This window comes from Tupaia chinensis, unplaced genomic scaffold, assembly GCF_000334495.1.
Source record: "Tupaia chinensis unplaced genomic scaffold, TupChi_1.0 Scaffold000237_1, whole genome shotgun sequence".
In the NCBI taxonomy this organism is placed as follows: Eukaryota; Metazoa; Chordata; class Mammalia; order Scandentia; family Tupaiidae; genus Tupaia; species Tupaia belangeri.
The window spans coordinates 3,331,329-3,403,417 of NW_006159715.1; the positions used below are offsets into that span (position 1 = coordinate 3,331,329).

General features: G+C 38.0%; 2 long non-coding RNA genes across 2 annotated transcripts; both read right to left on the reverse strand.

The window, feature by feature from the left end:
* Positions 1-5,030: 5,030 nt before the first annotated feature.
* LOC102502787 (uncharacterized) lies at positions 5,031-27,378 on the reverse strand. The gene is made up of 3 exons (XR_334566.1): positions 27,305-27,378; positions 19,944-20,075; positions 5,031-5,146 (listed from the first exon to the last, which is right to left on the reverse strand). It is a non-coding gene; the product is annotated as an uncharacterized LOC102502787 (long non-coding RNA).
* A 21,842-nt stretch (positions 27,379-49,220) lies between these two features.
* LOC102503071 (uncharacterized) lies at positions 49,221-70,176 on the reverse strand. Its single transcript, XR_334567.1, has 3 exons — positions 70,104-70,176; positions 50,152-50,283; positions 49,221-49,461 (listed from the first exon to the last, which is right to left on the reverse strand). It is a non-coding gene; the product is annotated as an uncharacterized LOC102503071 (long non-coding RNA).
* Positions 70,177-72,089: the final 1,913 nt, after the last annotated feature.

Here is a 72,089-nt window from a genome sequence, read left to right on the forward strand (position 1 = left end):
ACTATACCATTTGAATTTATTTTGGTGTAAAGATTTTTGAAATCAATGCATATTGTTTTCAAGATACACACTTTCCATGATCTTTTTGAAGATCACTCGTATGGTTTCTTTCCTTTGGAATGTGCAGAGCAGGCAAATCTGTAGAGACAGAAAGTGGATTAGTGGATTGCGAGGGACTGGGATGAGGTGAGAGAAGAGTGACTGTGGGTGGGTTTGGGTTTCTTTCCAGGGAAATGAAAATATAATATTCTGCAATTAGATAATAGTGATGGATTCAGAACTCTGTGAATATACTGAAAGCTACTAATGTACAATGTAACAGGATGAATTTTATGATATATTGACTATATCTCAATAAAACTATTTTTAAAAGGTGGGAATGAAAAAAAGCGGTTCTTGGCAATGACAACAACCATTGCTTGAAATTAAGATGTGATTATATGCTTTTTTTTCTTTATTCTTTTCAAAATTCATTTATCTATTTCTTCCTTGAGAGAGAGAAAGAAAAGAGAGAGAGAGAGAGAAGCTGACACTCCAACACACCATGACTCACCTCCAGTCTCAGCCAACCCAGATCATGGGCATGCCCATGCTTAGGGAGATCCTGGGATACGAACTCAGGACCTCTCCTATGTGGTTCCTTCTATACTATGCACCACTACCTGACCCACACACTTTGTTTTAGGGCATTAAAAGAGCCTCCTAAGTGGTTAACTTGGGATTTGTAAGTAGACATCAGTAACAAACACTCTTGGGCATGGTAGGAAGTGGGTGATAAGGAAAAGGCAGATCCAGATACAAGACACTCCATGTACTCACATCTATTCATTCACAAAAAAAAAACTTACTTGCCAAGTGCAAGTAAGTTTTAGGTCTTTTATTTTTTTGGAGAGGTTTTTGCTATAGGGCGCGTGCACTCGCCAGACAGACAGAGAGAGACAGAGAGACAGAAAGTAAGAAATCACCCCCCAGGGGGGATGGCCATGTCGTAATCCCTTCTCCTCTATTCTCCTCTTGGGATCTTGGGCATGCACGCACACGCACCCGGCGTGAATTTAAGCCACCAGTTCCGGGACACGAATCGCAGTCTACTACATGGGAGTCCAGCAACATAGCCATTACGCTAACTACTGGTCCCTAGGTCTTGACTTAGTACAGTGTTAGGTCTTGACTTTTAGTGATGAATTAAACAAAGCCCTTGACCTCCTAAGGCTTCCATATCAGTGCAGGCAACAAATGATAAAGGGATAACTAAATAATGTGAAATCTAGTATTCATCAGTAAGTTAAAGTGAGAAGAAAAAGAGTAGTGCTGATGGTGCTGGTACTATTTTAGATTGGGTGGTATCGCTTGTGCCAGACACCTGAGTAAAATGAACGGATGACCCCTCAAGTGTTCTCTCCTTTGTTATTTGATACCGCTAATCTTGTCTACCTCCTCTGCATGGCAGAACATGTCTAGTCCATTGTCCATTAGCTATTTTACTTTGTGCTCTCTAATCTCTAGAATGGCAATCAGCTAAACTGACTAGCTCTTCCATTTGATGACAAAAGATCTGTGACATCCATCAAACCACCAACTTTGGTAGTGGTAGGTGATTCTTGCTAGCTTATGTCTCTATAGATCATTTGATTATAATTGAAACTTAGAGGGAGCAGGTAATGGGTAAATCAAAACTAAGATGGAAAGCCTTAAGAGCTAAAGAACAGGAGAGTGGCAACTATATAGCAACACTTTCTGGGATTACATAACTCTAAGGTAGTTTGTTTCCCAGTTTTATATTGTTCCCCTCTACTCTCTCTCAACAAAAGTAAAAAGAAAAAACTAGTTGGAATCTAACAAGAAAATAGAAACCAGCTTGAATATCTGAGGCAGAGGTCCTCTAGTAGGGAGCTAGTTACACAGTGGTGGAGAAGTGCAGAGCCAAACCATGCCATATAGGCATCTATGAGGTAGCCCAAAGGTCGCCATTGCCATCCCTCATCTGGAAGGAGGTGACATTAACCATACCTAAAGGATTGAAATCACCTGACCAAAGCTGGAATTATGGTTGGCCTGTCTGCTAGAAGGTGGAACCGTAAAGGAACTGTTACCAGAATAAACAACAAAGGTGGGGGTGAAGATTAAATGCCCTGGATTCTGTCTGTAACTTCTGCCTTCTAGTTCGTTTAGAGCTTGCCATAGCTGAAACTCAGCCAGAAGTTAGGTGATATGGCCTTAGAGCTTGCCATGGCTGAAACTCAGCCAGAAGTTAGGTGATATGGGAGTCTGGGGAAGGTAGCCTACAGGGGGACATGCTCATTGTAATATAGAGGAAGAACAGGGTAAGGTGAGAAGTAAATTGGAGGACATATAAACTCAGGGGTATTAGAGAAGCTGTAGAAGGTACTTAAATCTCTTATGCACTTACTATGAGCCGAGTACTATGCTAGAAACTCTCACAAACATATTGTCACTTAATCATTAGAAAAGTCTTACTTTTAAAGTGGGAGTACTTACCCTTCTCACCACATTCCACAGATCAGAGGATTTGTTCATGGTAAAACACTAAATTAAGTATTGTGAAGTGAGGATTCAAATTCATTGATGTAATTATTATTATTTTTATTTTAATTGTGAGAGAGAGAGAGAGAGAGAGAGAGAGAGTAAGTACTCCCTAGTGGGGTGAGGTCAGACCACAATGCTTTCTCCTCCATTTCTCCATCCTATTGAAATTTTGGACATGAATACACACATGCTTGGTGTATTTCCCAAGTCTCTGGGTCTGGGATTTGATCTGCACAATTGGTCATGTGGGATCTGGTTCCTTTAACCTCCAGGCCACAGGGATGGTCTGTATCTAATAGTAATTATTATTATTTAAAAGTTTAATTAATTTGTATAGAGAACCACCATCAGGTCTTCACACCAAGATCTACTCCTGGTCTCAGACAATTTGGGTCATGGGCATACATTTGCTCAGGAAGGTCCTGGAATACAAATTTAAGAGCTTTCCAATGTAGGCCCAGTTGTGTTACTACTGTGCCACCACTTAGCCATAATTATTAATCTTCCCTTACCACTGCATTCTTGACATCTTGGGAAACTGGGGGTGCAGTGATCTCCTTCCTTACTATTGATGTTCCTTTTTTGTTTCTTCTGTGATATCCAGGGATCATATGAATAGAACAAGTAGCATGAGTATTCTCTATTCTAAACCTAGACTACATGAAAATAAAATCTTTGACTCAGATAAAATCTCATTTCTGATATAATTATTGAGGTTACAAAAATGATAACATCGAAACATCTGTCTTGAGTAGATCTAAATATTTACTGGAAAAATGAGCACAGACATTGTCTTGAGTAGATTTAAATATTTACTGGAAAAATGAGCACAGACATCTATGCCTCCATTTTCAGAGACCAAGACTGATTGTCAGGGGTGGGAGTGTTTATTCCATGCAATGAGGTAAGAGACTAAAAGTGTGAGGGTTGGGCTTTTCCTCCCTAGATCTCAGGTGGAGTTTCTAGGTTGACAGCAAAATTCTCCTTTCATTTATAAATGGACTATGTTTGCTCTGGAAGCATCTGAGAGGATAAATATGGGATCCCACAGAAGCCACAATGTTATTTTTGCAGTGTCTTTTTCTCATTATAACTTCAGTTCCAGTCTCTTCTTTTTGCTTCTTCAACCGTTTAATTTTTTTTTTTTTTTGCAGGGGTGTTATGTTTCTTATATGTGAATACAAGCACATGTATGATTGTGAATATGCATACACACACAGAGCTAGAAGCTCTTGAGAATTGAGACTCCTGAAAACATGGAAAGGCTGACTTTCTAAATAACCTTTACCTGACACAAACATGTTCACAGCATTAGTTTTTCTGATTTTTTTTTCTCTCCTTCGGTGAGATTATCCTGGAATGTGGTTCAAATGTGGTCAAAATTTTCTTGGAAGAATGTGGGACTCTGAAGAATATACAAATTAAGTAATGACTACGTGATATTAGGTGTATATACCCTCTATTATTTTAAATGGCATTTGAAAGCAAGCATTGTTTCATTATTTATAAGAGGCATAATAATTTTACCCTGAGAGATGTCAGAAAATAATGAAGATCTGAGTAAAAATGCTTATCCTTAGCTTGAGTTTAAGGTTAAAGTCAACCTTAATAAGCAATGTTTTAGGTACCCTTTAGTAGTAGGTGGGATAATGAGCCCCCAAACGTCTCTGTGTCCTAATCCTAGAACCTCTGGATATGTTCAGATACATGGTAGGGGATAATTAATGTTGCAGATGTAATTAAGATCGATAATTGAAATGATCTTACAATAGGAACTATTATCCTAGATTGTCCAGGTGAGTCCAATGTAATCATAAGGCCCTTATATGTAGCCAAGGACTGGTCTACCAGGATGGCTTGACTGGTCACTGATGGCCTTGAAAATGCAAGGGGTCAACAAGCCAAGGAATGTGAGTATTCTCTAGAAGTTGGAAGTGGGAGGGAAACAGATTCTCTCCTAGTGCCTGCTGACAAGACACCTTGATTTTAGCTTAGTGAGACCCATGTTGGACTTCTGACCTGCCAGACTGTGTGATACAATACATTTGTGTTGATTTAAGCGACTTATATTGTGGTAATTTGTTATAACAGCCATAAAAAAACATAGGCTTACCCTGTCTAACTCAGGGTATGCCTATAGAATGCCAGCAAAAGCAACTTAAAATTCAACAGACACAAAAATGGAAAGGTATTGTGTATGGTAATATTTGTGACTTTCTTGACATGAAATGGGTTTATGCTTTGAGAACCCATATTACATGTTGTAAAAATGTACAATGATTAAATGTAAACAGAAATAAACAAATATATATATATATAAACATAAATGTGTGTGTGTGTATATATATATATATAATGTGTGTGTGTGTGTGTGTGTGTGTGTGTGTGTATAAAACATTAGTTAGGGCAAGTGACATTGGCTGCTATAACAACAACAACAACAATCTCATGACTAATATAATTAAACTTTATTACTTGCCCTGGAGAATTCAGATAGATGTTCCTGGTCTGGTCACTGTCCAGATAGTTATTCAAAGTTCAGTCTTCTTCCATTTTGCCGGTGTGACTTCTCCCAAGAACCTAACGTCCTTTCTATTAACTGTCAGGTGCAGAAGGAGAAAGATTTCATGAGTTTGAACAATTTCATTGCCAGAGTTGAGGTGAACAGACCCACTTCATTGCAATGAAAGCCATGAGATGTTGTCTAGCTGTGCTACCTTCAGGAAAAGGAAATTTGGAATTTGATTGTATATGTATCAATTTCAGCCACAACTGAGCAAGACTGTTGTTTGATAAAATACCAAACGCAGGGGTAAAAATAATTGAACAAATTCCATTGTAGAGTAGAGTAGTCAATTAGATAGTGAAAAGTATAATAGCTAAGCAGCATTAGGGTCTCCCCTGAAATACGTGCTACATTACTGAATTTCTGAAAAGTCACTCTCTGAGTCTCAAGTTTTCTCATCTTAGATACAGAAATAAAAATCTGCCTTGCCTCAAACATCTTATTTCTGTTCCAGCTTTTTCTACTTCTCAGAATTTTAATAAAAAATGAAAATATACTAAACAAATTCATTTGTTTGCACGTGCATGTCTAGATAACATGTGTTCAATTTTTTAATAACTTTCCCAATTGTGTAGTTTAGTTATAAAGACTGTTTCATTTTATTAGATTGCCTATATGAAATATTCATTTTTGTAGCTAAATATGTTCACCTACTAGCAATTACATGTAGTTTAACCTAGTACAATACAGTAGCATTTGCCTTCATTTCCATAACCCAGACATAACTTAGGTGGCTGTTTCTGATTATTCCAAGCCTTCTCTATTATTTTCTATCATAGTTTCTTGTTTATTTCCTTCCTAGTGTTCTATAATTTGTCATTTATGTTTGTTTGTTTAATGTTTCAATTTCCAGAAGACTGTAAGCTCCATAAGGGCAGATATTTTACTTAACTTATTGCTGTGTTTAACACTTAGCACAGGTTCTTTAATAAAAGGTTCAATAACTATTTGCTGAATGTGGAAACAGAATTCCTCTAAAATACGTCATGAATTAAATTGGGGTTACAGTATCATGTACCATTTAGATGTAATTGGAAATAGTTACTGTACATATTCCAGGTAGTATTTCTCAGTTATGTATCTTATTTTTTATAAAATTAATATCACTTCCACTTAATTTTGAATGCCAGCTAAAATATGCGTTTGAGTACCATGAAAAAGCAGTGCCTATACTACCGTACATGCTTTCCCTTGAATTACTTTTGGTAGTAACTGTGATCACGAATCCCATAACGAATTGATATTACTGTGAGGTTCACATTTGAAAAAGGACATGGAGACTCCTTAAGCTCTCTTTATTCAAACTCTCAGACGGTTGCAAATTTGTTCCATTTCTAACATCTTCCTAGAAGAAGATTCCACACCTGGTTTTTGAAACCATGTCCAACATATGCCATATATCCAGTATTCACTGTTGTAATTTTCTTCCTTTAAGTCTTTACACTTAGGTCTGCCTTTTTTTAGTTGTAAAGTGAAACTAGTGAATGACTTATCTTTTGAGTAAAAATTTTTCAAGACTGAAAAAAACATTAATCATCACCAATTCTCATTATCTCATGTTCACGTGGTTTTGAAATGTTTTATGTTAGTCTCTAAAAATACCCTAATCTCTAGGCAAATCTGGTAGAAAAACAGCAGCCTTGATGTTCGATGTGCATGTTAAAACATTGCTCTGACTCAAAGAATTGGAACATAATTTGCTGTTGGGGATAAGCTCTGTGTAAATACTTCCATGACTGAAATAATAGAAGAGAAAGAAGAGTATTCTTGGGCTCCAGGGAGAGAATTAGATATAATGATATCTGGTCCATTTTGCAAATTTGAACATTTCTTTTTTATTTTCCTTTCTTTATCTTTCTTTTTCTTCCTTTTTTAAAAAAATTATCTTTTTATTTGGCAGAGGGCAGATGTGCTTATGAGAAGAGACAGAGAGAGAGAGAGAGAGAGAGAGAGAGAGAGAGAGAGAGGAAGTGAGGAAGCACCCCACATGGGAAGTGGTCATACCTCAATCCTTTCTCCTCCATTCCTCCCCCATCTTGGGATTTTGGGCACACATGCACATCTACCTGGCATGTTTCTCAAGTCTCCAAGTCCAGGCTCTGAACCACACAGACAGTCAAGTGGGATTCAGCCAATTTAACCACTGGAACACAGGCTGGCCCAATAGTGTGAATATTTCTTTTTCTCTTTTTTTTTTGAGAAATTTTTGCTTTAGGGTGCATACATTTGCCAGAAAGACACCGAGAGACAGAGAGATAGAAAGTGAGAAATCACCCCCCACAGGGAATGACTATGCTGCAATTCTTTCTCTTCCATTCTCCTCTCAGGATCTTGGGCATGCCTGGACATGCGCCCAGTACGAGTTTAAGCCACCGGGTCCAGGACTTGAACCACGGTCGACGACATGGGAGTCCAGTGACATAGTCATTATGCCATCTGCTGGTCTCAATGTGAACATTTCTAAGGGTAGCAACAGGACAAAAACATGGCAGACCAGAGAAAATTGAACTTGAAAATGTTCTTGCTGATTTGACTCAGATACACAGTGAAATGCACTAAGACATTGAGTACAGTTTTTATTTACACACAACACCCACTTCTCTGTAAACTTCATTTTGCTATACTACTTACTTTTGAACTCGTGTGTTAGGTGGCTATTGCATCTGTAATGAATGCTGCTGTATGGCATTTAGATGTCAAGAAATAACTAGCCAAAATAAAGAGGATGGTGGACTCACAAGCCTTCCTCATTCATGACTCAGTAGTGCTTATGATAACATTTCCAAGAGAAGACTGCCTGCCAAACTAATTTCAGAGGAGTTGATAAATAATTTTCTCTGCTCCCAGATACTATGCCATGTAAATATGGACTATTAGGTTCAAGAATAAGAAGGGAGGGAACCAGCAGTTAGCGTAATGGCTGTGTCGCTGGACTCCCACGTAGTCGACCACAGTTCGCGTCCCGGACCCGGTGGCTTAAAGCTCACGCTGGGCGCGTGTGCGTGCGTGCCCAAGATCCTGGGAGGAGAATGGAGGAGAAGGGATTGCGGCGTGACCATCTCCCCTGGGGGGTGATTTCTCGCTTTCTGTCTCTATGTCTCTCTCTGTCTGTCTGGCGAGCGCACGCGCCCTATAGTGAAAAAAAAAAAAAACCTCTCAAAAAAAAAAAAAAAAATAAGAAGGGAAACATGGAAGTCCCCTGGGAGATACAGCAACCATAGAGGTGGTGTGTGGCACAGCCATGTAGTGTGAAGGGAGGTGGGATATAATACTGAATTCACTCACCAAGAAACAAGTTTTGTTGGGTCAGTGGTAAAGTGTAGTGGTAAAGGTTCTGGACTCCCACATGACTGACTGTAGTTAGAGTCCTGGATCCAGCATCTTGAAACTCATTCTGGATGTGTGTGTGCGCATGCTAAAAATCCCAAGACGAGAAGGGAGGAGAAGGGATTGCAGCACGGCCATCCTCCTGGGGTGCAGAGAGGTGAGTTCTCACGTTCTCTGTTTGTAAGGTGAGCGCACATGCCCTATAGCAAAAATTTCTCAAAAAAGAAAAGAAAAAGAATCAAACTTTCTTGATGAATTTTCCTGAAAACACTTTTCATCTTCCGTGACATTTTCTTAGGTAGTGTCTTGCCCACTTTATTTTAATTCATGGCTTATCTTCTCCCTTAAGTCTCTTAACTGAGAGCCCCCTCCTTATCCCTTTCCTATGACCTGATCACACTCTCACTCCTAGAAAATAAACCATTCTTTAGTACCTAGCTATAATCCAACTCTGGACCCTGTACTTCCAATTACCATTAGAATTCTCCAAAGAGATGCATTGTAATTTATTGTAAGGTTGAATGGAATTCATAGGAACGAACCAGTTTTTCATCCACAAGAAAAGAACAAACACAATGTACTGCTAACGGTATGTGCCTCAGGATAGATGCTCACATATCTTTTATAGAATCTAAATATAAGCACAAAATTTTGTTTACAAAGAATCCTCAATGTATGTTATTGATTAATATGCATTCACATAGAGTAATGTGGGCAAAACTTCATGTAATAGATTATAGGGAATAATGGCTGATATTTTTAAGTGTATTATCAAAGCTCACTGTGTTGGGTTGATAAATGACAAATAGAAAAAGCAGAATTTCTTGGCTTCTGCTTTGTTGCCATCTTCTCAGGGTCCACCCTAATTCCAGGGCAAGGGTGCTGTGCCCACACTGCTGCTTACCCTCGCAGTGACTGGCTGAGGGCTGTCTGAGGAACTTCCAGCTCCCTGCCTGTGGGGACAAAGGTCAGGAGCACTCTGGTAGCTCTCCAAAGGAAGTTTTGGTGTGAGATGTTGGTAGTAAGAGCACACAGAGGCGGGAGGTTGCAAGGGTCACACAGGAATGATAGGGAGAACACTGCCAGTATACACTACACCAAGAAACAAATTTAACATCTAATAAAGCACACTATTAATATGTCTAGTCTGTCTTTGAAAGTCCAGTGAATGTGAAAATAAACAGATGCTTCTGGGGGTGAAACTGTCACTATTAAAGACCTAACTCCCTTTACTCTTTCGAAAACACTGCAGCTGGACTGTTTTCCCAACTTTCTCAGCTATGCAGTCTGACCATTTCCCTGAGTGCCAAGGTTGGCATTAGAATGGCCAGCTGAGGAAAAGTTAGGGCAAAAGATATTGCACCATTTGGCAAGCTAAGACCAGAAGAAGCCTACTTTCTTTCGCTAGTCATAGAACACTAAATTTCTAACTGCAGCTTTGTAACAGACACTACATGGGGCATTTTGACTGCATGAGATGCCAAAGAAATTCTTAAGAAAAATTTTTTGAAACTACTTTTGTTTTAAGAAAGTTAGGAAACAGATGACATAGCAGTTATGTTGCTGGACTTCCACATGGTCCACTGCGATGTCCTGGACACGGTGGCTTGAAAATCATGTCAGGCACATATATGTGTATGCCCAAGGTCCTGGGAGGAAAGGAGGAGAAAGGATTGCAACATGGCCATCCCTCAGGGGGATGATTTTTCACTTTCCCTCTCACTGTTTTTTGTCTCTCTCTCTCTCTCTAGAGCTCACACACTGTAAGGTGAAAACCTCTTTTTTTTTTTTTTTTAAAGTCATTATGAAGTTGTCCTTCAGTTTTCTTATCTCCAGATTTAATAACTCTAGTACTTTAAAATCATCCTTCTGTTGTAATTTTCTCATCTTTAAATAATCTTTTTTAAAATAATTATTTTTGTCTTAAACTTTTATTCATTTATTTGTTTATTTATTTTAATTCAACCAGAGAGAGAGAGAGATAAGGTGAGAAAGCAAGCCGCTAGGTCCGGCAGGGGAGTCCCACCTCCTAACCACCATGCTACCTGTTGGCCCCTAAATAATTTTTAAAAATTTTCTCCAAGCTTCAACAATCTTACCATCAACCTGGTTTTAGTCAGCATGTTTGAAAATGTTAACAAATGGAGAACTGAAACTCCCTGTCCTTGTCACATCTCCTCGTAGCACTTACTAGAACAGTGATTTCCAACTTTTCTGGCACCAAGGACCAGCCTCGTGGGAGACAATCCCTCTGTGGATTGGTGGTCCTGAGATGGCCCAAACATACCACCATTCACCCTACTTCCAACCACATTGTAATACACCAGAAAACGATCACACAGTAGGCTTTATGCTCTCATGAGACTCCAGTACTACTCCTAACTAGACAGGAGGCAGGGCTTAGGCTACAATGTGAATAATGGGGAGAGGCTGCAAACACAAATGAAGCTTTACCAGTAGCACACCCCGCAGTCCTGACTGTGTGGCTTAGTAGATTAGTACCAGTCCTCAGCCTGGCCTCCTTCAGACCACAGACCAGCACTAGTCTCTGGCCCAGGGATTGGAGACCCTCTGTCTAGAAGGCTAGTTGAGATTTAAGAAGAACATTGTGTCCACCAGTGAGTGAAAGAATAATTGGCTAAAGCAAGGACTGAATTCACAATTGTGATTTTATTTGTATGGTATCTGAGAATAAAAAGTTGCATATGTAAAATATGAGAGATTTGAGGAAAAATGAGGAGGAGCATTTTGTGGATAGTTTATGGAAGAATCTCAAAATTTAGAGAATAAACATTCTACTCTTTTTTTCACTCATGGAGCTGAAGTTCTAAAAAGTTAATGGAAGGCATCAAAGAGTATGTTTCTGTGCTGATAGATGTGCTCTTTAGAGAGGGAGAATAACAGAAAGAAAGTGATTTGAAGGGGTGAGAAAGTATGGGATCTAGGTGGAGGAAATGGGTTTGGTAAAACAATGATACTAAATTCAATATAGCTAAAGAAATGTAGAGTTTAAATGTGACAGAGCCAGAAGGACTCACCTGATCCAGTCCTTCTGTAAATGATGTTCTAGTCACACAGATCACAGTTACTGAATTGGTAGATTTGATGTGAAAAAGTGGTGACTGCTTCTACCATCTATGTAAATGCCATTCCTGAGAATGATGGGAAAGGCTGGCTAGTAGAAGACTTGGGAAGGAGGAAAAATTGGGAGCTTGTAACTTAGGAGAATAGGAAAGTGAATAAAGTAGGTATGTGTGGTAGGATGGTTGCCCATTTGAGGTTAGTGGTCAGGAATATGAAGTGAGATCAGTCAGCAGTTCTTGGGTGGTCAGGGAAGGCTCTATTTTAATGGTTAATGTTTTTAGTATTGTCATTTGAAAGCTGTTTCTCTTTGCCCATTGGCTGTTTGGATAACCTTTGGACTTGTTACAAGTGTGGAGGTAATGCCCAAGCTTATTGCTGTTCAGAATCACAAAGGGAACCAGCAGTTAGCGTAATGGCTGTGTCGCTGGACTCCCACGTAGTCGACCACAGTTCGCGTCCCGGACCCGGTGGCTTAAAGCTCACGCTGGGCGCGTGTGCGTGCGTGCCCAAGATCCTGGGAGGAGAATGGAGGAGAAGGGATTGCGGCGTGACCATCTCCCCTGGGGGGTGATATCTAGCTTTCTGTCTCTATGTCTCTCTCTGTCTGTCTGGCGAGCGCACGCGCCCTATAGTGAAACGAAAACCTCTCAAAAAAAAAAAAAAGAATAAGAAGGGAAACATGGAAGTCCCCTGGGAGATACAGCAACCATAGAGGTGGTGTGTGGCACAGCCATGTAGTGTGAAGGGAGGTGGGATATAATACTGAATTCACTCACCAAGAAACAAGTTTTGTTGGGTCAGTGGTAAAGTGTAGTGGTAAAGGTTCTGGACTCCCACATGACTGACTGTAGTTAGAGTCCTGGATCCAGCATCTTGAAACTCATTCTGGATGTGTGTGTGCGCATGCTAAAAATCCCAAGACGAGAACGGAGGAGAAGGGATTGCAGCACGGCCATCCTCCTGGGGTGCAGAGAGGTGAGTTCTCACGTTCTCTGTTTGTAAGGTGAGCGCACATGCCCTATAGCAAAAATTTCTCAAAAAAGAAAAGAAAAAGAATCAAACTTTCTTGATGAATTTTCCTGAAAACACTTTTCATCTTCCGTGACATTTTCTTAGGTAGTGTCTTGCCCACTTTATTTTAATTCATGGCTTATCTTCTCCCTTAAGTCTCTTAACTGAGAGCCCCCTCCTTATCCCTTTCCTATGACCTGATCACACTCTCACTCCTAGAAAATAAACCATTCTTTAGTACCTAGCTATAATCCAACTCTGGACCCTGTACTTCCAATTACCATTAGAATTCTCCAAAGAGATGCATTGTAATTTATTGTAAGGTTGAATGGAATTCGTAGGAACGAACCAGTTTTTCATCCACAAGAAAAGAACAAACGCAATGTACTGCTAACGGTATGTGCCTCAGGATAGATGCTCACATATCTTTTATAGAATCTAAATATAAGCACAAAATTTTGTTTACAAAGAATCCTCAATGTATGTTATTGATTAATATGCATTCACATAGAGTAATGTGGGCAAAACTTCATGTAATAGATTATAGGGAATAATGGCTGATATTTTTAAGTGTATTATCAAAGCTCACTGTGTTGGGTTGATAAATGACAAATAGAAAAAGCAGAATTTCTTGGCTTCTGCTTTGTTGCCATCTTCTCAGGGTCCACCCTAATTCCAGGGCAAGGGTGCTGTGCCCACACTGCTGCTTACCCTCGCAGTGACTGGCTGAGGGCTGTCTGAGGAACTTCCAGCTCCCTGCCTGTGGGGACAAAGGTCAGGAGCACTCTGGTAGCTCTCCAAAGGAAGTTTTGGTGTGAGATGTTGGTAGTAAGAGCACACAGAGGCGGGAGGTTGCAAGGGTCACACAGGAATGATAGGGAGAACACTGCCAGTATACACTACACCAAGAAACAAATTTAACATCTAATAAAGCACACTATTAATATGTCTAGTCTGTCTTTGAAAGTCCAGTGAATGTGAAAATAAACAGATGCTTCTGGGGGTGAAACTGTCACTATTAAAGACCTAACTCCCTTTACTCTTTCGAAAACACTGCAGCTGGACTGTTTTCCCAACTTTCTCAGCTATGCAGTCTGACCATTTCCCTGAGTGCCAAGGTTGGCATTAGAATGGCCAGCTGAGGAAAAGTTAGGGCAAAAGATATTGCACCATTTGGCAAGCTAAGACCAGAAGAAGCCTACTTTCTTTCGCTAGTCATAGAACACTAAATTTCTAACTGCAGCTTTGTAACAGACACTACATGGGGCATTTTGACTGCATGAGATGCCAAAGAAATTCTTAAGAAAAATTTTTTGAAACTACTTTTGTTTTAAGAAAGTTAGGAAACAGATGACATAGCAGTTATGTTGCTGGACTTCCACATGGTCCACTGCGATGTCCTGGACACGGTGGCTTGAAAATCATGTCAGGCACATATATGTGTATGCCCAAGGTCCTGGGAGGAAAGGAGGAGAAAGGATTGCAACATGGCCATCCCTCAGGGGGATGATTTTTCACTTTCCCTCTCACTGTTTTTTGTCTCTCTCTCTCTCTCTGGAGAGCTCACACACTGTAAGGAAAAACCTTTTTTTTTTTTTTTTTAAAGTCATTATGAAGTTGTCCTTCAGTTTTCTTATCTCCAGATTTAATAACTCTAGTACTTTAAAATCATCCTTCTGTTGTAATTTTCTCATCTTTAAATAATCTTTTTTAAAATAATTATTTTTGTCTTAAACTTTTATTCATTTATTTGTTTATTTATTTTAATTCAACCAGAGAGAGAGAGAGATAAGGTGAGAAAGCAAGCCGCTAGGTCCGGCAGGGGAGTCCAACCTCCTAACCACCATGCTACCTGTTGGCCCCTAAATAATTTTTAAAAATTTTCTCCAAGCTTCAACAATCTTACCATCAACCTGGTTTTAGTCAGCATGTTTGAAAATGTTAACAAATGGAGAACTGAAACTCCCTGTCCTTGTCACATCTCCTCGTAGCACTTACTAGAACAGTGATTTCCAACTTTTCTGGCACCAAGGACCAGCCTCGTGGGAGACAATCCCTCTGTGGATTGGTGGTCCTGAGATGGCCCAAACATACCACCATTCACCCTACTTCCAACCACATTGTAATACACCAGAAAACGATCACACAGTAGGCTTTATGCTCTCATGAGACTCCAGTACTACTCCTAACTAGACAGGAGGCAGGGCTTAGGCTACAATGTGAATAATGGGGAGAGGCTGCAAACACAAATGAAGCTTTACCAGTAGCACACCCCGCAGTCCTGACTGTGTGGCTTAGTAGATTAGTACCAGTCCTCAGCCTGGCCTCCTTCAGACCACAGACCAGCACTAGTCTCTGGCCCAGGGATTGGAGACCCTCTGTCTAGAAGGCTAGTTGAGATTTAAGAAGAACATTGTGTCCACCAGTGAGTGAAAGAATAATTGGCTAAAGCAAGGACTGAATTCACAATTGTGATTTTATTTGTATGGTATCTGAGAATAAAAAGTTGCATATGTAAAATATGAGAGATTTGAGGAAAAATGAGGAGGAGCATTTTGTGGATAGTTTATGGAAGAATCTCAAAATTTAGAGAATAAACATTCTACTCTTTTTTTCACTCATGGAGCTGAAGTTCTAAAAAGTTAATGGAAGGCATCAAAGAGTATGTTTCTGTGCTGATAGATGTGCTCTTTAGAGAGGGAGAATAACAGAAAGAAAGTGATTTGAAGGGGTGAGAAAGTATGGGATCTAGGTGGAGGAAATGGGTTTGGTAAAACAATGATACTAAATTCAATATAGCTAAAGAAATGTAGAGTTTAAATGTGACAGAGCCAGAAGGACTCACCTGATCCAGTCCTTCTGTAAATGATGTTCTAGTCACACAGATCACAGTTACTGAATTGGTAGATTTGATGTGAAAAAGTGGTGACTGCTTCTACCATCTATGTAAATGCCATTCCTGAGAATGATGGGAAAGGCTGGCTAGTAGAAGACTTGGGAAGGAGGAAAAATTGGGAGCTTGTAACTTAGGAGAATAGGAAAGTGAATAAAGTAGGTATGTGTGGTAGGATGGTTGCCCATTTGAGGTTAGTGGTCAGGAATATGAAGTGAGATCAGTCAGCAGTTCTTGGGTGGTCAGGGAAGGCTCTATTTTAATGGTTAATGTTTTTAGTATTGTCATTTGAAAGCTGTTTCTCTTTGCCCATTGGCTGTTTGGATAACCTTTGGACTTGTTACAAGTGTGGAGGTAATGCCCAAGCTTATTGCTGTTCAGAATCACAATCCTGGACTGTGTCACAACAGATAAGAGATAATAGAAACAGGAGGTGCCTGGAGAAGAGAGAAGAAGTTTTTCTCTTAGCTGGAGCATGGTCCCTACAAGCTGAAGATAAGAATGCTACAGAGAGGCCAGTTTATAGGTCAAGAAGCAGGAAGGAAGGGCCTGAAGATGAATAGTGAACCCCATCTTATCTTAGACAGCAAGGCTCCATCCTATTGTTGATTCTGTGAGCAAAAGGGTTACCCTGGTTACTGAAACCTATTTATTCAGCCAGGCTAAAGAAACATGGATGTTCATGCTATGGCAAACATAGAATGAGCTTTCCTTTATATCTGTGTGATCATATTCTCTTTGTTTTTTTCCATCCAGCTGTATTAATTCCGCTCTTTTCCCCCATGACTTCTTGTTTTCTTCTACAGCAGGCCTCCTAACCGGGACCTTTCCTAAGGCCCCATCCTTGGTTATCTCCTGTAATCAGTTCCCACTCACTCTGGAAAGGTGAACCTTTCTTTTGATTCTAGCTGTCTCCTAAGCTCCCATTCTACATTTCCATATAGCATCTGGAAATTTCTATAGAAATACGTACTTAAAAAAAATTGTCAGAGGGCACATGTGCTCACCAGAAAGAGACATAGGAGAGGGAGAGAGGAAGAAAGTATTTCCTGGTAGGTGCAGTCATGTTGCAATTCCTTCTTCATTTCTCCATCCTGTTGGGCATGCACAGGTGCCCAGTGTATTTCTCAAAGTGTTGGGGCTGGTATTCAAACTGTAGTTAGTATGTGGGATCTGGCTCCCTTAATCACTATGCTACAGGGCTGACCCTCCATAGAGATAAACATCAAAACTTCAAACTCACCATGCCCCAAATCAGAACATTTGCCCTCTTTCTCTGGCTTCACTACATGGAATAACAGAGTAATCATTTGTACAGTTTCCTAAACTGCAAACTTTAGAATAGCATTACTTGTTATACTTCCTTTTCATTGCATCCAATCTACCCCCAAGTTCTGTCCATTTTACTTGTTCAATGTTATTTTTATCGAGCCCCTTTTCTCAATCACTCTGCTCTTTTGCTCAGGACCTACAACTGTACTCTCTTTTAAGGACATTTTGTAACTTCCTAACATGTGCCCCCAGGTCTAATCTTTTCTATTCTAAGCCTTTACTATGTTACCGTCTTATCACCCATGGTGCTGCAATGCTCCAAATAAAGTCTTAACACACCACTTTCAGTCTTCAATCAGCTATTGTCAGCCTTTGTAGCCTTATTTTCTCTAATACACGTATCCTAACCACAATAGTGGCAGAAAAACTGCATTTTCCTCAGTGTGTCCTGTTCTCTTTCTTCCATGTCACTTCTCATCTCATATTATTCCTCCCATGACCCCTTGTATCTTCTTTCATTCTCTATCCCCAATGAAACATTCTTGATCTCCTAAATAAACTGTAGATGGCATTATAACATATTGTTGCTAGTTATAAAAACAACATAAATATAAAAAACATAAACAGTAATGTGTAATTGGCTTGAAAAAGTTGCACATATAATTATGTAGATCCAAAAATGGAAAATTGTTTTAACCAATTTGTTTAGTTTTTCATTATGAAAAAAATACTAGCACATTGAAGAAACTTGGGGAGATATAGACAGGAAGGAGAAAGATATAGTTCCTGGAACAGTAAACCTAAAACAATTAAAATGAATACAATCACAATTAAGATACTAGGATATTTCCTTCTTTAGATGTTTCTAGTTGAAATGATCACAATCACCTTTCCACCAGCTCCCTAGCAGAGTGGCGACTACATCAAAAATTACCCTACCAGGGGCAAGAGGGTGGCACAGTGCTAAAACCTGATGCTCTCTAAGGTGACCCACGTGGGAAGGTTCCAGGTTCCTGCCTGAAGATCTCTCAGATTGTGTCAGGTGCATGTGTGCCCATGATCTGGAACTGGCTGATGCTGGGGATGGGTTGCAGTATGAAGACCCAGTTGGGGTGCTGCCTTTCTATCTCTCTCTGTTTCTTTCTTTCTCACTTATGAAGATAGAAATTGAAAAAAAATTGCTCCACCGGCCAAGTGATCTTTGAGTTATACTCTTAGAGGATTCAAAGTTGTGCACATATTGGCACTCGAATATTATTTTTATAAAAGAATTAAATTATCTTTGTTCAGAGCAACAAAATTAAATCCACAGCGTCCACAGAAAGTAAATTTGGTCATACACTGGAAGGTTTGACTTTCTCCCTTGTCCAAGAAGACATTTCTGAGTTTGTATCAGTCATCCCAGGCTGATATAACAAAATACCACAGGCTGGTTGGTTTAAACAACAGAAATTTATAGCTTAACTGTTCTGGAGGCTGGAGTCCAGGATCAAGGCATTGGCAGTTTGGTTTCTCCTGAGACTTCTCGGCTTGCGGACGGCACCTTGACACTATGTCTGCTAGTAGTCTTTTCCCTGTGCATGTGAACATCCATGGTGTCTTTCACTTCAGTTTCATTTAAACTTAATGACCTATTAAAAGGTCTTATCATCAAATATAGTCACTTTGGGAGTTAGGACTTTAACATGAATTTTTAGTGCATACACTTTAGTCTATAGTAGCTATGGGAACTTTTCTTGACCCCTTAGCATATGATAAAATATATTAATAGGAATTTCATGTATTTTCTTAGCTCTGCTAGTGATAGGGGACTTGGAATAAGAAAATGTGAAATGTCATCACCTGTTTATGAAAGTGTCAAATTGAGAAGTTCACTTCTGAATCACCTCACAGGGCTGAACATTCGAAATGTTGCTCTGGGTATAATTATAAAAATTTCTCCCTTCCCCATTGTCAACAAAAAGGACATTAAAGAATATCAGTCACACGAACTGAATTTGATCACAAATCGCACTGATACCAAAAGGAAGTAAAGTGGCAGGTGTAGCAGCATGACAGCAGTAGTCACAGCTTTCCCCAGTCTGTTTCCAGTCCATCCAGAAGAGCAGTATCTTCCTGCCAAGAGATAACTTTTCAATTGATAGGATGTGGAGGGAAAATTCTGTTCTGATATGTGTAAGGTGTTGACATTTCCAAAAGAAAATAACACTGTGTTCTCTCTCCAGATCACTAACAAGTTCTGAACAGGGCTAGAGTAGGGTATCAGTTTGCCTCACTTCTAAAAGGTAAAGCAAACGCTCTACACCAGGCTTAGTGGATGCACTTGGTCCTCACAATGGAAGTGTTGATTGTAGAGATTATGGAAAGGAAACATCATAGTCTGCTTGTCTTTGAAAGGGATGGGTCAGCCAAGAATTCAGATAGCGAGAGTTCTCAAAGAAGGCAAGCCAGAAAACAAATCAAACACTCAAGTGATCACAATGGAAAAAATAAATTTTACAATATAGTACTAGGTGCTTATACTTGTCAGTTTTCTTTGTGAAAATCTTGAGGTTGAAAGCTTTATGGAAGAACCCAACAGGGATGACATCAGGAGAATAAATATAGGTTGGAGCAGTGATCGACTTTATCATGACCCAGTCCTTAGCACTTAGAAAGAGTCTATATATCAGAAACCCTGATATATTTTGAAATTTTATGAAATTTGCTTAGAGAGTCTTGTAAAGGTGATTACAATAAAGTGTACTTGTAATTGCTATAGGTAAGAACAGTATACATTATTAAACTCCACAATGGGCTTCAAACTTCATTTTACAGTTACTTTGGAACTGTTTCACTCAAAAATCTTCTGTGAATCGAAAAACTACCAATGCATTCAACGATCTAGGTTTTATCTCCATTGTTTTTTGCTAGCTCTTTTAGAGGTGCTAAAGAACAATGAAATGATCCCTAAATAGGCATTTGGCTAGAGAAGGGAGTGAAGCCAGGAAACAGGACAGCCTAAAGTAGGATAGCCACCCAGAACGAACTGTAAATTATTTTGGCTGTCTTCTACAATGCTGCCTGCAGTATTAGGTTTCTTAAGCTATTTGCCAAATGGAATCAAAATTATAATTATCACTAGACATTTCTTGGCAGAAAGTTTTCTAGACACAACATTTCTTTTCTCTCTCTCTCTCTTTTTATAAATAGAAAACATGGAATCTATATTTTTTTAATAAGATAAACATGTGATTCACTTACCGCTGTGCCGCTGTGCCGTGCCTAAGATAACTCTGACTCTGGGTGTGATAGTATCTCACCCATTGTCATCACAACATGCTTTAAGTAGCCACCTTCAGGGGTAGAAATGCAGAATGAAGTAATTGCAGTTAGCTAGAGATTCAAGGAAAAGGGTTCAGTCAACTGAAGCATGGCCATGAAAAATAGGATCCAAGAGAGAAACAGAGGCTTCAAAATGGAAGGCCAGAATATCGGTTTCTAATTAAGCTGGCATTTCTACAGGGCTCTTTAAGAAAATTCTTTTCATATCTATTATCATTAGCTTTTAGCCAGGAAAACAGCAAACATTTCTGTTTTTGTCTCAAATGGGTTTCTTTCTTTACAAATATAATTATGTTAACAAATTGATCATGTTAAGATGGAGTCATGGTACCAGTAGGGCCTTAATCCAGTAACTGGTATCTTTATAATATGAAGAGAATTTTGGCACAGATACACACAGAGAAAAGATATCCATATGAAGATAGAGACACAAAGAGACAAAGCTATATGATGACAGACAGGGAGACTGGAATGACAGATCAACAAGACAAGGAATGCCAAGGGTTGCTAGTAACACCAGAAACTAGAAGAAAGACAGAAAACATTGTTCCTCAAGAGCCTTTAGAGAGATCATGAACCTTCTGACACCTTGATTTTAGAATTCTAGCCTCTAGAACCTGTAAGAATACATTTTTATTCTTTTAAGCTACTCGATTTGTTCTAGTCTGTTATGGAAGCCCTAGGAAATTAGAATAGTCCCAAACCCTAATACTATTATTGTTTCTGTACTCCCTAATGCCACTTATTCTATTACTATTGATTTATGCTCTGCTTGCTTTAGCATACCCCTTCATCCTAACTCACAGTACCTATTTGCCCTTACATGAGAAAGATCAACAATATGCTTGGATACTTATGCTTAAGGATTTCCAGAAGCCCCAGCTTATTTCACCTGACCCTAAAGGATTTGTTCTCCTTCTATAAAATAAATTCATGACCTCCTGATTTTGTACAAATTAAGCAGTTCTTCACAAGACAGCCAATACTAATTAAAAGCTTTGGATCAAAAGAGTCATAAATCTTAGGAGATGAAGGACATTTTGTTGTTGTTGTTTTTTGCCACCAGCTGCATTACTTAGGTCATGGTATACCCTCTGAGGGAAGAGTTAACATTGCAAAATCTGCCAAATCTAGGGATCCAACCCTAAATTTATATCTCTGAACTAAAAAGTAATTAAAAAAATGCTCTAAATGGATCTTCAACTGAAGCTCTCTCAAGATCTCTTGAAGCTGATGGTTCACTGCAAAGTAGAGAGTTTTCCCAAGAACTTCAAACCAAGCAGATGACATTATGAGTATACCTTTTGCTAAGTACCTGATCTCTAAGGCCCTCCATCACTTGTCAGTTTGGCAACATACTCAGAAAATCATACAGTTGTTCAAGGCCAATAAGAACATGAAGACTAGCTCAACCTCTGACAACTACTTGGACCAGCTTCAACCTTACAAAGATTAACTCTATTCATAAAAGTGATTAGGAACTCACTTGTTTTACACAACCAAAGGAACTGACCAAGTGTTCATAACTATTGATTTCTGACTCTCTACTTTGGCTTGGTCAAAGTTTAGTCATGCTTTTCTCCTCCCATGTGTCCCCTACAGATGACATGCTCCCAAGTCTAAACAAACACTAAAGTACTAAGGTGCAGAGCATCCCCCATAGCTGTTCACCTGAGAATGAGCTGACTATGGAGAAGAACATTTTCTTTTAAAGTATTATGCTTTGTGCTCTCTTTTATCACAAAGTTCCTACTAGTCTTCTCTTATCACATAAAGTAAAACTTTTTATGTTTGATTTTGAGACACTTGTAGATATCTGAGATTGGAACATTTTCTTTATTGCAATTTTCCTTTTGAATAAAATATCTCTTCACCTAAATTTTATTGTTTCTATTTAACATTATATGATGGATACACTATATAGAAAATAGAATATGTGAGCCACACAATTATGCACATCCATATATAGTTGGATAAATCTTATAGATGAATAAGATGAATTCAGAGATGAATCTCATAAATATAATGCATAACACAAAAACAAAGACCTGAATGGCTATAAACTATATGATTTCATTTATGTGATATTCAAAATAGAAAGCAAGTTGCCAGGTCTGGGACAAAAACCATAGTTGGCCATGTAGGAGTGCCCTACCTGCTGATCCCAATATTCTATTTCTTGATATGGATGTTCACATGGAATGTGACAGATGAACACTTTGGAAATTTTCCTATTTGCTTTACTGCAATGAAAAATTTACTTGAAAGTAGAATCATTCAGAATTACAATTTATTTTTTTAAACAAACTTGTATAAAGCAAAAACTAAAAGCATTAGTGCTTGCTAACTAGCAAATGAATATATATCACTTTTGCATGTGACTTAAATTGTGAAAATTATAAAGTAAGTTAGCCCATAGAATAGTAGGCTAATTATCAAGTTACTGGTGTGTTCGTTATCACTTAAGGAACCAAATTCGAACACATAGTCTAATTAATATATAAAACGAAAATGTTAATACTTACAATGACCATAGCTTTCTCTCTCTCTCTTTTATTTATTTTTTTCCATAGGGTGCATGCACTTACTGGTGAGACAGAGACAGAAGGAAAGTGAGAAATCACACCCCTGCTAGGGTGGGGGGTGGCCATTCTGCAATCCCTTCTTCTCTTAGGATTTTGGTCATGCATGCACAGCAGTGCTTTAACCACCATGCTACCTGTTGGCCAACCATAGCTTTTTTTTTTTTTTTTAATAAAGAATCTCAGAGTACATTTTAAAAAAAGATTTATTTATTTTTAATTTTATTTGTTATCATTATTCTTCAGTTTTTCCCAGAGAGACAGAAAGGGAGAGTGAGAAAGCAAGCCAACAAGTTCAGAACTTGAACAGTTATTGGCCATGTTGGAATCCAACATCTCAACCACCATGCCACCTGCTGGCCCCAACGATAGCTTTTTAATAGAAAGATATAGCTAGAAGAATATCATGGGGAAACTTCTTGTCATTATCAGAATAAAAATAGAAGAAGACAAAAAAGATTAATGTTGATAGTAGAGAACATAAATACATCTAATTTAAATGAGAACTTCATTCTACCTGACTGGTTCTCTGGCTTTTGTGTTTCACAGTCACATACATATTTATAAATATTTTTGACGTTTATTTTCTTATCTTAACTGCAACAAAGAATAGTGACTCATTCAATTACATTTCAAAAGACCTGTCTTAATCGTGGTCTTAGTGCTTGTCTTCTCATGAAATAACATTTTAACTTAAAACTTAAGATTTTTGCTACACTTTTAACTAACCAAGGCATTACGAAATGCTTAGAGCTTATGAGTTTCTATTTCTACACATTCTGGTGGAAGTATCAGCTATAGTTAAATGGCAACTAATTATAAGTAAATTTAATTACAAACGATTAGGTTGTTTGCAAAGTTATGATGTATTTTTCTATGTTTTTCTACATAAAAATGGATCATGACTTTCCTGATGTCCCAATATTATAAATGCTATGAAGGGAAAGTATATAGTGGTGCAAGGACATATAATTAAGGATTGAATTTGTATAGTTAAAAAATTACCTTGGCTTGAATGTGAAGATTGGAATGTAAAGCAGGGAACATGCATATAGGAAAACAATGGGGAGACTTTTACATAGTGTAGGCAAGAGAAAATAATAACTCATGCAAGGGGTTGACATTGGGGATAGAGCAAGTAGGTGAGGTGTTTTGGTAGTCACTCATAGCACTTCTCTACCCTTGCAAGGGTAGTATCTGTTAGACACACACACACACACACACCTCACAATTAGTAATTTCAGCAGTTCCCTCTATTCTCACCACTTGATGTGAAGGTTTTTAATTTTCTTGATCTGAAAACACTTTAAAAAGTAGGAAGGGAGACCAGCAGATGGCATAATGGTTATGCCGCTGGACTTCCATGTAGTCAATTGTGGTTCAAGTCCTAGATTTGGCAGCTTAAAACTCAGGCCAGGCACATATGCACGCATGCCCAAAATCCTGAGAGAAGAATGGAAGAAAAGAGATTGTGGCATGGCCATCCCCCCTGGGGGTGATTTCTCACTTTCTGTCTCTCTGGAAAGCACATGAACCCTATAGCAAAAGCTCTCTCTCTCAAAAAAAAAAAAAAAAAAAAAAGTAGAATTGGTTCTTTCCATGGAAAAGGGAAAGAAAATCTGTGTTAAATAACTGAGATTCTTTGGAGTAAATCTAGAAGAAATTTATTGAGTATGAAGCTCAACCTACATCTAAAGAAGCTACACTAAGAGAAAGGGTTAGCTGTGGACTGTATTGTTAACTAGGTGCCTGGTATTTACCTCTCACTAAATCCCCTTAAGGAGAATTTTTTTTTGTTTGTTTTTTTAGAGGTTTTTGCTATAGGGCACGTGTGCTAGCCAGAAAGACAGAAAGAGACAGAGAGACAGAAAGTGAGAAATCACCCCCTGGAGGGGATGGTCACACCGCAATCCCTTCTCCTCCATTCTCCTCTTGGGATCGTGGACATACACGCCCGGTGTGAGTTTAAGCCACCGGGTCCAGGACTCACACCATGGTTGACTACATGGGAGTCCAGCGACATAGCCATTATGCTAACTGCTGGTGCCCAAAGTTTTATAATGCAATGTAATGTTCTTCATTGAAGATGATGATGGCATGTTGAAGATGATGAATATGGTAATATCTTTGATTTTACTATCACACACTGTGTGCATGCTTAAAAAAACCACATTGGGGATAGAGCAAGTAGGTGAGGTGTTTTGGTAGTCACTCATAGCACTTCTCTACCCTTGCAAGGGTAGTATCTGTTAGACACACACACACACACCTCACAATTAGTAATTTCAGCAGTTCCCTCTATCAACAAAGATATATCACAATTAAATGCAAATAAATTATAAAATAAAATGTAAAAGGAGAGGGGTTTTAAGTTAGCTATTGATATAAATGCTTCTTTTAAGATATCAGCTGCATCATTTTACATTTAGTATATGCACAATTGAAAAGCTAGTTTTTCCATCTTATATTTTGGCATAATACAACCAATGAATTGTAGAGTCTTAGTTATGTCCTTTGGGTCCAAGCAACTAGACTTCCAGCTACTCCTACTACCTCTGACCTTAGGCTATATACATCTCTGTAATTAGATGGAAACGGGGAGCTGGATTTATTGTTGTTATTATTATTGTTGGCATCTGTTTATTGAGCATCAACTGGGGACCAAGCATTGTTTTAACTACTTTCATATATTATTTTATTTAATCATTACCATGAACCTATAAAGAGACTGTTGTTATTATAATCTCAATTTTACTGGTTAGAAAACTAAGGCATGGGAAAGTTAACTAATTTGTCCAAAGTTGACCACATAACCAGCAAATGATAGAGCCTGGATATAATCCAGATATTACTGTGTTCATGTCAGTAACTTCCATTGCCTATTCTCCCTTTCAAGGTGTGTTCCTGTTACTTATCCGGGTAGAGATAAGTATGAGCACTAAACTGCATGTGAATATGGAGGAGTAAAGAAGGAAAAAGGTGTTGGGAGCATTTGTTTGTATAAGGCTTACACCTGGCTTGGTCCCAACCCAACTTCCTTCATTTATATTTAGTGCTCTTGCAGGGTTTAAAAATCTTAAAACCTCAAAGAGATCAAATTGCAAAAAGTAAACTAACAAAAATCATCTAAGAATCATGAGAAAATACCCAGCAGTAGAAACGAATAGGAACTAACAGCATGTGAAAACTCCTTAAATAGATGTACATCAAAGGGACAAATAGTTTTAAAAATGAAGTGGCAATGCATTTATGCTTTAAGAACGCATATAGTATGCTGTAAAGACATAGCATACCCTAATTCAGAATTTCTACATGAAGAGCAAATAAAAACATATATTTATAAAAAGGACATGTATGTAGGTAGCCACAGTATTTTTGTCTTTAATAGTCTACACGTGAAGTAATCCCAGTAGCTACAACTATATGTGACATTCTCATATAATGTCAAATCGCTCAAAGATGGACAAAGTCAACTGCTTATCCACAGAGACAAAGTGATGTACATTAAAGGGACTACTTTCGGTGAAAAGCATCAAAGTGTATATGCTATTTGTTTCATTCTGTGATGTTCAGGAATTGGTAAAACTGACTAGCGTTCATAGAAGTCAAAACATAGGACATATCTGTTCATGGTGGTGGGTTTTGGTTAAGAAGTTACATGGGGTATTTTTTATTCTAATGGACATGATCCATGTATTGATAGGGTATTGGGTACAGCAGAGAGGTATAAAAATTCGTACATTTAAAATTTGCACATTGCATAATATTTTTATTTTATGTTGACATAAAAGCTAAAGTTGGATGTAAATAAGAATGAGAATTACATAGTAATAGAGATATATATATTTAATTTTCCAAATCTCCCCCCCCCCCATAACTAACCGCATCACTGACCAATCCAGAATGCCAGTTGCTGGCTGCATCTCTGGTGGTTTGTTGGGATGTTGCATGGGGTTTGTTGTGGCTGCTGGATCCACGGTTATTGGTCAGTGCCCTGTAGTGGCTGTGGAGCCATGGAAAGGCTGTGATCCTCTATGAAGTGAACTTTGGGCTGATATTTGAGAAGGTGGATGAGGTGGTAGAGGAGGTATTGCCTGATACTCTGAGTCTACAGTTCACTTTTTAAAATCTTCAAGGGGAGGTGCTGGAATATCCACCTCTCATGTGTTTAGTGGTGGGCCTCTTGTTTTTATTCAGACTTGTTTGGTATCTGAGAAGTTAACTTTATGCAAGGAGAGATAAGCAGTTCACAGAAATAGTGGCTACATGAGTAGAAATGTCAACTTATTAGATAAGATTTGTGCTACTAGAAAGGAACATTCAGGGACTGAGTCATCTTTAGAGAGTGTCAGGTTAGAGAAGGAGTCTTTAAATATCCCTAGCTTTACTGAAGATTACAAAAAAGCAAAGAGGATCAACTTGGTGCAGAGGGAGGAATTAAGCCCCCTGATTGAAGAAATGGAGGAGGAGAGAACCAAATGCTCAAAACCAGAAGAAATTGTGGAGATGCTAAATATTTTTGATTCTTGCAAAGACTTAAGAGTCACCACATTATTGGGAACTTTTGCCAACTTGCCAGGAGGACAAGGACACAGCCTTGATTTATTATTTTTTTTTCTCAAGGAGTAGAACTTGGTCTTAATGTTTTTCTCTCTTGTCCACACAAGCCTCCGGAGCTACCAGGCTGCATTCACCCACCTTGACATTACCTGAAGGTCACTGAGGTTGATGGACCGGGAGAAATCCCTTCCCCAAGGGTTGGAATTTCCCAGTCTTCACCTCCTGGAAATAGCAGCGAGCCTCTTCATGACTCATTCTTCTAAATCGAAAGAATATTGGACTCACTGAAACACACTAATATTTTGCTGAAGTTGAAATGTTTTTCAAGACAATATGTTATTGCTATGTTAATTTTATAAAGAAATGGTTTATATTTTATAGTTTTATAAATATTGTATTTTAAGTAGAAAATATAAGCACAATACTGAAGCTTTTAGAAGGTACTAGTGCTATTATTTTTCTATAGTTTTATTACCAACAATCACAAGTCCTAAACAAAAGTAACTTTTTTTCTAAGCATATGAAAAAAAAATCAAGTGGCTTTTTTTAAAAAAATGAAATGAAACAAGATAGTCTTTGTGTTAATAATATGATGTCAAAATAAAATGGGAGGCAAACAGGATAAAAAAATTTCAATAAGATAACATCTTCAATGATGGCTGTAAGAAGACTTTCAATTGAGGAAAATTGAACCTATAATTTGAAGAAAAGTTTGGAAAACTATTTTGGATGTGAGAAAGGCTAACACAAAAATGGAAAATAAAATGGGCAGGGACATAACCATCATGGTGGAGAGATGACAGAATTCCAATCTGTGGAGTTACAGTCTTAGCGTTTTAAATGTACACAAGATCTTCAGTGATGTCATCCTTTTCAATCCTGACGTTATTAATTGTAAATGGGATTAAGGAAGAAGCCGCACTGTAGTTCGTGACCCAATTTCAGTAGTCATAGACTTTCACTTCTGCCATATTCTATTCATTCTATGTGATTAAATATAACTCACTTTAAAGAGAAGGGAAATTAGTCTCTACCTTTGGAGAGAGAAGAATCTGTGAATCTATTTTAAAACCACCATGATTAGTATCTACAAGGTATATGTATTTTTTTCATTCTTTTATTTACAGACTGTTTTTATATTCTTGGTCCATAGGTTGTAAAATATTCCCTTTTGCCAGTGAGGAAACCAGCCTCAGACTGGTCAATTAAATTACTTGAAGTTACCTTCAGAAGATGGCCAACTTAGAATTTGAACTTATATCTCTCTGTCTATAAAACATTCTATTTACATTAGCTAAAAGCAGTTTTGGCTAATATCCCTAGAAAGAACACACTATTAGAAGATTTATAGGTAATAATAATGCTTATACTTCTCATCAGTTATAAATGTACATTTGCAAAATTGGAAGTCTTTCTGCTTTATAGCTCTTCCATTAATTTCACTAAAATATAGTGATTTGAGTGTCCTAAAATTTTTGATTTACAGTTTATAATTCTTTATTGATACCGATTAGCAATTAGTATCTTATAAAATAATAGTATTCTATCATACAGATCTAATTTAAGACAATATTAGTCATTTTCAAAGTATACATTGAAAACTGTCAATTTTTAAATTTTTAAATTGCTGTTTCTCTACTCCTTAGCCAGGATTCATTTTAAAGAAACTTGGTCTTACTTCAAATCTCATTTATCACCCATTAAAATTCCAATATAAAACAATGAATTCCTTTCCCTAAAGTCATATAACTGTTAAATTAGACCATATGTTATTTGTCTTTCAGGGCTTACATATTTTAAGAATCTGTATAGATCTCTAAAACTTCAACTAAAACATATACACACACACACACACACACACACACACACACACACACACATATAGAGAGAGCAGACATTATTATCCAAGTGATAAAGCTATAAAATATTATTAGACTGATAAAAAGTTCCTTTTTCCTTACTTACAGGACACATATACATTAAGGAAAACAATTTCTCTGTTTATTTTCACTGATAATAACCTTGAATGCTTTCTCTAAACAAGATAAGAATATTTCCATCTGCCTCTGCAAGGATGAGGTTAAGTTAAAGTTGAAGTCAATATTTTAGAAAAAGTAAAATAGCAAAGGCAAAAAGAACACATTTCCTGCACAAAATGGGCTATGGCGCTATGGCCTTAGATTCAGAGTTCTTGAGGTTACTGAAGGGTTTTTACGTCAAGAGTGCCCCAGAGGGCATCTGGTCTCTAAATAGACTTTGTTTCTCAAGTGTTAATTCCATGCAGGACCAAAAAGAAATACGAGAGGGCCTCTTAGGCTAACTGGTGTCAGTTTTTAGGGAACAGAATCAATGGAATCTGATATATGTGTATTTTTCCTCTAGAAACATTGAATCAGGTTACTAGGGGAGAAAGAGATTAAAGTAGGGTCACAGAGATGACTAAAGTGTGTGCATTTTGCTGCACCTGTGTTACATCTATTAGACTCAAAGCTGTGTGCTTGGCAGTTGGAGAGGAACGATATGTCTTTGAGACAATAGAGAAACTTTCACCCTGAGGAGGAGGTAGAGCAATGCCCGAGGTCCTTGAATTCAGACTAACTTGCACAAGACCTGTTGAGCTTCCTCTGGGAAGACCTTGGCTTGCTGACCCTGAATGAGGCTCCTACTCATTGCCTTGGAAGACAGGGATCCTAATGTGGCTGTATGGAAATTGGGAACCAGTAGTTGGTGTAATAGTTACATTGCTAGACTCCCATGTGGTTGACTGTGGTTCAAGTCCTGGATCCAGCTATTCAAACTCACACCGGGCACGTGGGTGTGGGCATGCCCAAGATCCCAAGAGGAGAATGGAAGAGAAGGGATTGCGGTGTGGCCATCCCCTCTGGGGGATGATTTCTCACTTTCTCTTTGTCTCTCTCTGTCTCCCTGGCAAGCGCACATGTCCTATAGTAAAAAAAAAAAAAAATCTCTAAAAAAACATAAAAATGGTCCCAAAGATATTCATGTCCTAAGTCCTGGAACCTATGAACAGTATCAATATTGTATAGAAATGAGGTCTTTGCAGATTTGACTAAAATGATTAGACAGATGAGGAAATTATCTTAGACAGAATGAGTCCTAAATACAATTATGCATATCTTTGTAAGACAGAAACAGTGGGATATTTGACACAGAAAGAAGAGGATATACTGATATAAAGATGGAGGCAGGGAGAGATTTGAAGATGCTGGTCTTAAAGATTACAGTGAAACAGGCACAAACTAAGCCATGCTGGCAACCACCAGAAGCTGGCGGAGGCAAGGAAGAGATTCCCCTCTAGTGTCTCTGCAGGGAAAATTGCCCTGCTGGTACTGATTTTGGCACAGCCAAGCTGATGTCAGACTTCTGGCTTCCACAGCCATTGCAGCAGTGGGCCCCAGCCTTTTGGGACTGGTTTTATGGAAGACAATTTTTCCTCGATCGGGCAGGGCGTGGGTGGGTATGTGTGTGTGATGGGTTTAGGATGAGTCAAGCACATTACATTTACTGCACAGTTTATTTCTATTATTATTACATTGTACCATATAATGAAGTAATTATACAATTCGCCATAATGAAGAATCAGTGGCAACCCTGTGCTTGTTGTCCTGTGACTACATGGTCCAATGCCACTGCTGATCTGTCAGGAGGTGGAGCTCAGGCAGAGACACAGGTGATGGGGAGCAGCTGTAGAAAAAGGTGAAGTTTCCTCACTCACCTGCCACTTGGCTCCTGCTGTGTAGCCTGGTTCCTAACAGGTCACGTGGCCCAGGGGTTGGGAACCCCTGCATTAGAGAATAAGTTTTTGTTGTTTCAAGTCTGTAGTAATTTGTGGCAGGACCTGGTACAGAGCACAGGGCCTGGTATATAGTTTTAGAAAACTAATACTCTGGGAGAATATTCCCTCTTTCTTTGTAAGGCAGAACCAAAAATTAAAGGGGCCCATCCCATTCTGGATCTACTTTGGTTACAAGAGTGCCAAATAAGCACTGTTTATGCCTCAAGTCCCACTTGTACTTTGATGGAAAAAATAATCTATTTTCTTTTTTGTTTGTTGTTTTGTGCAACTTACATGAAGCATGTTGCTTTTTTTTTTTTTTTCCTTTTTAGTTCTTTTTTACCCAAGGGCACATGTACTTGCCAGAAAGAGAAGCAGAGAGAGGGAAAGGAAGGAGGCACCTCCTATGGGGAATGGTCATGCAACCATGTCTTTTCCATTTCTCCATTCTGTCATGATTTAGGGTATTAATGCATAGCACCTGGCATGGTTCTCAAGCTGAGAGATCTGGGACTCAAACCACAGGATTAGCCCTGTGGGATTCAGCTGCTCCAACCATTAGATGGAGCCTGCCCCCAAATAATACAGGGGTAGAAAAGCAACGAATTAGGTTTGTGTAGAAGAAGGGCGTCATGAATAAAGGAGGTCAGGACTTCATTCCATTGTCTTAGTTTTTTCTGTTCCCTTAAGCCTCTAAGTTCATCTTTATTGACATTAAAACACAAGCAAAATAACATAATTTTACACAGCCCCAAGAATGTTTCTCAAGTGTACTGGCTGGTACTTGGAATGAGGCTGTCAGCCTTTATTTCTCAGAGAAGCACTAGCGTTTGCTCAAATCCAAGTTTACTACCTCAACCAGCTACATATATTGAACTCCTTTCTCCAGAGCCTGGTGTATAGAAGGTATTCAGAAAGTGGCTACTGTGGGAGGAAAATTCTCTTGGAGTTAGTAGGGCTGGGTTTGAACTTCCAATTTTGCCTTTTACTGGTATGAGTACTTTTTCCCACATGCAAAATGGGAGTGAAAATAGGCATCTCAAAGAGTAGATTTAAATATTTAGTGAGCATCAGGCCTGGAATACAGTAGTTACATAATAAATGATCATTCTCACTCACCAACTCCTTTATTATTCCCTTACTTCTCCATGGCATTGTTTCACTATATTATAGCAGAACAAGGAAGATAGAATAATTTTTTTTCTTTTTTCCCCTTTCTTTCTATTATTTTTTTTGCAATCTAGCAGATTAACGCAACATCCTGCTTCATTTAATACTGTCCAGCAGAAGAAAATAACTAATTTTAATTTTCATAAAAGTCATAAAGGAAACAAAAAGAATCAAAATGGTCTCACCATAGCCCTTTGACAAAGAAAGAATAGGAGCAGGTTGCTATGGGTGCCAGGCATCAGTGTATGGGAGGGACCAAGGTCTCTGGATTCCCAGGCAAGGCCACGGCATCAGGGAAGGCAGGAGTAGGAGTTGGGAGTGTCTTGAAGACCCCAAGACACTGGGTGGGGAACAAGGGTTTGGAGAGCTTTTCCTCCTTTGCAGAAAACATCAACCTGTATCTAGGGATTCTGGCAGCTGAACTGGTGGCTGTGAAGCCTAATCTGTCTGAATCAAAGGCATGTGGGGAAATCCACTCCCGGCAAAGGGGGAGTCCTTGAGAAAATCATGAGGCTTCTTGGAGATCCCCTCCGAAATGCCAACAGCTGTCAAACACAACCCACAGTTGACAGAGAGGACCCACAGGGACTTTTATTCTCTTGCTTCTCTCTTCACTGGGGCACTAGCCCTTGCAAAGACTAAGCTGGCTCCTGTACAGGGATCCTCCATCGGCTCTGGCACTTATGGCATTGCCAGTGGCCAGAGGGGGCAGCTAGTGGTGTCTGCTCCAGTCTAGCCCAAGGGCCCAGCAAGGGCTCTATCAGCAGGGTGGAGGCAATGGTTGCTTCTCCACAGTTTGTCAAAAAAGGCTGGCTCCTGAATGACCCCCTCCTCCCTCTTGGGAAGAGGGCCGTTGCCCCCACTGAGGTTGGCAAGAATCAGAACATTTCTCTGCTTTGCCATGTCTGGGATCTGGGGCCTCCTCAGCCCCAAGCCTCTCTAGCAAGTGCCATGCTCTGGCACCATTCACACAGTGGAAACCAAAGGAAACTACTTTGGTTTGTGGAGGGGTAGAACACAAAACAAACAAACAAAAAAAACAAGTCCCCACCCCAGGAGTACAACAGAAAAGCCCCCATCACTACCTACCCCTTTCCTACTTGAGGCTGACTACTCTTGGGCCCCCAAACAATCGCTAAAAGAAGACCCAAATGAAAGCCTAACATAAAATCCCCTAATCAATAAATTGCTCCTGAAACATGCTAAGGAACCACCCACCTAGAAATATCTAAAATAGTCTGTGCAGATTATGAAGAGACCAATGACTTCACCCACCCTCATTGTAAACTCTGTTAATTTTCAAAATGTGATTAATCATCCCACTGATCGGGCCATGAATTCATTGAAGAACATTTTCATTTTCAGTTGCTGTTGTCTAGCATATAGTAGTCATCATAAATGCCTGTTGACCAATTGAATATTTAAAACACCATCAGCAGCTGGATTGTCTTTTATTAATGGTTCTCATCAGAAACACAAATTCAAGTTAGATTTAGGTACAAGGTAACATGTTTGTCTTCCTATGGGAACAAAAGAGAATGTGAATAACGGCTTGAAAGAGACATAGTAAAAGGCAAAAACAAAAACAGAAAACCAAACTGGTCACTTGAGTCAGTGTGTAAGTATGTACACCTTCATGGGGTGGGAGCAAAGTGCTTTGGAAAACCAAGAATCCTCAGTGATCCAGCTTTGACCTGTGCTCATTTAATGAGGTGACCTTCGAATGAACCTTTAAGACTGCTTACTCAATCCTCTACAGGGTGCCTCACTTTTGGAAAAATTCAATGCAGTGAAATAAAAACCTACTTATAAATAAGGACATAATTGTTCCTATTTCAAAAGGAATTTTCTTTTTACAAAACTCTCAGGATTATATGAGGAAGTTACATAGAGCATTTAAGATATGTCTACATTTCCAGAAGTTCTGCATCTTTTGGAAAATATATCCATGGTGGAAAGTAAATTCAAATTTATATTCAATTCTCTACATTTGATATAGCTGATTCTCTTAATCTTTTTATTTACTTTCTTTTTTGTTCAAATATCTGTTCAACAAATTTGATACTTTTCAAATACTGACCAGAAAAAGGCCTAGTAAAGATTATTTGATTAAGGCAGTGTAAATTAGTCCAAATAACTAATGAGCCTAATCTCCTCTCATCCCAGGTAGCATCATGTGTCATACAGGGAAGTTCACATAATTTCGAATAAGAAGTATTTGAGTTTGAACTCCAGCACTACCTGTGATAATATTAGTTGTATAACCTTGGATAAATTACTTACCCTGAGTCTCAGCTCTTCTCTCTATAAAATAGGGTAACTTCTAAGAATGCTGGGAGAATTCTCAAGATAACAAAGCACATAATGCTCAACTTATGGCTACCAAACTGCCATTAAAAATAAATAAATTTCTGGAGTTGGGTGGAGTAGAGAATAGGGGGAGAAAGAGGAGGTGGTGAATCACTTATAAATGGCCCTGAAGCAGGAATCCAAAGCCTAAATTTTAGAAAAGTGAGAGAGTGCTATGCTTTCATGGACCTCTTCTTTATGAAGCAAAATGTGTGCAAGTTGCAATAAAGAATGTGCAAGTGAAATATTCTCTACATTACAGTGGTTGGAATAAAAATTGGAATGAATTAGTTTCAGAGAGAAAAATACTCAAATACATGGATACCAATCTGCAGAAACAGTGAGAACTTCAAAAAGCTTATCAGGAGCAGTATGTAGAGGAGAAGATGAGAGGGGCTGCACAACGAAAGAAGACATCTGGTCTGCAACAGAAAAAGGTTGAAGTGAAAACAAAAAAGACCTAATAGAAAACTCCTGGGAATGGAGATGGTTGTAGTAGCAGCGAGGTATCTCAGCCTCCTTGGTAGAAAAGGGCCTGGGTAGATCCTACTGTTGAACATGAGGAAACATTCATGAACAGATTCCCGAAGAGCTAAAACCATGGCTTATTGATGACTAGGACAGCTCTTTTATCTTCTTGCTAAGAAGAATGTGGATTCCATTCTGAAGGATTATGCAAATTATAAGAAATCTTGAGGAAACATGATAATAAGGAGTATGCTGTTAATGAAGTTGTGGTAGGGATAAAAGAATACTTCAACGTCATGTTGGGCACTCAGCTACTCTATAAGTTGGAGAGACCACAGTATGCTGAGGTCCTCGCAGATCACCCTGATGCACCCATGTCCCAGGTGTATGAAGCGCCTCATCTACTGAGATTATTTGTATGGATTGGTGAAATGTTGGCCTATACACCCCTTGATGAGAAGAGCCCTGCTTTTTTGCTGAATTATCTTCACAATTTCTTAAATTGAATTCTGCAACTTTGTTTAGTGCCAGCATTATGAAGTGGCTCCCTTGGATCACCATCACCATCGGAAAACTATGTGAAACTCACTCACTCACCTATATTTGGATCTCTGTGACACATTTTTGTTCTTAGTCTTTCTTTTGTTCAAATGCTGTACTTCGAAGATGTTAGTGTACAACAGAATTGCTGTTTGTTTTCTGTTTGATTTTAAAAAGAGAAAATAAAAGGGGTTCAGCTCCTTACTACATATATATATATATATAAATTCTTCTCTTCATCAAATATCCTTCTTATCTCTATACCACCACCTCCTATAATTCTTAATTAACCCTCTCGCTCAGACCTAGTTAATTTACTACTTCTATGTAAGAGAGACAAAGAGAGAAAGACACACACACACAGAGATAGATGGGCAGAGGTACCCCCAGTAGGGTCTCTATGCCACGATCCACCCCATTCTCAGCCAGTCTGAATCATGGGCACAGACATGTGCCTAGTATGTACAGGAAGCTGGGACCTTCCCATGTGGGCCCATTTGCATCACTACTGTACCACCACCTGGCCCCCAGACATTCTTAAATCTACATTTCATTTTTCCAGAAAGTATTCGAATGACAAGAAATAACAGCAACGGCAGTAGTAGTCGCAACAAGTGTTAATGTTTTACTGAGATCTCACTAAGTACCTGCATTATCTCATTTAATCATCACAACAACCCTTTGCTTTAAGTAACAATTATCACCTTTATCTTAGAGAGAGGTTAAAGTAACTTGACTAAGTAAGGTGCAAAATTAAGTGAATAAGTTCTAGTAATACCTACTAATGCTATTTTGTTACCTTCAAGTACAAAGGGAGTAGAATTTTCATTAATTGTAAAATCAGGCAAACTAAATTCTCCATGTAGCCTTCTATTCAGAAATGCTAAAGTGGTCACAAATGGGAGAACGAGAATTAGTTTCTACTCTGAAGACCCAATATTGTGACAGCTCATAACTAGAATATAGAGGTGACATTTGAGATAGGGATCTTTCCTGAATCTTATTTTCCCTTTCTGTAATTCCTAGTCTCATTGGATGTGGTACTTTCATTCTGTCCAGAAACTCTTCAGTAGAAAAATATCAATGTGATCCTTTCATTAGCATACAGATATTATTATCCATAGGAATTTTACATTATAAGTGAAAATTACTGAAAGTGCCTCTGAATTATCTATGAAAATTAATTTAAAAAATTTAAGTAATAGATATTTAAAAGTAATAATTTTTTTCAGACACTTTTAGATTAAAAGAAAAATTGTAGTGTTTCCATACGCATACTTTTCCCACTTTCCTTCCCTAACCTGAGTGCTTATTATAAACATCTTGCATTAGTGTGGTACATTTGGTTACAATTGATAAAAAAAGTACAATATATTTTTATTAACTAAAGCCCATAGTTTAAATTCCAGTTCTTTTGTGTTAGAGCTCTATGTGTTTTGACAAATGTATAATGCCATGTATCCACCATTACATTATCATATAGAAAAATTTCATTACTCTAAAATTCTCATCTGATCTACTTCTCATCTCTTTCTTCCTCTCTTCAAACCCACTGATCCTTTCACTGCTGCTGTAGTGTTGCCATTTACACGGTGTCATATTGTTGGAATCTAGCAGTGTATAGCCTTTTCAGATTGGCTTTTCCCAGTGATATGCATTTAAGGGCCTCCATATTTTTTGTGATTTGATTATTTACTTCTATTTGCTGAATAATACTTCGTAGTAAATATATTCCATAGTTTATCCATTCACTTATTGAAAGATGTCTTGGTTACGTCCAGGTTCTGGTGATTATGAATAAAGGTACTACAAACATTTATGTGCAAGCTTCCATGGGGAGAGTTTTCAACTCATTTGAATAAACACTAAGATGTGAGATTGCAGGATTGTATGAGTTGGCTTAGTTTTGTAAGAAATAGACAAACTGTCTTCTTTTTGTTTTAAATAATTATTTAATTAATTTTATTTATTCATTTATTTATTTTAATTTGACTAGAGAGAGAACAAAGAGAGAGAGGAAAAGTGAGAAAGTAAGTCACCAGGTTCAGGACTTGAACGTGGTTGGTGATGTGGGAATGTCTAGTGCCTTAACCACCATGCCACCTGCTGGCTCCTAGACAAACTATCTTCTAAAATGACTGTCTCACTTTGTATTTTCCCCAGCAATGAGAGTTCTTGGTGCTCCACATCCTTGTCAGCATTTGGTGTTGTCAGTGTTTTGGATTTTAATTATTCTAATTGGTATGTAGTGAAATCACATTTTTGTTTTAATTTGTAAGTCTCTAATTTCATTTTTTTGTTGGGCATCTTTTTATATGCTTAGATGTCACTTGAGCATCTTTTGCTGATGAGGTTTCTGTTAAAGTTTTCTTTGCTCATTTTTTTGATTGGGTTGTTATTGTTGAGTTTTAAGAGTTCTTTATATGTTGTGAGTACTGGTCATTCTTTATATATTGTGAATACTGGCCATTTGTACTTTTATGAAGGTACCGTATATGCAATTTCATGGAAAATGAGTACTATTAATAATAAAACTGTGCATGAATTGAAAAAAATTTTGCACCAAAATAAACTTGTACTTTAATTTTCTTTTTCTATGAACTTTTTGAAGTCTCCTTGTGTGTTTTGCAAAGATTTTTCTCCCAGTCTGTGGCTTATCTTTTCCTTCTCTTAACAGGGTCTTTCAGAGAGCTCAAACCTTTGATTTTGTCTTCCTTATTCATAATATAGCATGTGTATGTGCAGGTTATGAGAGTGAGAGAGACTCTATTATGTGAGAGTGAGTGAGAGAGAGAGAGAAAACCCTCCATAGGGGCTAGTTATGCCATAATCCCTTTTCTCCAGTCTTCCAGCCAGATGAATCCTGGGCACTTGTGCACATATCTGGTGTGTTTCAGGTGGACAAGAATGGGTATTGAAACTGTCATCCTTATGTGGCTCAAGTCTCTCCTGAGCAGTATATTATGCTCTGCCATAAAGCTGACCCTTATTTTTTTGAAGTTTATTTCATTTATGATAGATTGTGTGTGTGCATGAGAGAGAGAGGCATTACTTTAATTTTCTTTTTCTATGAACTTTTTGAAGTCTCCTTGTGTGTTTTGCAAAGATTTTTCTCCCAGTCTGTGGCTTATCTTTTCCTTCTCTTAACAGGGTCTTTCAGAGAGCTCAAACCTTTGATTTTGTCTTCCTTATTCATAATATAGCATGTGTATGTGCAGGTTATGAGAGTGAGAGAGACTCTATTATGTGAGAGTGAGTGAGAGAGAGAGAGAAAACCCTCCATAGGGGCTAGTTATGCCATAATCCCTTTTCTCCAGTCTTCCAGCCGGATGAATCCTGGGCACTTGTGCACATATCTGGTGTGTTTCAGGTGGACAAGAATGGGTATTGAAACTGTCATCCTTATGTGGCTCAAGTCTCTCCTGAGCAGTATATTATGCTCTGCCATAAAGCTGACCCTTATTTTTTTGAAGTTTATTTCATTTATGATAGATTGTGTGTGTGCATGAGAGAGAGAGGCATCCTTGATGGAGACTTGTCACATTTACAAGTATTCCTGCACATTGGGATCTTGGGCACATGAACATACCTGGCATATTTTCAAGTTGACCTGGGGATTTAAATCCAAAGGGGTCATGTGGCTTTCAGTCCTGCAGTTTAGTTTGCTATTGTCTGTACCACCAGACTAGGCCAAAAAGCTTTTAATTTTATATACCAATTTTTTTTCTATCATGAATGGTACTTTTAGTGTTTTATTGAAGAAGTATGGCCAAATCCAAGGTTACCTAGATTTTCTTTTACATATCTTTTAGGACTATTATAGTTTCACTCTTTACATTTAGGGTTATGGTCCATTCTTAGTTAGTTTGTGAAAGGTGTAAGATCTGTGTCTCAATTAACTTTTTTGCATGGAGGGATGTGCAGTTGCCCCCCATCATTTGTTAAAACAGCTATTCTCTTGTCATCAAATTGCCTTTGCTCCTTTATCAAAGATTAATCGACTATGTCCATATGAGTCTATTTCTGGACTCTATTCTGTTTCATTGATTTATTTGTCCATTCTCATGCCAACAAGCCAGTTTGATTACTGTAGCTTTATAGTAAGTCTTGAAGTTGAGTAGTGTTAGTTCTTTGGCTTTGCTCTTCTTCAGTGATGGCTATTTTGAGTCTCTTTCTTTTCTGTAGAAACTTTAAAGTCATCTTGCTTATATCTATAGAATAACTTGATGCAATTTTTATTTAGATTGTGTTGCATCTTTTTATAAAGATGGGGAAAAAAATCTTGATGCCTTAACAATAGCAAGTCTTTCTATCCATGAATATGAAATACTTCTCTTGACTTCTTTCATTAGTTTTGTATTTTTCCTCACATAGATATTTTATGGAAAAATGGAATTAAAGTATGAATTTATTTTGGTGCAAAATTTTTGAAATCCAGGGATAATTTTTTCATAATACACATTTTAATACATTTTTCGAGACTCTACATTTTATTGGACTTGCACATAGCATTTAAATTTTTTTTGTGTGAACATAAATGGCATTATGTTTTAAATTTCAAATTCTAAGTGCTCATTGCTGGCATAAAGAAAGCAACAAACTTTTGTCTTTTAACCTTGTATACTACAATTTTGTTATTATTATTTATTAGATACAGCTTTTTTTTTCTTTCATTGATTTTCTGGGATTTTCTACATAGATAATTCTGTCATCTGTGAATAAAGATAGTTTTAGTTCTTCCTCTTTGGATCTGTATTCCTTCTATTTTCTTTCTTGACTTATTGATCCAGTAGGCCTTACAAATGATGTTGAACAGGAATGGCAAAATTGGATATCTTTGCCTTGCTTTTGAAATTAACAGGAAAACATCTAGTTTCTCACCTAATATGATGTTAAGTATAGGGCTTATTGTAGATGTTCTTTATCAAATTAAAAGAAAAGTGATTTTTTTTGCGTTTGTTTGTTTGCAGTAGAGCAATTGTACTTGTGGGAGACACACAGAGAAAGAAGTGAGAAATCACCCCTGTGGAGATGGCCATGTTGCAATCCTTTTCCTCCATTCTCTTTTGGGGATTTTGGGCATGCATGCATATGCACCCAGTATGTCTTTCAAGCTGCCAGGTCCAGGACTCAAACCAAACAGTTAATTATGTGGGATCCAGCTGTTTTAACCTCGAAGCCACCTGCTAGCCCTGAAAAATGAATTTTTAATGGCAGGATTTCAGTCACCAATAAAGGATTATTTTTATTTGTCCCACCCAATAAAGGTGGGACAGGGTTTTCTTTCAAATTATACTCTATAGGGCTCCTGTTATGTATGAGACTGGCAGGCACAGTAAAGAAAATACCTTCTCCCAGATAAGCAAACAAAATCTTCCAATCCTGCTTAAAAATGATCTTCTCTAGTGAAGGCGGGTTCATTACTTCATGACTGAGTTTTCTTTTATCAAATCAACCCAAAAACTTCTATTGAATTCCTCCTTACATTTTTCTGCTACAGAAATAAGTAGAAAAAAATCACAGTACCCCATGAACTTACCGTAGAGTAAGGGCATTTTGGAGATGGGACAGGGTTTGTGAAGTAGAGTAGCACACACACACACACACACATCTATATCATAAATATAGCAAGGCAGAATATTTTAGACTTTGGAATAATATTTATGAAGTGTTTTTTTGAGAGGTTCTTGTTCTAGGGCGTGTGCACTCACTGGAAAGGGAGAGAGAGACAGAGACAGAGACAGAGGGAAAGTGAGAAATCACCTCCTAGGGGGCATGACCATGCTGTAATCCCATCTCCATTTTCCTCCTAGAATCTTGGGCATGGTCACACATGCATCTGGCATGATTTTGAAGGCACCGGGTCCAGGACTTCAACAGTGTTCAGTCATGTGGGAGTCTTCATGTGGGAATCCAGAGAAAAAACTGCTATGCCATCTGCTGGTTCCACAGAGTGCTTTGTAAATCGTTCTTGTTACTTCTTAGAACAACCTCAAGGGTCATTGATATTTTTATTTCCATTAGCTTTGGACTGCCTCAATAAATTTGTTGAGTGGATTCTCTTGAATCCAGTTTCTTTAAAAGGGTTTTAATGAAAGACTAAAGGAGATTCTTGCTGTGAGAGCTATTCTGGAATAAACTGTTGCTCCTGGAGAGGTAAAAGTTAGCCACAGCAGGGGTAAAAGGATAGAAGGGATGTGGATATTGAGAAAAAAAAAAAGATTAATTTAAGAAATCTCAACTTCTAAAATTGAAAGAACAAATGAGCCCCATTCATGCTCAGGAAGCTTTCATATACATGTAATCATTTGTTTGCTATACCTTTTAAAAGGAATGAACAAGAGTACTAGAAGTCAGTGGCTGACTAAAAAGGATCACTGCTTGTAAGAAGTTACTTCATTTTGCTTGTCTCTTGAGCAAAGAACTAAGAGTCCCTCGGGACCAGCAATTGGCGTAATGGCTATGTTGCTGGATTCTCATGTAGTTGACCGTGGTACAAGTCCTGGACCCGGTGGCTTAAATTCATGTTGCGTGTGATCCTGAGAGGAGAATGGAGGAGAAAGGATTGCAGCATGGCCTCCTCCCTAGGGGGTGGTTTCTCACATTCTGTCTCTCTGTCTCTCTCTGTCTTTCTGGCAAGCATACACCCTATAGCAAAAACCTCACCAAAAAAAAAAACCCGTAGGAAAAAACACCACAAAAAAAAAAAAAAAAAAAAAAAAAAAGGAAAGAACTAAGAGTCCCTCACATCTTGGAAACTGTTAGGGGAAAAGAATCCCAATGAAGAAAAAAAAACCCGCAAAAACAAAATACTGGACTGAAGTCTTTTTATAGATTGAATATGTCTGCATTTGCTGAAGTTCATGAGATTTTGCAGAGTGACAGATAATTTAGAACTATTCTAAGAGGAAAAGAGATTGTAAGACATCCTCAAAATAATTCCATATGTTAACATGAGAGTCCTTGGAAAATTCAGAGTATGTTTTACCACCTCAAAGGCAATCCCACTGGGCAATGACCTCCCAGAGCATAAAAGAAACAGATACCAATGGCAGAGCTAATTTTTTTTTTTAAACACGGAGATCTAAATATAAAAAAAAGACAAAATAAAACAAACAAACCAAAAAATTCAAAACTAGGCATCTGAACATTTTCTTCTCACCAAGAACTACAATTATGTAGGTTGAGAGTGGAAGTATGTGTGAAAATCAATATACATTCCCTAAGAGAAAAACTTTCCAAAGCATATTGTAAAAAATAGTTAGAAATAAATGTTAGAACAAAAAAACTAGATCTGGTCATGATTACAACAAATATGACCTATATATTTTATTCTTTTTTTTCCACTAATTTAATTCTACATCTATGAAAGGGATATGACACGACTTGCCCCCCCCCACCCTCATGTCTCTAATTCCACAACCATAGTCCATCATGTTCCACCTTTTAATGTGGAGTGGTATATAGCTACTTCTTTAAGGGATACCAGGCAGTATTATATTTGTTTATTAATTAATTACATATAAGCCATAGAAAGACTATTAAAGAGAAAAGAAGGACTAAAGAAGGATTTTTAAAAAATCTTCTAATGATTATGAAAGGGGTGAATATATGAAGGAGGGTAGAATTTGGGAGTAAAGGAGAAAGATCGCTGAATAGATTTTGGCGAGGAGCATGATGGAGTTGGAAATCAATTTGGTGTAGGAAAGAAGAAACTCCCACCATCCTGTGAATCTTTCATACTTTAAAATTGTGACACTACTGTCTCTGTGTATGTATGTGTGTATGTGTGTGGGGGTGTGTGTGTGTGTGTGTGCATATGCCAGCACATAAATGACTAATAGTAAGTGCCTTATTACTGATTAACTGAACTGGCACTTCTTAAACTAGTGAGGAAGAAGAAAATAGTATGGAGATAATAAAAACAAAGTGGCACCTAAATGCAAGTTATTAATACTACTCAATGAGTGAAAATGACTTTACTGCAAATATCTCTCTACAGAGAATCAGTTCAAAGTGCAATGTTGTCCTTATATTCAAGCAGTTGCCAGATTTTGTAAAGTCTATGTCCTAAAAGTGACTCAAATTCAGTTGAACAGAACTTCAGCTTCCCACGAAGCTGGTCTTACCCCCTGAGATAATGAAAAATGGACAAAATATAAACAATAGTTTTCAGACAATTGTGATCCCTAAGAGAAGGAAAACAAAAGTATGTGCCCTACCATTGTCCCAGATCACATCCAGGACAGAGCTTTCAGATCCCAGAGTAGGACAGAGAAACCTGACAGAGCCTAATTCAGTAGTTGAATTGAAGAGACAGCTGAGAGTCTGGGGAGGCCAAGGCAGTTACAGTCTACAAGGCTGAGTGCTATAGAAGAATGAGTTGCATGGAAAAGAGTGAGCTCTGAATATCTACAGAAGATCTTACTCAAGTTTTTAGCAGAATACTAACCAGCACAGCAGTATGAGAAAACTACACAAAACCAAAGAAAGGACTACCTGAGTGAGTAGAGGAAAAATCTCCAGATTTCACACTTGAAATAGTTCATGTCCAAACCAGCCAAAGTGCTAAACTTCATAAACAGGGCAATGGATATAGTTTTTAGAAGGTTATTGAATCAGAAGGAATTAATAACGTGGTATAATTAGTTCTGGAATGAAGGCTGTTAGGTTGACACATAACAAAACTTAAAAGCAAGCCTTGAGGGAGTCAAAACCATTTTCAAGAAACTTAACAATAACTGAACAAATCTCAAGAATATTAAAGAGAATTTAAAAATATTAAGCACAGGGACCAGCAAAAGGCATAGAAGGTACGTTGCTGGACTCCCACATATCCAACCATAGTTCGAGTCCTGGACCTGGTGGCTTCAAAAATCACACTGGGAACATGTGCGTGTATACCCAAGATTCCAGGCAGAGAATTGAGGAGAAGGGATTGTGGTGTGGCCATACTTCCTGGGAGGTGATTTCTCACTTCCCCTCTCACTGTGCCTATCTGTCTCTCTCTCCAGTGAGCACATGTGCCCTAAGGCAAAAACCTCATACACGCAAACGCACACACACACACACACACACAGAACAAACGAAAACGAAACTCATAATGTCTGGAATTCAATACAAAAATCATCAATCTTGCAAAGAAATAGAGAAGTACAATTGACAATAGTAATAAAAATGTATATAGACCCCAAATGAAACAAATGCTAGAATTAGTAGATCAAGACCAAAAAAAAAAAATTAAAACTATCATTCCATATAATTCCATATTCTACAAGGTAGAGAAAAGATTTGAGTCTAATAAGTAGAGATATGAAAGATATAAAATAGACCCAGACTGAACCTCCAAACATGAAGGATAAAATATCTGAGATAAGATAATACAATACCTGAGATAGGACTAATGGCCGATTAGATACTGCAGAATAAAAAAATTAGCAAACTTGAAGGCACAAAATAAAAATGATCCATAATAAAACACACACGAAGACTAAAAAAATAAACAGCACTGGTGAACTGTGAGACAAATTTAAGTGGCCTAAATGAATGTAATTGAAAAGAAGAGACCAGAGATGGAAATTATTTGGAATAATATCTAAAGTTTTTCCAAATTGATGAAAACTCCAAGAAACTCAATAAACCCTGAGCATAGGAGACACAAGAAAATACACCAAGGCATATCATAGGAAAATTGCTTAAAAGTAATGAAGAATAGAAAATCTTAAAAGTAGCAAAAGCAGAGACGTTCTATACAGAGAAAATTAATTATATGATTGGCAGCACCCTTGTCAAAAACAATGAAAGGCATGAAAAAATGGAGCTGCATCTTTAAAGTATTAAAAACAAAGAAACAAAAGAAAACCTAGAATTCTATAAACAGTGAAAATATCTTTCAAAAAAGAAGGCAAAGAGTCCCCCCTGCCAGGCACTTAAAGCTGAAAGAATTCATCACCAGCAGAACTTTACTAACTAAAATGCTGAAGGAAATCTTTCACAAAGAAGAAAAATTTTATTACAGGGATCATTTCAAGAAATGAAGAACATCAGAAGTAATAAATATGGGATTACATTTTTTTAATGTTAAACTCTCTTTGAAAAATAACTGACCATTTAAGCAAAAAACGTATTGCATAGCTTAAGATTTCTAAGTAAAATGTAGGACAACATCACAAAGGCTGGGGGACCACAATTATACCATTATAAAGGTCTGAGCCTACATTCAGGTGGTATAATAATTCAGGTGTTAATAAATGTAAATATAAACCTTCAATCAACCACTAAAAAATATCCTGAAGATTTACATCTAATTAGTCAAAAAAGAAGATAAAATGGAAACATTAGAAAGAACATGGTTAATCCAAAAGAAGGAAGAAAAAAGGAAAAACAAGTGTGGCAAACAGAAAAAAAATAACACGTTGGTAAATTTAAACCTAACCGTATAAAGAATTACATTAAATGTAAATGGTAAAATACCTCACTAAAAGGTGGATATTCTCAGGCTAGCAGGTGGAGCAGAGGTTAAGGCGCTGGATCCCACATAGTCTACTCTGCAGTTCAAGTAAGTCCCCTACCTGGTGGCTTGAAAATCACACAGGGTGCATATGCATGTGTGCCACCCTCTCCGCACCATGGCACCAAGAAAAGATGGATATTTTCACATTGGATAAATAAGCAAAATATGCTACCTACTGGATACCCTCCTTAAATATAAACACAAAAATAGTTAAAAGTAAAAAGACATAAAAATACTGTCACTTATAAAAAGAAAGCCAGAGTGAAGGCAGGACTTATAGAATGGTAAAGTCCTCCAAAAATCTACTCTTTTATAAAAAGCAGTGAAAAAATGTCAAAATCAACTTTTTGGAGCTCTGGAAATTGGCCAAAGGCTTGCAACAATTTGAAATCAATTTCTTCAAGAAAAGCAACTGAATTTAACTAAGACTAATGAGCTTTGCGGCATTTTAACTTGCCTCATTTTCATTCTCCTCTCCTCAGCTCTAGGGAAGACTTGGAAAGTAGCAGCATAGAGCCCCTGAAAGAAAAAGACTGCGTTTGAAGCTTCTAAAAAATTTATGTTTGTGGATAATTGTCACTACTTTTAAAATTTTTGCTATGGGGTACATGTGCTCACCAGAGAGAGAGAGAGAGAGAGAGAGAGAGGAAGAAAACATTTCTATGGAAGATGTTCACACTACAGTCTGCTCTCTTCCATTTTTCTCTTGTGATTCTGGGCATGCATACGCATGTGCCCAGTATGCTTTCAAGCCATCGAATCTGGGACATGAACCTGCAGCTGGCATGAGGGATCTAGCCACCACACCCACCACACCATTGACTGGCCCAAATTATTACTATTTGACCTATATGGAAACCACTTTGGCAAAGACACAGGGCTTGTCATTACTTGACCTGAATTGGAGTTCTCTTGTGGGGATAAAGCCCTACCTTCAGGGCACTTGTTGAAAGTAATCTGTGGCAATTCTATATTATTGCAGTTGTCTGAGGCAGCAATATCAGCTGGGACAATTAAGAAGCTGGTTAAAAACAAAACAAAACAAAAAAAACAAAAGTAAAAGGAAGGTCTGGGCAATGCCATGTCCATGGAAAGGGGAAGGATTTTGAAATGATTTGGTATATTCCTGAGGACCTACAAAGCCATGCACAGGTGCAGGGCTATGTGAAGGCCCAGGGAAAAAACTGAGAAGGTCCAGTTCTCCTAACTCTTACGCTGAGGCTGTATGCAAACAAGACGTGAAGAATAAGGCAGAGCTGTAGATTGCTGGAATATTGGAGGTGTGCCATAACAAACACACAGAGCTCCTTGGCAAAGAGTTTAAGACTTATTGGCTTAAGGTATTTAAGGAAATACGGGTTTAAGTGCTAGGTGACCACTAAGTTAACCAAGAAGAGACTTCAGCATCTTCATATGGCAAGAAATAACCTAACCGTCTACCTTGAGAAGTGAGAAAAAAATAACTCAAAACAAACAAAAAGAAGGAAATAATGATTAGAGCAAAAGTAAAGGACAGAATAGAAATATGACAGAGAAAAAAATCAATGGAACTAAACAGATTCATTGACAATGTCAACAAAATTGACAAGTCTCCAACTAGACTGACCAAGAGAAAAGACTCAAATAGTTAAAATCATAAAGAAGGAGCATCACTACTTACTTTGCAGAAATGAAAACAGTAATAGGAAAATACTATTAGTAACTGCCCACAAATCAGATGCTCTAGATTAAGATGAATGAAACATTTGATGGAAAAAAACAAATGTAAAGTTCTCAGTTGAAAATGGTATATATGGTAATATCCTCAACTTGATTGTCATGTATTACATTTTGAAAAAGCATATTGTGTGCTTTAGAGATGTACAATTAGGAAATCTAAATTAAAAGTAAACTTTTAAAAAGGCGAATGAATTTCTAAAAGTCACAAACAACAGAAACGGACTCAAGAAAAAATAGAATATCGCAATAGACTTACAAGTAAACAGTTAGGTGAGTAATATGAGTAATAAATTAATTACAAAGAAAAGTGTAACTTTAGATGGCTTTGCTAGTGAATTCTGCCAAACTTTAAGATTCTGCCAAATCTTAAAGGAGATTTATTTAGGGCCAGTTCCATAACTTAGTCATCAAGGGAGTCAGACCCTATGTGGCCTGCTGTGGATCCGTTCTACCCCTGGCAGTTTGAAAAACACACTGGATTCATGCTCCAAATTCTGGCAGGATGGAGAAATATAAGAAAATAGATTACGAAGTGACTCTTTGAGGGATGCTTTCTCTCTCTGTCACTCTCTTGCAATTAAAAGATAATAAAAGAAATTCATATAACACGAGTCTTTTATAAACTTTTCCAAAAAAATAAAGTAGGAGGGAAAAGGTCCTTACTCACTCCATAGGTCAGTATTACTCTGGTACCATAACTGGGCAAAGATATCACAAGAAAGCTCCAGACCAATATTCCTGGTGTCTATGACACATACCTGGCACATTTCTCCAGTTTCTGGGTCCAAGGTTCAAACCACACCATCACCCATGTGGGAACCCGCTGCCTTAACCACTACGCCACTGGTTGGCCTAGTAACACCAGTGTTATTTTTTACTAGTTCTTTCTTTTTTTTTGGAGGGGTTTTTGCTATAAGGCATGTGTGCTCACCAGAAAGACAGAAACAGAGAGACAGAATATGATAAATCACCCCCTGGGGGGATGGCCACGCCACAATCCCTTCTCCTCTATTCTCCTCTTGGGATCTTGGGCACACACGCACATGTGCCCCACCGCGGTCGACTATATGGGAGTCCAGCGACATAACCATTACGCCAACTGCTGGTCCCATTTTCTACTAGTTCTTCAACAAAGAGAACTAAAGATGTCCCTTCTGGCAGAGTTGATAGAAATCGTAGAAAGTATTTTATGGGAGGGAGAGATTTTGCTCGCCATCAGGCAGATTTCTCATGCTAGTTTTCCTGGTCCAGTCCTGGTTTATGCTTATCGTCTTGGTGTAATTAATAACATCATCCACTTTCATTTTCAAAGTGTTCAGTTTGGCTGCTAAATTGTAAGGCCCCACCTTCCCCAGGTGAGCAGCAGTGAGGATGGGGAGACAAACTTAATTATATACCGGTAGCTAAGTAGTCATTTTAATTGTTTAGATACCTTCAGAATGGCTAAATCAGATGACAAAAGTACGTATAATGAACTTTCCTTACCAAAGCAAGGCTTTCAGCACATTTTTATTAAAGTATATTTTCTGCTTATTTAGGTGGAAAGCTCCAGATGTGCAATCCAGTTCAAGGCAAATTCAACCACTATGCTCTAATACAAATCCATTCCATTCTGGAGCCTCTTGAAGCTGGCTCTTCCTTCCTGGGTGAAGCACAGACCTTTACTGAAGCTGCAGTAACTAGTCTGCCTTGAGACTCATGGTATTTGGTCTACAAGTCAGTAAGCAATAGGCTTTATTCCTGGAAAGAAGAAAAAAAAAAAAAAACTCAAAAAGGTAAGCACAACATTTCATTTGATTTTGTTCTAAGTGTTCTAAAATTAAAATGCAAATTCCTGCCTTGGGAAGGAGGAGGTAGAAATATCGTTTGCTTTCAATACTAAGGCCTTTAAGACCACAAGCAGGGAGGCAAAGATTAAAATAAAACCTGAACACAGTCTTTTATCTGTCTGTGCATTTCTATCTTAGAGAAGCCAGCGGAGTCTGGCTGAGTATTTTGAAAACCTGATTATTATTATACCTTGCATGTGGTAGAAACTCACTATTCACCCAAACACACTAGGCTTTTGCTTACAGTACTTTTTTGTCTAATGGAAGTGCAGTCTCATATGTGTCATAATCCCCTACCCCAAGCCCCAGCACTTCTAAACAAGGACCCCAAAGTTGCTATTCTAGTGAATGTCTTTTTTAAAGATGCTACTTTGAGAGTCATCAGCCTCTGACAGACCACTAAAAAAATAGACACTTACTCTGGGGTCTTGGGAGTTAGAATTTAATGCTAGTGAGGGAATCAGAACACCTTGATTCAATGCTGGCTTGTTAGTATTTAGCTGCGTAAATCTGGTGACATCAAAACAGCAATATTCATAGAGAATAAGAGGATGAACACAAGGTAATGCACTCCTGGCTCTACCATTTATTGATGTGTTACCTTCGGCATGTTGTTGAATCTTTCTGTGCCTTCAACCTCTCATCCTTAAAATGGGGACAACAGTTGTGTCTATCTCATAGAGTTGCATGAGACAGGAAGGAATTCTCAGATGTAAGGCACTTGGAGCAGAGCCTGGTACAAACAGGAAGAGCAAATACTCAGTATCGGGCAGAAAGAGACCCTTCTTTTGGGCTTCTCTTACAGTTGAATCACACTGCTTAGTACTTTTTAATATTTCCTTTTCTTGAAACAATGACCTTCTCAGCAACTAGCCAATGCCTGGCACATGGTAGATGCTTCACATTTGTTTCTTAAACACCTAGTTGACTGGGACATAAAAGAGTTGGGCTGGTTAATTCTCTGTCTGAAGCAGGACCACAGTGGGATCAATCAAACTGGTGGAACTTTGCTCTAGTCTGTTTGTTATGCATAGATGTGGCGTAAGCAAAAAAGGACTGTTTTATAAGAGTCTTCTCTGTAAGTGTCCTGGAGCAAGTGTTTAAAACTTTCTCACTTTCTTTCTTTCCCTTTTCCTTCCTTCCTTCCTTCCTTCCTCCCTTCCTTCCTTCCTTCCTTCCTCCCTTCCTTCCTTCCTTCCTTCCTCCCTTCCTTCCTTCCTTCCTTCCTCCCTTCCTTCCTTCCTTCCTTCCTCCCTTCCTTCCTTCCTTCCTTCCTTTCTTTTTCTTTCTTTCTTTTTTTCTTTCTCTGTCTTTTTCTCTTTCTCCTCTCTTTCTCTCTTTTTTTCTTTTTCTTCTTTCTCTTTCTTTCTCATTTCTCTTATTTTTTTCTCTTTTTTTCTACAGAACATTTTTTTTTTTTCAAAAGAAATCTCATGAGGAATTATAGACTAACAGGTAAAAGCAAAGCATCTCTCTCTGAGATAACCTGGGAGCCAGAGCTTGACCCTCTTTTTTCCCCCAGGAGATTTTGAAAAGGACTCTCTATGAAAACCATGTACAGATCAGACATCAGACGTCTAAGCAGGGATTTTATTGCCATGTTTAGTAGAGCCTAGAGGTTCTTCCACAGGGCATCTCAGCAGCACTGTATGGGAGTGAGGAAGCAGGAGGCCCAGCAGTTGATGTCAGTCTTCATTTGGGTATTTCAGTCTCCATCCCAACCATGCTTGAGTCTGTCTCTGCTAGTATTTTCTGATCATCAGTACTGACTTAACTTGCCATATGAAGTTGATAGATTAAAAACATTGAAAACCACTGTGTGGAGAAATGTAACAAAGGCTTGGAAATTGTCATTGTAAATTCACTGGAATAATTCTAACTTAGATGATTTCTTTTCACACAGGATACTGCTCTTTGGAAGTGGTTTCTTTAGGGGACATCTTCTGATAAAATGGAGAGCTTATTCCAGCAATCAAAATTTCTTGCTGATAGTCCTAGCCTTGACATGGATGAAGTTTTTTTTTTTTATTTCCAAGTGGTAGCGTGAGGCATGAGTAAACAAAGTGTTAGGTGGGAAAGGACTTTGTGTTGGTTCAGGTCCTCTGAGAAGCAATCACCCAGACAGGATTTGACTTGTAAGAGGTAGGGGACAATGCCTATAAGGAGGTAAGGGGAGGGGGCTAGAGGAAGTGTGGAGAACCCTGAGACTGAGATACAGTTCTGATCCTTATGAAGGAGAGAAGGAAAGGAGGAAGGGAGGGGAGGTAGGAAGACAGAGTACAGCTCAGTTCTAAAATGGTTTTAGCTAGCTGCTAGGTTCAGCCAAAGTCACTCTTTGGAGGAATTGTGTATCTTGCCACCATGGGCCTACCTTATTACTCCTTCTGCATGCAGTCAGGGGATGGGAGCAGCCAGTAGGCAACGTGGCCTGGATGTGGGTCCAGAGGGCCATAGCAGGGCCTTCTGTCAGTCCTACTCTTCCAGCTGGAGATGTGAGTGGCACGTTTTTATGGTCGCCACAGGCTTGCACACTATTTCCTGATATTTTGTCCTAGACAAATTACACTCTAAAGCAATAATTTCTGAAAGTTAGACTAGACAGTGGTAAAATTAAAAAACAAACTAAAGACCAAAACAAACCATAAAAAGGAATCATAATGAGTTTTTCATAAAGCTAAAATTACTATAGCAACTGTTCTTTATTCTTAGAGTATGTCCTTCTTTACTTTTTTTTTTGAATGTTCTTTTATTTTTCATGAACTGAAAGTGATACTAGAGATTAGTGATATTTTTAATGTTTTTAACCTAGCAAAGTTAAAAGTAGGCATTTCAGTGATGCTCCCAGTATGTATTTATTAGTTAAGTAAAAAAGATAAGGACTCACATCTATAAAATAATTGGGTAAATCATAAAATATGGTTCAAATGCAAAAGATTTATTCTTAACAGTTTTTTTTTTTCTTTTTGGAAAGAAGAGGAAAATAATCAGTATCAAACAATCCTATCTATTACAATCCAGTGCAGGCCAGGGGCCTGGAAGCCCCCATAGGTATGGGGAACTTGAAGGGGCTGCCTTTATTTGGTCCCAAAGCCTGCTTGGCCCAGGCCTTTGGTTCCTGCAGGAGCCTCTGGCTCTTTTCCTGCAGCTAGGCTCTGTTTCTTACAAATCCCTACTCTGGCTCCACAGAGGACAGTCAGTGGGTATCATTAAAGATAAGCTCATGAAAACTGGGAATCCAATTTTTTTCTATTACTTTTAGGAGAAGAGAAAAAGTTCATTCATTTTGGGGTGGGAGCTGGAATGATCCAGAGTCTAGGGCGACTCACAGGAACACTTCTGGCATCAGCATAAAACTTGCCAAGGAGAGGTAGAAAGTTCATTCACTAATGAAGCATGCGTTTACTAAGTTCCCAGCACTGAATTGGAGAAAATTAAAAAGCCACTCAAGATCATTTTTATATTTCAAGATGAAGGCTATACACAGCTAATTTTTCTAAGTACACTGATATTCAGCAAGCCCAGGCATATTTCTTCTTGAGAAAAAAATAAATAATTAAAAAATATATATATATTTAAATACATCCACAGATCTGTATTTTTAACATAATAGCATTACCAAGAATTAGTAATTAGGTGGAAGTATCTGGTTAAAATAAAATAGACTCCACTCAACCAGCTGTCATGAATTCAGTTTATTTCAGATGTTCTGATATTAAATTGCTTAGTTGCTCATAAGTGGCTCATAATAAAACGAAATAATGGCTTGAGGATATCTTGTCAGATTTTAATCACGGTAGATTAATTAGGTTTTTCAGAAACAAAACACATTGTTTGAGATGTCTCCAAACTTGGCAACGCCCAGCTGGTGTGTCAAAAGGAAGATCGGTTTAGGCAGGTAAATGTTTTCAGATTACTTGTGGTTGAATGGCTGCCAGGCCCCATTTTCTGTAAATAAAAATACTGATTTGTGGGGCCAAAACTGCTCTTCTGGGAGGGAGGCACTGACAGATACCGTCAACAGGTAAATTTGTGTAAAAACGCAGAAAGCTGTTAGGGGAATACGTCTAAATGTTTACCTACAACATTTTACTTGGCACTGCCAAGGGGCTAGTCATCAACCATTTCTGGGCAGGATACTATGCATTTTTTAGATGGTATAGCTTGGAGACAAGGAATTTTTTTCTTTCCTGGTGGCTCAGTTTCCTAGCAACTGTTATTTATACTCATCACTTGCAAAAATGATAGTAGATAATAGGACTGTCACTAGTTGAGGTTTTAATGATAACACACATATCACTACATTGCTAATTTTTTTTTAGTATTTTTGATAGCTATGTTCAAAATATGTTTTTGTGTGATCTCAAGATTTTAATTACTGTTTTCCACTAGAATATATTTTTTCTGCAATCTTACATCTTCTATGCAGTTAATGCTTTATGAGACTGCAAAATTCTTCCATGACACAAACAAATTAAAAACTTCTGTCTGAGGAACATCAAGAGGCCTTGTTTTACCTGTATATTAGTCACTAACTCTTTTTTTTTTTTTGAGAGAGTTTTTTTGCATTAGGGTATGTGTGATTTCTGGAGAGAGAGAGAAAGAGAGAGAGAGAGAGAGAGAGAGAGAGAGAGAGATGGAGACAGAGAGACTAAAAGCAAGAAATTGCCCCCTTAGGGGGAATGGCGATGCTCTAATCCCTTCTCCTTCATTCTCTTCTTGGAATTTTGGGCATGCATTCATATTCACCAGGCGTGAGTTTCAAGCCCCGGGTCTAGGACTTGAACCTCGGTTCATGACTATGTGGGAGTCCAGTGCTGCAACCACCATGCCATCTGCTGGCCTCCATTAATCATTTTTTTAAAAAAATTGTAAAAAATTATTTCTTTGAACTTTATTTACTTTTGTTTTAATTTGACCAGAGAGGGACAGAGTGAGAGAGAGAAAGAAAGTGAGAAAGCAAGTCAATCACCAGCTCCGGGACTTGACCTGCTGTTGGCCATGTGGGAGTCCAGCACCCTTGACCACAACACCACTTTCTGGCCCCAACTAAATCATGTTTTTTAAAACATTTGATAAAAAAACAAATTTTTTTTTTTTGCCAGAGGGCATATGCATTTACTGGTGAGAGACAAAGAGAGAAGGAGAGAGGGAAAGTGTGAAAACACCCCTCATGGGGAATGGTCATGCTACAGTCCCTTCTCCTCCACCTCTCCCTCCTTTAGGGATTTTGGGCACACACACCCAGGTGCCCATTATTTTTTTCAAGTTGCTGGACATACAATGTCTGTCTTTAGTAGTCTGGTTTGCCGCCCTTAGCGTAAATCTTTTATATTCATCCACTTCATATCAATGTCAGGGCCTCATCTCTTTTTACCTCAAGACTTGAAAAAAATTGAAGCAGACTTTTCCTGCTGTTGCTAATCTTATTCTGGGTTGGCTGCCTCACCTCTGTTCAGTTTCTTAGTTTTTAATAATCTGTGTAACCCAATCTTGACCTTAAATTCCATGTTCAAAATATCTAGAGCAACACATTATCAAAGCAGACAGTTCTGGGTGTACAGGATAGGTTTTTCAGCTTGGGAGATGCACCTGTGAGCTGGGAGTTCCAGTCCAGGGTTCGGGCTGTTACTGTTCTATATCATGATTATACCCATTAGAATGGATAACAGATTCAAATTGGTCAACCCATAATGGAGCAACTCCTCAGAAGCCTCCTACATCTGAGTCTTGAGTTCCATTCCTGATTCTTCCTTGCCAATTACTCAGAACTTCTCAGGCCCTATGATACTGTTTGAGAAGATGCCTTTTTCCAAGTGCAAGCAATCTAGCACTAGTCTAATTTCCTCCTCCTGCCTTCCCCACCTTACTTCTGTTCCCAAAGCCTACAGTAGAGGGAAGAAGTTGAAATATTATTATCTATGCAAAAATGCATCATGATTTTCCTGACAACCCAATAACAAAGCAGCTTAGACAAGCCCAAAGTCTCTTCTGTTCTCTCATCTGGCCTAAAGACAAAAGGAACCTTGCTTATCAGGGATTAAAATTCAACTAAAATCTAATAAGTATATATTTATTCTGTTTGGTGTCCAGGAAAAATATTTCTTGTGGAAGACAACACAAATTATTTACTTGAAAGTCTACAGAAGGGGCAAGAGTAACTCCTCTTGTAGTTAGACATGCATGGGTTTACATTAGTGCATGCCAGAGGTGGGGAAGGGAGCACCCACAATGACCACCAAACAGTTCCAGAGGAGAATCAAATGGGAAAATTTAAACTCATTATATAAAATGATTTCCCTTACTTATATAGCAATTTAATCCTCCTCTCCCTTATTATTATTTTTTCAAGAGAAATTTTTGCTACAGGGTGTATGTGCTCACTAGAGAGAGAGGGAGGGAGAGAGAAAATGAGAAGTCTCTCCCCAGTGGGGAAGGCCCTGCCACAATTCCTACTCCTTCATTCTCCTCTTGGGATTTTAGGCATCCATGAACATGAGCCCAACGTATTTCAAGCCTCTGGATCTGGGACTCAAACCATGGTTGGCCATGTGGGAGCCTAGCAATGTAACCATTACTCCATCTCTGGTCCTTCTCCTCTCTCTCTTTTATACCTCATTCCTAAGCTCCCACTGCCTGCTCTGAGTGTTGAGGGAGTGATAGGAGCAGACATAAAGGGAACAGACAGCAGGAAAGATGAAAAAAAAATGTAATGAAGAAAAGTATCTGGCTTAGGAAAGACATAATAATACTTCTTCCCAAACATGAGTCATTGTTTTCACTTTCCATTTTTAGTACATTTCATTCCTTTTCCCTTCCCTGTCCACCTTGCACCTTCTTCATGATGCTTCTTTTTTTTTTTTTTTTGAGAGGTTTTCGCTATAGGGCGCGTGCGCTCGCCAGACAGAGAGAGACATAGAGACAGAAAGCGAGAAATCACCCCCCCAGGGGGGATGGTCATGCCGCAATCCCTTCTCCTCCATTCTCCTCTTGGGATCTTGGGCACACACGCACACGCGCCCAGCGTGAGTTCTAAGCCACCGGGTCCGGGACATGAACTGTGGTCGACTGCGTGGGAGTCCAGTGACATAGCCATTACACTAACTGCTGGTTCCCTTCATGATGCTTCTTATGACTTCAGAAGTACTGAAAAATCTTCCTGTGCTTGCTTGGTCTTAATAAACTGCCAACCTGTAGAGTTTGTTCCTAGCTTTGAGGTAGTTGCCAAAATGAGGTTTCTGAGGTCAGAGCATTTCCAAGTGAATTCAGCATTGGAAGCAACTCCATTTTTCCCTCTGAAAAAGTCCACTAACCTACTAGGGAGGCACAGGAATACTCCTACCTATCCACTGATTGGGGCGAGGATACTCTAATCCATTAAGAGATAAGACTTCTCAGAGTGGGTCCTTCTTTACTGGTTTATTAGTTAATGGTGAGGGATGACTTCGGAAGGTCCTTTCCACTGCTTTCCTTCTAATTCCTACTCATCTTTCCCTCTAAGTCTACACTGGACTTTCCTATTTCTAAACTCATGAAAACTTGAACTCAAGTCCTTATTAGGCTTCAACTTCTTATGAGTTTTATTTATTCCATCAGTTCTTTCCCTTAAGTGTTCAGTAAATATGTATTGCTTCGTTCATTGTTCTAGTCTTTAAGGAATGTAATTTAGGGCAGAGATTACATCTGACGACTGGCTTTGTTCAGTAGGCATGAGCTTTTATTTTGAAGTTTTGTTTCAGTTTGATTTGGCTTTTAATATGAATTTGACTTCTTTTAGGCAAAACTTGCACACTGCAGTTTGACCACAACTCCTTCTGAATGTCCTGACCTCTCCAAGTCCCTACTATGCTCTCGACTTGTCTATTTTATTAATTTCTAGAACTTGCCTGTCCTCTGTAGTCTCTTGAGCTTCCAATCCCTTGTTTTACTCTCCTTAGTAATTTTATGTGTTTTAGAGGTTACTAAAAAAAATTCTAAGTCATGTGTTGCAAACAAATGTCATATAGCTAGAGAGGGTCTTGGTGGGGACCAGGAGAAGGTACAGCTAGACTAGCTATTTGTTTTATTTTTGCTTTGTCTTGTCCTCTCAACTAGAATATAAACATGAAGCATAAAAAACATCAATTTTTCATTTTGTAACTAAATTTATTTTCTTTCTTTTCTCCTATTGTAAATGTCTGTCATGGGTTCCTGCTATGTTGTAGAGTTTCAACATAAGATATTTTATAAATTGTCCCTGATATCTAATATATATATATAATTATATATTTATAATAAAAATATATTTATAATTTCTTTTTCAAAAATATTTTTATTATTTTAACTTTATTTATTTATTTAAATTTGACCAGAGAGGGACAAAATGAGAGAGAGAGAAAGTGAGAAAGCAAGCCACCAGGTCTGGGACTTGAACTATAGTTGGCCATGTAGAAGGCCAGCACCTATAACCACCACACCACCTGCCAGTCCCTCTAATTTCATATATATATATGTGTGTGTGTGTGTGTGTGTGTGTGTGTATATCTATATATATGTATATGTGCATGTATATATATATATACTTTATAGCTATAAAAATTATAGATAAAATTTATAAATATAAATTTAGATAGAATTTATATTTTAGAGCAGTTTCGGGCACAAAAAAAATAAATTCAATGTACAGAAATTTTTCTATATTTTCCTGCCCTTATGTAATCAAAATCCCACAAAAGGGATACTTTTTTTTTTAACCTACATTGATGAACTTACATTGACATATCATTATCATCTAAGGCCTACAGTTTTATTAATAAGGATTAAATAATATTAATAGCTGAAATAAGCAAGCCCCAAATATCAGTGCTTAACACAATGCGGACTTATCTCCCACTTATATCCCAGTGAGGGTTGGCAGTAGGGTTACTACCCAATCTCTTAATATTTTTTGAAAGTTTGTATGGGATTGATATTATTTCATCCAAAAAAATTTGTTTTTTAGTGGACTCATTGGGACCTGAAGTTTTTCTTACAGGAAGGTTTCCAGTTCCATTGTCATAATGGAGCTATTTGGGTTATTTATATTTTCTTATTTAAGTATAGGTAGTTTGTATTTTCAACCAATTTGTCTTTTTTATAAAGTTGTATATAATATTCCTTTATCTTTTTAAAGTTGTATATAATATTTCTTTCTTTTTAAAATTGTGTATAATATTCCTTTATTTATAATAGTCCTTTATCTTTTTTTTTTTTTAAGAGAGATTTTTGCTATAGGGTGTTTATGCTCCTGGAGAGAGACAGAGAGACAGAAGATGAGAAATTACCCACAGGGGGGATGGCCACATCATGATCCCTTCTCCTCCATTCTCTCGGGATTTGGGGCACACATACACACACACTCAAGCGCGAGTTTCAAAGCACCGCGTCTGGGACTTGAACCACGTGGGAGTCCAGTGATGTAACCAAATACATGGGAGTCTAGTGATGTAACCAGTACACTATCTGCTGGCCCCATAATATTCCTTTATCTTTTTTAATGTCTATAGAATCTGAATCTGTAGTGATCTCACCTCTCATTCTTCAGGTTAGTAATTTGTAGCTTCTTTCTTGTTTCATGGTCAGTCTGGTTAGAATTTTATCAATTTTATTGGTCTTCTCAAAGAAGCAGCTTTTGGTTTCATTAACATTCTTTGCAGTTTTTCTTTTAATTAATTTATACTATAATTTTTAATTTTCTTCCTTCTGCTTACTTTAACTCTAATATACTCTTCTTTCTCTACTTTCTTTTTTTTTTTAAAGAATTATTCAACTTTATTCAGCATCATTATTTTACTTTGACCAGAGAAAGAAAGAGAGAGAGAGAAGGAAAGTGAGAAAGTAAGCCACTAGGTCTGAGATGCAAACAACAGTCAACCATGTGGGAGTCCAGCACCTTTAACTACCATGCCACCTATCCAACCACTGTGGAGAACAATTTGGAGATTCCTCAAAAATCTACAAATAGGGAACCAGCAGTTAGCGTAATAGCTATGTCGCTGGACTCCCACGTAGTCGACCGTGGTTTGCGTCCCGGACCTGGTGGCTTAAAACTCATGCCGGGTGCGTGTGCGTGCGTGCCCAAGCTCCTGAGAGGAGAATGGAGAAGGAATTGCAGCGTAGCCATCCCCTCTGGGGGGTGATTTCTCGCTTTCTGTCTCTATGTCTCTCTTTGTCTGGCAAGCGCATGTGCCCTATAGCGAAAATCTCTCAAAAAAAAAAAAAATCTACAAATAGAACTGCCATATGATCCAGCAATCCCATTTCTTGGCATCTACCCAAAGGACAGAAGAATTTCTCATTGGAAGAGTGCTTGCACATCAATGTTTATTGCGGCACTTTTCACGATTTCTAAGACAAATGCCCAACCGTATGGCTGAATGAATTAAAAAACTGTGGCACATATACTCTATGGAATACTATTCAGTCATTAAGAACAACAAAACCCTGGCTTTTGACAGAAAGTGGAAGAATATGGAAGATTTACTGCTGAGTGAAGCAAGCCAGGTTATGAAGGAGAGACACTGTATGTCCCCACTAATATATACCTAATGTCCGCACTTTGTAACTAAAACTGACGGGCTAAAGGATGTACAAACACAAAAGGTGGATGTGAATGCCAGATGTGGTGTGTGTGGAGGAGTGGGGCCTGGGGTAGAATATTTGGAGGAGGGATACAAAGACAGCATTGTTGAGACAGGGAGGTAGTGTTGTTACATTTTGATCAACGGAACCGGGAGAAATGTTCATATACTGAAATGATCACCTTGTAAGCTAGATAATGTGATTGAATGTATTAAAAATGTAAATAAAAAATAAATAAAAAAAAGAAAAAAAAAACAACAAAAAAACCTACCATGCCATCTGCTGGCCCCCTCTCTACTTTCTTACGGTGGAAGCTGAGGCTACTATTTAGAGACCTTTCTTATACTGCAAGCATTTAATACTATACATTTTCTTCTAAACAGATGATTTAGCAGCATTCCATAATTGTGTTCTTTATTTTAATTAGATTAAAAGAACTATCTCTTAGGTGGTCAGGAAAGTCATATTTTTTCTATGCAAAAATGCATCATGACTTTCCCAATGACCCAATAATTTCCCTACTCGTTTATTCTTTGATTCACGGGTCAAATCAGAGTGTTGTAAAGCTCTAAATACTAGGGGATTTTCTAGATCTCTTTTTAAAAATTCACTTCTAATGTATGTGCATTATATTCAGAGAGCATACTTTGTATAACTTGAATCTTTCTAAATTTTTCAAGAGCTTGTTTTATGGTCCAGAATTTGGTCTGTCTCAGTAAATGTTCTAGGTGGACTTGAATGTGTACTGCTACTGTCAAGTAGAGTGTTTGAAAGTATTAGTGTTGAATTGGTTGTTACTGCTGTTCAGATGAATAGCCTTGTTGACTTTCTGTTATTTGTTTAATTAATTATTGAGAGAAGGGTACTAAAAATCTCTTTGTAGATTTGTCTGTTTCAACCTGTAGTTTTTTTTTTTTTTTTTTTTTTATCAACTTTTGCTTCATGTATTTTGAAGCTTTTGTTATTTGGAAGATATGTAGTTAGAATTTTCTTCTTGATGATCTGACTGCTTTAAGGTTATAAAACGACCTTATCTGTGCAAACAAGTTTTGCTCTGACATCTCCTTTCTCTGGAATCCCAAGAGGAGAATAGAGAACATATTACAGCATGGCTATCCCCTCTGGAGGGGATGATTTCTCACTTTTCTTCTCAGTGTCTCTTTCCACTCTGACAAGCACACACACCCTATGGCAAAAACCTTAAAACAAAACAAAACAAAACCTGAAAAATAAAACAACAACAACAAAAATCAAGCTATACTTAATTTAGTTTCTGTCTGACTAATTTTTGGTATATTATATTTTGTTTTACTTTTAAGTATTAGTGTATTTTTTTCTTTTTTTTTGAGAGGTTTTCGCTATAGGTTGCATGCGCTCACCAGAAAGACAGAGAGACAGAAAGCGAGAAATCACCCCCCGGGGGGGATGGCCACGCCACAACCCCTTCTACTCCATCCTCCTCTCTGGACCTTGGGCACGCATGCACATGCGCCCGGTGTGAGTTTAAGCCACCAGGTCCAGGACTCGAACCGCGGTCAGCTATACGGGAGTCCAGCGACATAGCCATTACACTAACTGCTGGTCCCTATTAGTGTATATTTAAAGAAAATAGTTTTGTAAGCAGTTTATGGTTGAGTATACTTAAAAAAATAACATTATGAAAATATTTGTCTTTTAATGTCTTTATTTAAATGTTTATGATTTCACCTTATCCCATCTGTTGGCTTACTGATTATAACTCTGTTTTGTCATATTAGTGGTTGCTTTAGGTTTCTAGCATTCATTTTTAACCTACCACAGTCTATTTTCAAGTGATATGGTATCATTTCACATGACTATTCAATAGAACATTTTTATTTCTCTCCTCCTGACTTTAATGCTACTTTTATTATATATTAAATTTATATGCATACATCCCACAATATACTGTGATTATTATATTTAATAAGATATTTAAGTGATCTATTTAAATAAGAAAAAATGTCTTCAACATGGGCTATCACAGCGGGGCTGAATTGTCTGATTTTTGTTCTCATCATGGGAGATATTTTTGTGCTTATTCGCATACTTTGTAATCTTTAATTGGATGCCAGACATTGTGATTTTATCTTCTTATTTTTCTGGATATTATTATAGTACAGTAAATATTTTTTCAGACATTGTACTGGAATGCAGTTAAATACTTGAAAACTGGTCTTTTGGGATTTGCATTTAAGAATTGTTAGGGGGAGGGGCCAGATGGTGGTGTAGTGGTAACACAACTGGACCCATGTGGGAAGGTCCTGGGGTCATGTTCCAGGGCCTCCTTCTGCGTGCTGGGCATGTGAACGAATGTGCCATTGTGGCTGGCTGGAACTAGGGATTGACTGCAGCATGAGGACTCTGTTGAGCGTGATGGTTTCTCTGACTCTCCTTTTATGGTTTTTTTTTTTTTTTCATGGAAGAAATAAATAAAATAATTTTTAAAAAACAAAAAGTTGTTAGGTGAAATTCAGAGGAGCATTTAGGCCATAGCTATTCCCCCCACCCCCCCTTTACCAAAGAAACTCTCTTTAAAGTTATTTCCCATGTCCTGTGACTCATCAGGTTTACTGGTCTAGTTAGTGCAAACAGGTATTATTCTGACTCTGGATGCATTGGTCACCATGCTCTCTAATCTTTTCTTGTCTTTCTCTCTGTGGTCTCAGGGGATTTCCTCATATACATATATCATTTGGTACCCAGTTAAATACTTACCTCCGGAATTATTTCTCTGTGCAGCTCTCTCCTCTGTCCTGTGAACTCCAGCCTCTGTGATTGCTCTGGATTTCTTTTTATTATTATTATTATTATTTTATTTTATTTTTTCATTTCATTTTCTTCCATACATTCAATCACATTATTATTTGTCTTACAAAATGGATATTTCAACAAGTGAACATTTCTCCCTAGTACAGTTGATAAACTTACAAAATATCTTCAATAGATAATATTCATCTGAGTTTCTCCAGACAATAGCCTCGGACAATAGCAAGGCTTATTTGTTACCTATTTTTCAGGGATCACTGTCCTTTGTTCCCTGATGTTTCTAGTGGCTTGAAAATGTATCATGCATTTTGTCTTCTTTGTTTTTATTTCATACGAGAGGGTATATCTGTGTATTATTAATTCTAGGAACAGAAGTCATGTTTTTGTTATGTTGCTTTTATTTTACTATAGATCTATAGATCACTCTTTTTAAAAAAATAGCTAGGGCTATTGGTGTCCTGTTTAAGTTATCTTTTACTATTCTAAGGTCACAAAGGTATTTTCTTTATTTTTCACGTTAGAGGCTTTGTTTGTTTTATCTTACACACCCATATCTGCAATTGATCTAGATTCAAAGGCTGGCCCCATAGGGTAGTCGTTAGGCCCAACACAGAGGAACCAGGCTCCCACATGAATAGCCAGGATTCAAGTCTCATCCCTGGTGGTGGATTGAAAACATGCTGAGCATGCATGTACATTCCCAGGATCCTGATGAGATAGAGAATTGGAAGAAAAGGGGTCGCAGCATGATCAGACCCATCAGGGGGTGCTTTCTCTCTCTTTTTCTCTCATATGTACATGTGTAGCCTCTGCCATTTAAAAAAATCTAAAATTGAATTTAAATTTTTTTTTTTTGTCTTAGGGTGACTATTCACCACAGAGACAGAGACAGTGAGAAGGAAATTGAGAACTCCCTCCCTTCCAGGGAGTATAGCCATGCCACCACTCCTTCTCCTTCATTCTTCTTCTGGGATACTGGGCATGCACACACATGCACCCGATATGAGTTTCAAGTTACCAGGTCTGGGAATTGACCTGTGGCCAATCACATGGAAGTCCAGTACCTTAACAAGCATTCTACCTGCTGGCCCCAAATTTAATCTTCTTAAAGCTTTGTCTATTTGGAGGCTTTTGCATTTCCATATGAATTTTTTTTTCATATGATTTTTAAAATCAGCTTGTGGATTTCCAAAAAATGGGATTTCAAGTGAAATTACATGGATTAATTTGTTAGCAAATAAAAATCTTCATATTTCAGTCTTCTCATCCATAAGGCTGGTATATACTTCCATTTATGTAGCCTCTCCTAAATCCTCACAATAATATTCTGCAATTTTCAGTAGAAGGCATTGGACATCTTTGGACTGCTTAATATTTTAAATAGTTATCCATATTAATAAAGACCATTAACTTGTTTTCTCATCAAATAGTTCCTAAGATCTCACAGTAATCAAAAACCAGATATAATCTCTATTCTCATGTAGCTTATAGTCTAGTTTATGACATAGATTTTCATATCATAATACATGGCAGTTTGGTAACAATAAACAACAATAAAAGTCACATTAAATGAATTCTACCAACTTGAATACTATGAATTTTATGAATTTGTTTTTATTTTGTATTTATTTAAGTTTAATTACATAAAAAAAAACTGACTTGCTTCACACTGTAGTGTAAGAATTTTAACATTGGGGGAGCTCTTTATTTTGGAGAGGTTTATGCAATAGGGCATGTGTACTCACCAGAAAGACAGAGAGAGACAGAGAGACAGAAAGTGAGAAATCACCCCCCAGGGGGGATGGCCACACCGCAATCCCTTCTCCTCCAATCTCCTCTCGGGATCTTGGGCACGCACGCACACGCGCCCAGCATGAGTTTAAGTCACTGGGTCTGGGACTGGAACCACAGTCAACTACATGGGAGTCCAGCAACATAGCCATTATGCTAACTGCTGATCCCAACACTGGGGGAACTCTGAGAACTTTTTTGGTTTGCAAAATGTTTTATGTTGTTCAAGTTTGAAAAACAGTTTAAGGAAATGGTGTTAAGCTAATTCCTGTTCATTTTAAAACTGAATCTCAAAAATGTGGGTATAATTACAAACACAATCATTTCAAGAGCTAAATAGTCTCTAAACCTTTGGTTAAATATTTTAGTTGGTGGGCCATCCAGTGGTGTGGTGGTTGTGACGCTGAACTCCCACGTGGTTGATTGGAGTTTGAGTCCTAAACCCAGTGGCTTAAAACTTGTACCAGGGTGTGTGTGTGTGTATGTGTGTGTTTGTGTGCCCCAAATCCCAAGAGGTGAGTAAGAGGTGAGTGGAGGAGAAGGGATTGTGGCATGGTCATTGCCCCGGAGGTGATTTCTCACTTTCTGTCTCTCTATCTCTTTGAGGAGCACACACTCCCTAAAGCAAAAACCTCTCAAAAAAAGATTTTAGTTGCTGATTATGTTTCCTCCCAAAGGTTGCACAAGTCAGAGGAAAACTGCTGATTTATATCAAAAGACAGAGTGTAAGCTCCAAGTCTATCAGAGTCCATGAGAAATTAAGTTGTTGTTTTTAGTTACTTATATTTGAGCCACTGTTCATGCCTTGGTAAAACACCATTGCCATAGTAGTGTTCATTTGGGGGGGAGGGAGCACAAATACATGAGCTATATGTTTTGAACTAATCTTAAAACTAGTATAATTTGGGACCAGCAGTTAGCGTAATGGCTATGTCGCTGGATATGGTATCATTTCACATGACTATTCAATAGAACATTTTTATTTCTCCCCTCCTGACTTTAATGCTACTTTTATTATATATTAAATTTATATGCATACATCCCACAATATACTGTGATTATTATATTTAATAAGATATTTAAGTGATCTATTTAAATAAGAAAAAATGTCTTCAACATGGGCTATCACAGCGGGGCTGAATTGTCTGATTTTTGTTCTCATCATGGGAGATATTTTTGTGCTTATTCGCATACTTTGTAATCTTTAATTGGATGCCAGACATTGTGATTTTATCTTCTTATTTTTCTGGATATTATTATAGTACAGTAAATATTTTTTCAGACATTGTACTGGAATGCAGTTAAATACTTGAAAACTGGTCTTTTGGGATTTGCATTTAAGAATTGTTAGGGGGAGGGGCCAGATGGTGGTGTAGTGGTAACACAACTGGACCCATGTGGGAAGGTCCTGGGGTCATGTTCCAGGGCCTCCTTCTGCGTGCTGGGCATGTGAACGAATGTGCCATTGTGGCTGGCTGGAACTAGGGATTGACTGCAGCATGAGGACTCTGTTGAGCGTGATGGTTTCTCTGACTCTCCTTTTATGGTTTTTTTTTTTTTTTCATGGAAGAAATAAATAAAATAATTTTTAAAAAACAAAAAGTTGTTAGGTGAAATTCAGAGGAGCATTTAGGCCATAGCTATTCCCCCCACCCCCCCTTTACCAAAGAAACTCTCTTTAAAGTTATTTCCCATGTCCTGTGACTCATCAGGTTTACTGGTCTAGTTAGTGCAAACAGGTATTATTCTGACTCTGGATGCATTGGTCACCATGCTCTCTAATCTTTTCTTGTCTTTCTCTCTGTGGTCTCAGGGGATTTCCTCATATACATATATCATTTGGTACCCAGTTAAATACTTACCTCCGGAATTATTTCTCTGTGCAGCTCTCTCCTCTGTCCTGTGAACTCCAGCCTCTGTGATTGCTCTGGATTTCCATTTATTATTATTATTATTATTTTATTTTATTTTTTCATTTCATTTTCTTCCATACATTCAATCACATTATTATTTGTCTTACAAAATGGATATTTCAACAAGTGAACATTTCTCCCTAGTACAGTTGATAAACTTACAAAATATCTTCAATAGATAATATTCATCTGAGTTTCTCCAGACAATAGCCTCGGACAATAGCAAGGCTTATTTGTTACCTATTTTTCAGGGATCACTGTCCTTTGTTCCCTGATGTTTCTAGTGGCTTGAAAATGTATCATGCATTTTGTCTTCTTTGTTTTTATTTCATACGAGAGGGTATATCTGTGTATTATTAATTCTAGGAACAGAAGTCATGTTTTTGTTATGTTGCTTTTATTTTACTATAGATCTATAGATCACTCTTTTTAAAAAAATAGCTAGGGCTATTGGTGTCCTGTTTAAGTTATCTTTTACTATTCTAAGGTCACAAAGGTATTTTCTTTATTTTTCACGTTAGAGGCTTTGTTTGTTTTATCTTACACACCCATATCTGCAATTGATCTAGATTCAAAGGCTGGCCCCATAGGGTAGTCGTTAGGCCCAACACAGAGGAACCAGGCTCCCACATGAATAGCCAGGATTCAAGTCTCATCCCTGGTGGTGGATTGAAAACATGCTGAGCATGCATGTACATTCCCAGGATCCTGATGAGATAGAGAATTGGAAGAAAAGGGGTCGCAGCATGATCAGACCCATCAGGGGGTGCTTTCTCTCTCTTTTTCTCTCATATGTACATGTGTAGCCTCTGCCATTTAAAAAAATCTAAAATTGAATTTAAATTTTTTTTTTTTGTCTTAGGGTGACTATTCACCACAGAGACAGAGACAGTGAGAAGGAAATTGAGAACTCCCTCCCTTCCAGGGAGTATAGCCATGCCACCACTCCTTCTCCTTCATTCTTCTTCTGGGATACTGGGCATGCACACACATGCACCCGATATGAGTTTCAAGTTACCAGGTCTGGGAATTGACCTGTGGCCAATCACATGGAAGTCCAGTACCTTAACAAGCATTCTACCTGCTGGCCCCAAATTTAATCTTCTTAAAGCTTTGTCTATTTGGAGGCTTTTGCATTTCCATATGAATTTTTTTTTCATATGATTTTTAAAATCAGCTTGTGGATTTCCAAAAAATGGGATTTCAAGTGAAATTACATGGATTAATTTGTTAGCAAATAAAAATCTTCATATTTCAGTCTTCTCATCCATAAGGCTGGTATATACTTCCATTTATGTAGCCTCTCCTAAATCCTCACAATAATATTCTGCAATTTTCAGTAGAAGGCATTGGACATCTTTGGACTGCTTAATATTTTAAATAGTTATCCATATTAATAAAGACCATTAACTTGTTTTCTCATCAAATAGTTCCTAAGATCTCACAGTAATCAAAAACCAGATATAATCTCTATTCTCATGTAGCTTATAGTCTAGTTTATGACATAGATTTTCATATCATAATACATGGCAGTTTGGTAACAATAAACAACAATAAAAGTCACATTAAATGAATTCTACCAACTTGAATACTATGAATTTTATGAATTTGTTTTTATTTTGTATTTATTTAAGTTTAATTACATAAAAAAAAACTGACTTGCTTCACACTGTAGTGTAAGAATTTTAACATTGGGGGAGCTCTTTATTTTGGAGAGGTTTATGCAATAGGGCATGTGTACTCACCAGAAAGACAGAGAGAGACAGAGAGACAGAAAGTGAGAAATCACCCCCCAGGGGGGATGGCCACACCGCAATCCCTTCTCCTCCAATCTCCTCTCGGGATCTTGGGCACGCACGCACACGCGCCCAGCATGAGTTTAAGTCACTGGGTCTGGGACTGGAACCACAGTCAACTACATGGGAGTCCAGCAACATAGCCATTATGCTAACTGCTGATCCCAACACTGGGGGAACTCTGAGAACTTTTTTGGTTTGCAAAATGTTTTATGTTGTTCAAGTTTGAAAAACAGTTTAAGGAAATGGTGTTAAGCTAATTCCTGTTCATTTTAAAACTGAATCTCAAAAATGTGGGTATAATTACAAACACAATCATTTCAAGAGCTAAATAGTCTCTAAACCTTTGGTTAAATATTTTAGTTGGTGGGCCATCCAGTGGTGTGGTGGTTGTGACGCTGAACTCCCACGTGGTTGATTGGAGTTTGAGTCCTAAACCCAGTGGCTTAAAACTTGTACCAGGGTGTGTGTGTGTGTATGTGTGTGTTTGTGTGCCCCAAATCCCAAGAGGTGAGTAAGAGGTGAGTGGAGGAGAAGGGATTGTGGCATGGTCATTGCCCCGGAGGTGATTTCTCACTTTCTGTCTCTCTATCTCTTTGAGGAGCACACACTCCCTAAAGCAAAAACCTCTCAAAAAAAGATTTTAGTTGCTGATTATGTTTCCTCCCAAAGGTTGCACAAGTCAGAGGAAAACTGCTGATTTATATCAAAAGACAGAGTGTAAGCTCCAAGTCTATCAGAGTCCATGAGAAATTAAGTTGTTGTTTTTAGTTACTTATATTTGAGCCACTGTTCATGCCTTGGTAAAACACCATTGCCATAGTAGTGTTCATTTGGGGGGGGGAGCACAAATACATGAGCTATATGTTTTGAACTAATCTTAAAACTAGTATAATTTGGGACCAGCAGTTAGCGTAATGGCTATGTCGCTGGACTCCCACATAGTCGACCGTGGTTCGAGACCCAGTGGCTTAAACTCATGCCGGGCACGTGTGCGTGCGTGCCCAAGATCCCAAAGAAGAATGGAGGAGAAGGGATTGCGGCGTGGCCATCCCCCGGTGGGGTGATTTCTCACTTTCTATCTCTCTGTCTCTGTCTTTCTGGCGAGTGCATGCGCCCTATAGCAAAAACCTCTCCAAAACAAAACAAAACAAAACAAAAAACAAAAATGTAGTTTAATTTAAAAGACATTGTTTTTTCTTATTTTTGTTTTTTTATATTTGGTCTAACTTATAGGATCTCTGAGACATTATGTTGTGAACAGTTTCAAGGAATTAAAGTGAAAATAAGGCAAGATGCAAGTTTTTCTATATAAATATGTAATATTTGGGTGAAAAGTGAAGAACTTAAAATTGGTCATATTTAACCAAATATGTTTGGTATCATGTCATTTAAATATCCAGATCTATAACCAATTCTTCTTTTCCTCCAAATGTCTGGCATAGAAACCAGAGTGATGATTTCAAATACGAGGCATTATAATTTCTAAGTGTGTGCTTAATTGCAATAAATTTTGATTATGAATACTATTATGAAGTTTTTTTTGGTAAACAACAAATTAATACTGTTAACTTTTGAGAAAGTCACCTTAAAATAATCTTCACAAAAGTAATTATTGATAATTATCCTACTATAGCTATAGACTCATGAAAGCTCTAAACACGTGATACCTTTGCAATAAGGAGAAGGAGAAGCCCTGCTTTCTCAAGGTGTTATTCTGCAACCAGTGTGTGACTAATTGGGAAGGTATGTAACTCTTGGGGCATCCCTGCATGTACAGTGAATGAGCAAATTCTTAGCAGCATTATGACATCACCAGGGACTGTGACTTGGGTCAAGAGCTTGGCAGGAGACTTTGGGAACAGTAGAATCAACAGCAATCAAGACTGGCAAGCCAGCATACTGGCCACCATAAAACTGAAAAGAGAGCTTATTGTACCTTATGCACAGCAGCAAGTTTAACAGAAAAGTAGACATGTTTATAGTCCCAGATTTACAGCACGCCTTATAAACACCTTATTACTTAGAATCCAGTCTGCAGTCCTAGAAACTAAGAATGTGACTTTGTTAAGCAGCAGGATTTGTTGACATAAATGTCTTGACTAAGTTTGCCATTGTGGTTAACCAAAACGCATTTACTCCTGGGAAAGTAAACACAAGCAAACAAAATGCCTCTTATACTACAATACAGTAAGTTTCAAATTGACCAAACTTGATGCTATGACATAAATATGCTTAATGTTTATGGAATTTTTTAGAAACCTTTTGCCATGTTGGGCTTACCGTCCTGTGTAAGTCTTACTGAATGGGAATGTGTTTTCAGAATTACATGTGCTTAAAGACTTCATTAGAAATATTTAGAAAACCTGCCATGAATACCAGGGCTGACCACGCAGCAAATAAAATGGGTCATGGTCTCCTCAAACATTAACGGGGATAAATCAGTTCTGCACCATGTAATAGCTACACACTGAACTGGTTACCAACAATTAAAATTAGAGAACTAATGGAAAATAATGTTGAATAAATATTATAAAACCACATGAAAATATGCTCAAGGAAGGCAAAGTATCTGGCTGAAACCCACAATGTTGAGAAAATTCCTAGGGAATATTCAGACTGATATTCTGATTCTTAAAAACTCATCTCTTTAACAGTAGATAAAACCCCTGGTTTGGGGGTTGATTTTTGAAATCACTGGAGTGTAACCAAATCAATTCAGCAGCATTCGTATCCTTTCAGGATTCTAATGAACCCTCTTTAAACCTCAGAAATTCTATCATAGAAAAGTTTTTATATCAGTTATAAATGAGTAGTATTGCTAGCATAGTTTGGATCTTACACAATGACCATTTTTTCCCCAATAAAATTTATACCAATGAAGATCCATGGGAAATTATTTTAAAAAATGGTGTCTGTGTAACTGACAGAATAGAAAGCGAACAAATAATGCAGACATTGATTTACCAAATCCCACCAACCAGGTCCTGTCAATGCAAGAACCTTGAAAACTTTGTATCAAAATCATGTGGCTAACTTCATGGGCCACAGCAAAGGAAAATGAGCACATGACACCATAAAAACATTTTCATAAGTTCTTGTGGTTCTGCAGCAGCATATTCAAGAATAGTACTGGGGATTTAGTTGACTAAGCACCTCAAGTTTTCCTCCAAATCAATGCAGTTACAGGCCACATTAACAGAGGTAGAATATGCAAGATGAGAAAGTTGATGGTTATAGTCAGCATAGGAATTACCTTTTTTTTTTTTTTTGAGAGGTCTTTGCTATAGGGCATGTGCGCTTGCCAGAAAGACAGAGAGAGACAGAGACAGACAGTGAGAAATCACCCCCGGGGTGGGGGAGGGGTTGGCCACACTGTAATCCCTTCTCCTCTATTCTCCTCTTGGATCTTGGGCACACACACACGGCCCTGGTGTGAGTTTAAGCCACCGGGTCTGAGACTTGAACTGTGGTCACCTACATGGGAGTCCAGTGACATAGCCATTATGCCAACTGCTGGTCCCAGGAATGACCTTTTATAGTTCTGCATACTCAAGTTAAAACTGACATTGAGGGAACCAGCAGTTAGCGTAATGGCTATGTCGCTGGACTCCCACGTAGTCGACCGCGGTTCACGTACCGGACCCGGTGGCTTA